The sequence below is a fragment of the Eptatretus burgeri genome, chromosome 4 (assembly GCF_056783735.1).
Source record: "Eptatretus burgeri isolate ZD-2024b chromosome 4, Ebu_testis_v1, whole genome shotgun sequence".
In the NCBI taxonomy this organism is placed as follows: domain Eukaryota; kingdom Metazoa; phylum Chordata; class Myxini; order Myxiniformes; family Myxinidae; genus Eptatretus; species Eptatretus burgeri.
The window spans coordinates 44,206,762-44,278,850 of NC_140964.1; the positions used below are offsets into that span (position 1 = coordinate 44,206,762).

General features: G+C 45.9%; 2 pseudogenes across 1 annotated transcript; one reads left to right on the top strand and one right to left on the bottom strand.

Annotated features, from left to right (window-relative positions):
- Nucleotides 1-6,532: 6,532 nt before the first annotated feature.
- Nucleotides 6,533-7,138, bottom strand: LOC147027932 (ribonuclease P protein subunit p38-like; annotated as a pseudogene).
- Nucleotides 7,139-24,017: 16,879 nt separating this feature from the next.
- On the top strand, nt 24,018-31,558 carry LOC147027933 (uncharacterized; annotated as a pseudogene). Its single transcript, XR_015057333.1, has 5 exons — nt 24,018-26,897; nt 27,041-27,213; nt 27,370-27,829; nt 27,979-28,593; nt 30,258-31,558. The product of XR_015057333.1 is annotated as an uncharacterized LOC147027933 (transcript).
- The last annotated feature ends 40,531 nt before the right edge of the window (nt 31,559-72,089 follow it).

The following is a 72,089-nucleotide window of genomic DNA, read 5'->3' on the forward strand; positions in this document are numbered from 1 at the left end:
AAATTTTATGCGCTGAAAGGGACCTCTATAGGCCTCTGAAATGCGAAGTTACAAAAATTTCCAATGATAACTGTGCTCTGCAGAGTGATTTATACGTGATTACAGACCAAAAAATTTAAAAAAAATTAAAAAAAACATATGAAGGTTAAGGACAATCGCCACCAAAAATTAATCAGCTGAGGGCCAGACCATGAACTATATTCCCATGAAGTTTGAAGACGATCCGATCAAAATTACTCAAAAAATAAGGGTTTCGTCGACTCCCCTGATTTGCGACAAAGTGACCTTGACCTTTGACCTTCAAAATTTTATGCACTGAAAGGGACCTCTATAGGCCTCTGATATGCGAAGTTACAAAAATTCCCAATGATAACTGTGCTCTGCAGAATTTTTTATACATGATTACAGACAAACAAGAAAAATAAAAATAAAATTAAAAAAACATCCAAGCTGACTAACATATCTTGCAAAAACTTCATTTTGGCAAGATAACAAGCAGTCATGGACTGGTACTTACGAAATCGTCAACTTGACCTCTGACCTTGTCTAATAAAAGCTGTCTCTTGAGAAGGTAGCGACGCAAACCAGAAGTTTCTACGATGATTCTGTTCCAAACCATCAAAAATCGAATGTTTTGGATGTTTGACCTCACTGTGACCTTGACCTTTGACTGATTTTGACCAAAATCTAATCAGCATGAGCCATCACCCTCCTCAATCACGTGGTGTAATTTGACATTGGTAGCTTCTTCCATTCTCGAGTTATCATTTTTTGGACGTTTGACCTCATTGTGACCTTGACCCTGGACCGATTTTGACCAAAATCTAATCAGCACGAGCCATCGCCCTCCTCAATCACGTGGTGTAATTTGACATTGGTAGCTTCTTCCGTTCTCGAGTTATCTGTACCAAACCATCAAAAATCGAATATTTGACCTCACTGTGACCTTGACCTTTGACCGATTTTGACCAAAATCTAATCAGCACTAGCCATCACCCTCCTGAATCACGTGGTGTAATTTGACATTGGTAGCTTCTTCCGTTCTCGAGTTATCGTGCCAACAAACAAACAAACAAACAGAAACAAAAGTCATCAATATACTTACGAAATCTTTAGATTTACGTATAAACCTAGAAATCTTTAGATTTACGTATAAACCTAGAAATTTTTAGATTTCGTAAGTAACAAACAAACATACAGGGGTGAAAACAGTAACCTCCGTCCATCTTTGATGGCGGAGGTTAACAAGAAAAAGAGCAATCAGAGATTGCAGACCCTCGTCAGGACTTGTTTTGAGTGGTGTAATTTTTATAGGTTTGAGGGTAAATCCAATATGGCTGCCAAACCATGTGATATACGATATCATACGTGTGAAACTTTTGTTCCTCATGGACAGGCGGTTAGACGTGTAAATTTTCGCCTCGACTTGTTCAGCCATTACAGAAAAGAAGGTTTGTGAAGGTTGTTTTTTAACAATATGGCTGCCAAATCATGTGACCAAAGACATCATTAAGTTTTTTTTTCTGTGGACCATTTTATCCCCAGATGATCCTCAAAATTTTTCATAATGATTAGATGTAGCATTCTACATATGCAATTATGACATCATAATGAAGGCACCTATGACGTCATAAAAAATTCACGCATTCCCCATGAGGACTACTCACCATGTGCCAAGTTTCAATTTTTTCCTTGGTGCGGTTTCAGAGGTACAGAGGTCCAAAGTTTTTCCGTTTTTCCAATATGGCTGCCACACCACTTGACCTATGATGTCATAATTATCATTAAACAAGGACAAATGTGTCCAAGAACCGCGTCATAAAGGTTTTGTCTTCACCAGAAGAAGAATAAGAAGAAGAACAAGAAGAAGAAGAACAACGTGGAGCTCTCTTAGAGCCAGCGTTCGCAACGCGACATGGCTAAAAATTGTGCACGAGTAGTCGCACCAATGGTGAAAATTTTGTCTCAATCCGACAAGCGGTTGCAGAGAAAAACACAAAAGATCTTTGTGGATAAACAGACAGACAAACACACAGATAAACAAGCCAGTAGGTGACATGGGTGGTCGCTATATAATTGCAGGGGTTTCCTTAGAAGCCGGTTACCGGCGACCCGCAGCCGTCTACTCAGAGAAAAAATGTCAAAGGTCGCCGCCTACTTCAGCGCCGATTTTTGGATTTTTTTATTTTTCTTTTGTCACCACGAAATCTCTACACCCCGTTTTGAAATCCGAGACGAAAACGCATTAGTATTCCGATAAAAGCGGGCTTACTTTTACTGTTAGTACTCTCGCCAGGTCTGGCATAACACTGACCTAAAAATAACACAAACAGCTAAAACACGCCTCCTGCAATAGAGAGTTCTCCGCTTTAGCCTCGTTATGGACTGTTGGCCTGATACCCTGGTACCATACAGCAATGACCTCAAGAAAATAAACTTTGTAGGCCTCGCAGTTTCGGTGCTGAAACGATGACATCGAAACGAAAATCCCTGTTTGACTTTGAATTTTCGAAGAAGTCCAAAGACATGGGAGGTAAAGGCCCGGTCACACCTTGACGTTTTAGCCAACGTATGCCGATTTTTGAATTTTTTTTCTAAAACGCTGGTACACGTTGAATACTGTGACGTCCACGGGACTTGAACAGTCCCGCCAACGTAGAATGAGCCGAAACGATGGAGGCAATTTATTTTTATATAATCCAAAGACGGCGGTTCTAATCGCCCTACCGCAAACGGGACGAGGAAGGTGGCACGAGTCACTTTTCACTGAGTTGATGATGTTTATTCTTTTTACTATTGACCAGAAATAACAAGACTCGGCAAGAAGAGGGATCCGGGGCGATTCGACGGGATGGTGTGGGATCGGGCGTGGGGAAAAATACAGACAATTCCAATGAATAAAGAGATCTCAAACCTTCTAAGGCGCCAAGCAGACACACACACACACACACACACACACACACACACACACACACACACACACACACACACACACACACACACACACACACACACACACACACAAAACGTAGCTATCTCTGGTGGTCAGGCTGGACCGTGGTGTGGACGCAACTGTCCCTGGATCGGCGCCGGACGAGCCGGCCTTGCTCTCCTCAGGGGGGGGGGGGGGGCAGGAGAAACCGCGGTACTGTCGACCTCCTGGTCCTGGCCCAAGTCCGCCCACAGCCACCAGGGAACCAGCTCCCGCACCAAGCCGCGAGCAGGAGAGGGAGGCAGGTCCAACCGCCGCCCGACCCCGCACTCCGAGTCAGCAGAACCCCAGAGCCAACCGAGGTGAGGCACGAGGCTCGGCAAGGCTCCCAGGCACGATCAAGAGCACGATGAACTCAGCACAGCAACCAGGACGCTCTCTGCCAGCACAGGTTCCACACCAAAAAAACACGAGTGTTCTGGTTGTAATCTTCTTCTTCTTCCTTTTCGACCCCGAACAGAACCTTTTTATCCTTCTGCCCTCGTCACCTCCAATCGAGCCGTTTATTGACCCACTGCCGTCGTCTTCTGCCAATCGTGATCACGGGGCGGAGCCATCCGCTGTACTGTCCTGTGACATCACGGCCTGTCTCCAGAGAATACCAAAAAGGGGTTTACGCAGACACACTTACCCTATCCCGTGTCCCTATCTAATTACGTGACATTTATCATTTCCCCCTTGAAGAAATGAACATTTACTAGACAACTTATCACCACTGAATTACTACTTATTACATCGAGATCCTGGTAAACTCGAACAGCATGGCATACCTAATTAAACATCCTAATTACCCTTTGAATGCATATCCCCCCCCCCCCCTCAAACATAACAATACGTTATGGGTAAGTTTTGATAACATTGAGAGCACGCTGAAAAACACTGCCATACATTGTTGTATGCTGGCTTTAAACGTGTACTTTTTGGTTGTTCTCAAATTTTTTCATGCTTGAAATTTCACGACGTATGCCGGCGTATGACTCACACGTTCCGCTACACTGGCCACAAGTTGTATGCACGGTCTGCGATCGTTGACAGACGTCAACACATGCTACTTGTAAGTTAATCATAAGTTGAGACACGCCGAGGTAATGTTTAGCGTACCCGAAACTTATTTCTAACCTATGATTAACGTGTTGTTGGCACGTTACGCGATCGTTGCCACACATCAACAGACGTTACTTTTAAGTTACTCATAAGTCGAAACACACAAAGTAGCCTTTGTGGGCGTGTGTAAGCGTCCACATATCGTGTGTAAAACTTATCCCCATCGCATGCGGAACGTGTGTCATACGCCGAGTACGTCCAAAAATTTTGAACATGTTTAAAATTTCTTGACCTATTCTACTTACTACGACGTATGATAGCGTACTTCCGCTACACTGGCCACAAGTTGTATGCACGGTCTGCGATCGTTGACAGACGTCAACACATGCTACTTGTAAGTTAATCATAAGTTGAGACACGCCGAGGTAATGTTTAGCGTACCCGAAACTTATTTCTAACCTATGATTAACGTGTTGTTGGCACGTTACGCGATCGTTGCCACACATCAACAGACGTTACTTTTAAGTTACTCATAAGTCGAAACACACAAAGTAGCCTTTGTGGGCGTGTGTAAGCGTCCACATATCGTGTGTAAAACTTATCCCCATCGCATGCGGAACGTGTGTCATACGCCGAGTACGTCCAAAAATTTTGAACATGTTTAAAATTTCTTGACCTATTCTACTTACTACGACGTATGATAGCGTACTTTAGCGTTCTACTCGCGTATACCAAACTTACTCATACCGTATTTGACGTGCCCCAACGTTTTAGACACATTTTTCTTCGGTCGGCATACGCTGGCAAGATCGCCAAGGTGTGACCGCGATGTTGTCACTTCCATTTCTACGGCAGTTATGATTCGAATCGTTGTGTGTCAGCCTTTTAATAGGCTACGTCACGACATCGTCGGCGATGCGTGCAACGCGCTATGCCTAAGTTAGACTATCGTTGGGCATCGGTTGTGTAGGCCGACAACAGGTTCAGCATTCATTGGTATAAGTTATCTATAACACAACGAAACGTTCTGTGTCCGTTACCAATGCGTTATACATAAGACCAAGTCGCTATGAATACGTCCGAATCTTTAAAAAAAAACATCAAAAGTTCAACGTAAGCCAGCGTTTTACATACATTTTAATACGTTGCCATCGCTGGCTAAAACGTCAAGGTGTGACCGGGCCTTAAGCTTCTGGCCATCAGTAATTGGTCAAAACTTGCACTCTCGCGAGTGCGACGTTGTTGATGTTTCACGAAACACGTGTTTCACCTCGTCCATTTTTAGCTTTTGTCAAGTGATGCGGCTCCAAAATACACGGTCACCCGTTGTGCCTTTTTAATTTATAAAGTAATTAGCCTATAAGCTTTAAACAGCTTTTGTACATGTTATTATTCGTACTTATTTGCACTGAAAATCGCCGTTTATTCACTGAAGTGAAGGCCAAGTATGAGCAGCTGTGAACTGGCCAACTGAATACTGGTACCGCAGGTACATGCATGTACCATAGACTTGAACTAACTATACAGTATAGCTGAATTTCAGTCAACCATTCAGTCAGTCAGTATGTTTATGCAACTACATCCAGTATAGGCCTAACCACCTGTTTTTGTGGAGTTTTCCACCCCAACAGCATGATAATATGAGAACTATTTCATGTCAGAAATCATGCTAGAATGTATCTCCAGCCATCTAGGATCCTCCTCCGGCTTCCAGAGCCCTGGACCCCGGCCATACAGCTGCGCTCGCTTCTCTCGCAGTGATGGTAACCTGCTGCTTTTTAATGGTAGCCTCCTACTCCAAAAAATAAGGAAACCCCTGTACTCGTCATACAGTTTTTAACGGATCGGGCTGAAAATTTTTGACAAAGAGGTTGATGAAAGTGCTCATAAAAGCGCGGAAGCCGATTTTTGATTTTCGAAAAAAATATATATAAAATTATTTTCTGATTTTCTCAAAAATGTCAAAGTCCCGTTGCTCGGCAACGGTGGCGTCCATAGCAACGGTGCTCAAAAGCATACAACTAGATCCTGGTATGAACCTCCCAGTCAAGTTTCATCAAAATCGGTTGACTCCTCTGGCCTCCAGAGCTGTCCATTACATACATACAGACAGATGGAAAACCTGAGAATAACGGTATTCTCGCGACCACCCAACAAACGGACCCAAATGCAATACCCTCTCCTTTGGCGAGGGTAATGAGAGAGTTCATAGAACACGGTACCCCGTGCCATGTTTAAGTATATACAGTACTTGAATAAAGAAATAATAGTTATGATTTTAATGATCGTTTTTTAAAAATCCAGAATTTAGCACTATGAAGCAGTCTTACACAGCACCCTAATACAACACATTATAGATCATCATCATCAACAATATTGTTCTTTCTATGGCCATTAGCCTCATGATGATAATTTTCATGGACAAGTTTCATAATGTATATTTATACAGTATTTCTCCTATTAAAAAAACTAAAATCTACTTTACAAATGTACTTGTTAGATGCATCCAAATAAAAAAAAAATCGGAGTCCCCAGGGCTCTCGGCTCTCTCAGCCAGGGCACACAGAGGGCCAGCATTAGTGACAAGATCACCTGCACCATGTCTGCAAACGTTGAGCAGTCCCTTTTAAAGCCTAAGTCAAGTAGGAAGTGCAGAGCATGCACTGCTGCAGTTCCTGCACCCATGCCTTGCAAGCAGTCCACGAGAGTGGACCTGGAAAAGCGGAGCAGCAGTAGCTGCCGGCTCAGAACCAAGGACCCTGCTCTCCCACACAAGACCGAGCACGTCCCACTTCATTTGTTTCAACAGCGAGCTCACTCTGAGCATTGCGTGAGCTCCATCCACTCGGCGACTCTTCATCTTGGGCCTCGGTCATTGACGTGGCATCCCCCTTCCACGACCACACTCCATTCCACCACTCTCACAGGTTGGCCCGGTTCCAACGCAGCGACCTCCTGGTCAAGGCCACGTTCAACAGATCAGTCACATCCTTGGCAATGGACTTGGAGTGATTCGGGCCACATAGCTTGGAATGGCTCGTCAAGCAAGATGCGTGCTCGGGCATGGCCGCCCTGAATGCTACAACCTCAAGAGGAGGCCATGGCAAAGCGTCTCCAATGCAGTAATGATGGAACAAACCCAGAAGTGATGGAACAAACCAACATGTCCAAGGTTGTGGAGGTTGTTGGAAGTATTAAGAAGATGATTTGTGTTCTACAGTGTTCAAGTATACAATTCAATTTAGATAGAGGTTTAAAGGTGTGTAAATAAATACATTCCGGGTTTACTGCTGTTTTACGCAGTGTCTATTACATTACCATATCGTGCCTGTTTTACGTGTCCTTTATGACATCCTAATAAATGGTAAGTTTCCTGTTTGGAATAATTTTCAATTTGTTTGACTGACAAGCAGGCAGACAGAGTAAAAATATAATCTCACTCCTCTCTGTGCACGTGCGATCGGGACCAATTCAGAGACAAAGTACTGCTGCAACGGCAAACTTGTCTTCCGATTCAAGTTCCGATTCATGTTAAAATACAGTAGAATCTGGATAAGTGCATGCGTGAATACAAGCGCAGATGAAAAATAAGCGCACACGGGCCTCCCGATTTTATTTATCCACTAGCAGATACAACCCGTCGCATCGCTGACGGGGATATTAAGGGGCTGGGGAGTAAGAGGCAGAGGAGGGAGAAAGGAGGAGGGAGGGGAGCAAAGATGGAGGAGAAGCGAGGAGGGAGGGAGACCGAGGAAGGAGAGGGGAGCAAGGAGGGGTGGGGTAGTGAGGAAGGAGGGGGGAGCGAGGAGGAATTGGATAGCGAGAAGGGCAGCGAGGAGAGGTCGGGAATGGAAAGCAGCATGAGGGGAAGGCAAGGGAAGGCAGCCCGAGACGAGGGCAAGGTAAGGCAGTGTGAGGAGAGGGTCCGTCCAGACAAATCCAGAGATAACCACCGGCCAGACACATGTGGAGATAAACACTAGCCAGACAAGTATGGAGATAACCACCGGCCAGACACGTGTGGAGATAACCACCGGCCAGACACGTGTGGAGATAACCACCGGCCAGACACGTGTGGAGATAACCACCGGCCAGACACGTGTGGAGATAACCACCGGCCAGACACGTGTGGAGATAACCACCGGCCAGACACGTGTGGAGATAACCACCGGCCAGACACGTGTGGAGATAACCACCGGCCAGACATGTGCGGAGATAACCACCATCTAGATACGTGCAGAGATAACCACCGTCTGGATACGTGCAGAGATAACCACTGTCCGGATACGTGTGGAGATAACCACCATCCGGATACGTCCAGAGACTGGAACAAAGAGAGAAAGAAAGAGGAGGTGAGAGAGAGGTGTGGGAGGATGAGGCTGCATTGTATTAGGAGGGGGTACAGTGAGGATGGGACAGAGAGAGAGAGAGAGAGAGAGAGAGAGAGAGAGAGAGAGAGAGAGAGAGAGAGAGAGAGAGAGAGAGAGAGAGAGAGAGAGAGAGAGAGAGAGAGAGAGAGAGAAAGAAAGAGAGGGGTGGGGGTAGGGGAGTTAGCAGAGAGAATATATTATGCTTCATGAACAACACACACACACGCACGATATATATATATATATATATATATATATGGTAATCGGCTGATTGGAGTCAGTGTGATTACTGACTACAGTACTTGCTGTATAAAATCCAAAAACCTCTCGTTCTGGGGTCAAAAAACAAACAAAAAAAAAACAAAAAGTCACTTTCACCCTTGTTTTGGGGGAATTTCAATAAACAAATTAAAAAAAAAACAACGTTGCAGTATAGACGTTTCAAAGAGATGTGTTACCAAACGTCGTGTGAGGGGTGGAATAAAAATTTGGCTTTGCAATTTAGAAAACACATTAATATGGCAAACAGCTCAAAAATCGGGTGTTTCCAAATGTATTTTGCTTTGAAACACACAAAGAGAAACAATACAACCTTTGTAAAGCACACCAGGTCATAAAATAACCAATTTCTTTAGAAACAGTCATGAGGACATTGGAAAACTTGATCGCTTGTACGCTGCTTAAGATAAAAGTTAAAATCTCAACAACTCATCATTATCATGAGATACGTGATGAAACTTTGCCACGACTTTATGGATGGATGGATGGATGGATGGAGTAATAACTCAGCATGCAGGCATGCACACACACCTGCGGAGAGTCCCTTTACAAATCCAAATTCACAGCAACTGCCGACTCCATCCCGATTGGGACACGAACCGCCCCGCTATCAACTGCGGAGCGCTAGGAAAGTGGCTTAAGCTCTCAAGCAAGCACTCCTATTAAATGGTTGATAAGGAGCAGCTCGCTGGCTTGGAAAAAAAAAAATAACCATCGCCAATTTCTTCACATTTTTAGATTTCACTAGATATTTTGATTTATTTAATCCATATGATCCGATCCTTCAAAAAGCATTATATTTTGATAATATAATTTCATTAGTCTGTGAGAGTCGATCATGGAAAATCGCATCATACAATGCATGACATTGCTCCAAGCTCCTAGTTTGAAAACTGTAGCACTTACAAAAGTAATGTATGCAGTGATTGAGATCCAGATCAGGCGTTCAATGATATCGGTGAGGAAAGTGGAAAAAAAAAAATTTTGAGCACTTTATCGTTAATAAACCATTGCGGCCTATTTCAACTCAAGGCATTGTTGAGCAGGTCAAACAAAATTGCGAATGAATTCCCCAGCAAGGTAACTGAGGACGCCTTAAGACCCCATTGAGAGCAAGGTGTCCGAGGATGTGCCTAATATATGATATAATTAAATAAGGACCTTAATTATCTTTAAAAGTGACATTTTAATTAACCCAAACACCAAATTTTCATTCATGCACTTCCTTGGAGTTTTCTTCGTGTGCATGCAAAATTGAAGGCTGCTTGGTTTCATGGTTTTGGTGTTATGTTGGCCGAAACGATGAAGGCGGTTTATCCTCTACAACCCAAAGATGGCGGTTCTAATCGCTCCACCGCAAACGGGACGAGGAAGGTGGCACAAGTCGCTTTTCACTGAGTTGATAACGTTTATCTCTGTGACCAGAAATAACAAGACTCGGCAAGAAGAGGGATCCGGGGCGATTCGACGGGATGGTGGTGTGGGTTCGGGCGTGGGGAAAACACAGACAATTCCAATGAATATACAAATCTCAAACCCTCTAAGGCGCCAGGTACACACACACACACACACACACACACACACACACACACACACACACACACACACACACACACACACACACACACACACACACACACACACACAGTTATTATTATAGACTAGTGCATGCCCGTAGGTGTGTGCCCGTAGGTGCAAACAAAACAAAACAAAAAACTTTCAAATCGCATGCCAGAAACAACTACACAGGCCGTTCCTTCGCTCTCACGTGCCCGTACGTGCGTGGCCGTACATGCAAAAAAAAAACAACTTTCAAACCGCGTGCCAGAAACAACAACCAGACAGGCCGTTCCTTCGCTCTCGTAAACGACGATTGGATTGGGGCATTGTGTTTAATAAAATCGAGAAAGTACAGAAATCGAGAAACAAAGAATACAGTAAGTCGATAAATCAAGAAAAAAATCGAGAAATAATACAGTAATCGTCACTGACTGGATTGGGGTATTGGGTTTAAGAAAATCGAGAAAGAAATCGAGAAAGAAATAACAGTAAGTCGATAAATCAAGAAAAAAAATCGAGAATGAATACAGTAATCGTCAATGACTGGATTGGGGTATTGGGTTTAAGAAAATCGAGAAAGAAATCGAGAAAGTACAGAAATCGAGAAAGAAAGAATCGAGAAAGAATACAGTAATCGTCACTCTCCGGAAGTGAAGTCCTCACTGTCCGGAAGTTCGCATATGGCAGTTACGATTATTCGCAATTTATTCTTAATGGCCAATTATTCAATTAGCGCCAACGTATTTTGCCTTTTCCCAATGTCATCGCAAGGAAAAACACAAAGAGAAGAGGAAAGAGGAGAAAAAAAACGTGCAAAAAATAATTTACTTCCTGCTTCGGAGCATACCAGCTAACTCTGATGTTCCCCAAATTTATGCACCGTCTAATATGAAAACGATCATAACTTGGGGCATTGTGTTTATCTATAAACGCACATAAGAAATCGAGAAATTATTAGTATACACGAAAAAAAAACGTGCAAAAAAAAAATTTACTTCCTGGTTCGGAGCATACCAGCACTCTGATCTTACCGAAATTTATACACCGTCTAATAGGAAAACGATCATAACTTGGGCCATTGTGTTTATCTATAAATGCGCATAAGAAATCGAGAAATTATTAGAATAAACGAAGTCATCACTCTCCGGAAGCCTGTACGTTGTAACCCGTAATGGGGAACGTGGCTGAGCTTCCCTTCACCATCAGCCATGCCCACGCAACAACGTGTCTTGCCATTGGTTTGGTAAATAAATGGCCATAACTTGCGAAGCACTTGTCCGATTAATATCAAACCTTGAAAAGGCAAATCCTCAGGTCCCAGCAATATACCTGGCAAGTTTCAATTAGATCGGATAAGTGGTTGTCGAGAAACAGCGGTCACACACATACACACACACACACACACACACACACACACACACACACACACACACACACACACACACACACACACACACACACACACACACACACACACACACACACACACACACACACACACACACACACACACACACACACAACTGGAATTATAGATAGATGACAGCAGGATCCCCCTTCGGACACAGAAGGGGCAAATAAAATTATATTTAGCAATACGTTTCGAAGCATTACAAAATTATATATATATATATATATATATATATATATATATATATATATATATATATATGTACATGGAAGGATCGCACAAGCATCAACAACCACTATGTGTTATAAGTGATCCTTTTTCGGGTGTTTTACTTCATTCTTTTCCTCATTGACCTCAGATAGACATGCAATATGTTTGTGAAGTACAACATAATGCTGTCTTTTGATTAATCCCGTCATGGAAGCGACTTGAGGCACAACTAATATCATACTGAAATATGCAATTTGGTGTCCGTCTGTCTGTCTGTCTTGTATGCACTCCAAAACCGCCAGACAGAATGAGTTGAAACTTGGTGGTTGCATTCGGAGTGTACCCCGGAAGATTTTACATGGTTAAAAAACATTCCTAGCCCTGTTTCTTTCCACTTAAGTGACAACACAAAATCTCTGTAAATGTGTATCAGATAGCACCATCGCTGGTGGGAGTGGGTATGACAAGTCATCATGTAATAAAATGTCTATATAAAATGCAATTCTTTGCATGAAAACCTTAGACATTGGAAATTATCATATCATGATTATTTGAGGTGTTTGTTTGTTTGACTTGGACGTACTGCTGCAGCAGCTGAGTGAACCAAATCAGCTTAAAACTGCAGCTTGTGCTCAGCCGTGAATTGGTAGAAAGGGTATTGAGAGTAGGAATACAAGTGGGGGTGGGTGATTGGATTGAGTGGAGGTTTGTGAAGGTGGAAAGAAGGCAATGGGATAAGCAGAATCATGAGAGTGTAGGCTTTGAGGGAAATGGCTTTGAGGGAAATGTGTAGGAGATGAGAGAATTGTTTCTGAGTGAATAGATAAAAGGGAGTAGGTTTGCAGGTCAAGTAAAATACATGCTTTGGTGGCACTGATGCTCTGTACAGAGTATGGTTGCAATGGATGGATGGATGGAGTAATGTACTGTGGAAGAAAAAAAAAATTATATTCATGTACTCTCAATTATAATTGTTGCTGGTGCTTTATAAATTTAATTTTTATGTTAGAGTCGAATTGGCTGTCAATTGTTTCCCTTTTGTCTGGGTGTTGATGGGGGAGGGATGTCTTGCTGTGTGTACTACAGGGTGGCCTGGTTGATGGCACTGAAACTTTTGCCATGATTATGTCATTCGCTTTCACCATGATTATATCATTCGCTTTCACCCAGTGGACACGTATTTCTGTTTGAGTTATTTTGCCCAATGCTCATCAGACCCATGTACTCACTGCCTTTTATATACACAATTCCTTATATTCATTTAATTGTAAGACCTATAACCTAATGTTTTATCCTCTCTCACCAAGGCCAGCTGAAGGTCATCATGCTCTCTCTTTGTTCCCCCACTTATCTCCACTCCTCCACAGTATTATATATATATATATATATATATATATATATATATATATATATATATATATATATATATATATATATATATATATATATATATATATATATATATATATATGGGCTGTTTCACAAAGAGGGTACCAAGTTTGTCTCACAACCACTAAAAATTCAAACTCAATATTTTTATATTTTTATTTCTCCAAATCCAACATTGTTAATTACAATACTTAAATCCAAATTTTTGGAGCATCTGAATGAATATTTCTTATTAAAAATAATACCCCAAGGATGTTAGGAGAGTATTTTTTTAACTACAACAGTCATAATACAATTCAACTATAACCACAAAATAACAACACTATCAAACTTCAGTGGTTTCCATATGTTCCACAAGTATTATTCCATTACTGGAATTATGATTCAGTATACAAATGAAGTATATTTGTTGAAATATCAATAAAAGACTGAACTAAGTTTCAAATATCCAGAAAAAAAGTTATGTTACTAATATATGTTATGTTACTAAGATGTTACTCAAATCATGTTACTAAAAGATATGTCACCAACAGCACTGCATATGATGGAATTTAGCACAAAATTTTAAAAGTACATGTACTTTTCTACATATTCTGAAAAAATTACTAATTTATCTCTGAAAATAAAAGTTTACCACCACAATGAAAAATATGAAGAAAATCACATTTCTTCCAGAGAGGACATAATTTTTTGACATGAAGCAATACATTCTGTACAAGATATAACTGCAAAGTAATACATTTATCTTATAATGCCAATACAAAATACACCGAGTAAGTGAATCTCGACAGGATTTTGACACAGTGGGAATTATGTCATATTTCTTTCTCAGACAACTAAGCATGTTCCAGGAAGCCCAGGTTTAGCCTTCAAAAACTAGAGTAAATGTGTTAAAAGTAATCAAATTCAGCATACTTTAAAAGCAATAGTCAATATTGTGCTGGATGAAGCAATAATTGTACAAAATTCAATGTCATTTCATGTGATTAATCTCCTGTTGAATGCCATTGAATAACTTTCCGGAGAGGACATTTTTGACATGGACATTCAATCAGTGTTGTTACAAGATAAATTACATAAATGTAAATACCTTTTACTGATAATGGTTATTCATGACCATGTCAACCTTACAAAACATCAAAATTTATAGCCAGCAAGTAGTTTCCTTATAACTCGTGGCAGTTTCGGTGTTTCTGGAGAGGACACATTTTTGACGGACACATGTAAGGCAATCAATGCAGGCCATGCAAATAGAAGGTTATTGGTTACACTCAAACTTTGTAGCATAATATCAGTGCAGGTATATACACACTTGGTAAAACACACAATAAACTTTTAAAAAGACCCTTTATTTATATTAAAAAAATTCTTCTACAATATGCATTTCCGGAGAGCACATTTTTTGACGGACGAACGGTGGGACATATTTATTGAGGGTAAAATAAATATTCATAGTCTGAAATGAATAATATGTTGTGGACAAAGTACAGAAGAGGTATTAAATTGATGCAACAACAAATAAAAGTCCCAATTTCTGCTTGTATTTGTTGAAACACTGTGAATGCAGTGTACCTGGAGAAAATCAGACAGCTATTTGTCAAAAAAATGGCAATTTTTATGCCATTCTGCCAAAAAATTGACATTTTTTGTCAAATCAAATAAAAAGTGGTCCAAGTTGTGCCATCACCAGTACCAACTACTGGCCCTAATGACAGAGATACTACAGCCTCTCATTTAGCTATTTAGCATGCAAGGTTACAAAATACCAGAAATGACCATGACTGTGAAACAGCCCATATATAAGGAAATGTAAGCTTAGTTTAGTGCAAATCATTGTGGCTGTTTACCATCTCAGTGTTTTGGACTCCATGGTACCATGAAATAAATGTTCTCTGATCCAATGTACTTTTCGTTGTGAACAGTGAATTAAAATTTTCTTACAAATTGAGTTACAGGATTTACACCAGGTCGGTTAAGAGAACAAATCAGAAAATTCCACAACAGTACAAAAATGAAAAATTACATCTTGTGAGGCACTTTGTGGACAGGAATCACAATGAAGTAATTGTGATACAGTTGTCAATTTATTATTGATGCAATAGTTTAAAAAATATATCAAGGCTAATATATTTTACCTTAACACTTATAAGCATAACACCTCACTTTTATGCTGCCCTAGAGTTTATCAAATATGTTATTGCAGAATATTGTTCCATATATCCAGTATTAATCCTCACAATTTGGCCAAGTATTTTGGCTGAAATGTGAGCTTCTCAGCTTCCATGTTCAGAAGGCAGTTCAGCTGCATTAATAGTATGAAATGCTGGCCACCCTACATGCTGGTCTTCCCACGTCATCTGTTGATTTACACCCTTATGGGTCATTGCTGATGGACCCCGTAGAGTTTCTCGTCATTTGAGCATGCTCTTGTCTTGATGCTTTAACTTGCAGGTCTTCATTGGCTCTTTTTCTCATGCACTTTTCTCCTTCTTAATCTTCCTGCTTCTCTGCTTTTTACCTCTTTCTTTTTGTGTCATTATTATTCCACTTATAATTCTGTGTCATCAGTAATACGGTGAGTCGGATGTGCAAGCCACTCACCATTGTTGCCATATTTGTTCTGCATTTGCTTGTTTGTCTATTTTACTGAAACAACACTCCTTCATGAACCTTGTTTTGTGTAAAAAAAAAATGAATCAATCAATCAAAATGACATTGTGCCTGACTGATAATGTTCCCTTGACTTCTTTACTCTCAACGTATTGTGAGACCACATTTGCAATTGTATCAATTCTTGTGAACTCCAACTTGATGCGAGACCAAGCCCAAACCAATATGCTGCATTTTTTGAAAGGAAGAGCATGTTTGATCAGAATTTCACTGAGCCTGTCAGCAGCCAAAGTGCTAACGAACATTGGCACAATTCCACATTCCTTCGATACTTCACTGCTGATGTTACACTTTCCCTATGATCTATGCCGGGTGTTGGCTTAATGGTTAGGGTGGTGGGCTTTGGATCCTAGGGTCCTGAGTTCAAATCCTGCTCAGCTGTTGAATTAATACCAAGTGGGGTTAACTCGGCCTGTCATCCTTCTGAGGTCGGCAAAATGAGTGCCAGCATGCTGGTATACTGTGTCCGAGTGACGACCCATCCAGGATTGTGTCCAATAGCCAAGGATACTGCTTAAGCAGCACCAACGCTCTGTAAAGAGTATGGTCCCAATCTCCTCTCCTCTTATGATGTCATCCCGCTACTGTTTTGTCAAGCAAAATACAATTAATTTTTCACAAACGATCTGAATTTCATCAAATTTTGTAAAAGAGTCTTGCAAAAGAGTACCCTCCTCTGGCTTGACTCGTCTCATTGTTTGACGCGTAATGCTCATTTAAACTTTCAGAGCTGATACTCATATACAGTGTATACACTCGGTGAACAAAACACGAGGAACACCTGCTCTTTCCATGAAACAGACTGATCAGGTGAAAGCTATGATCACTAAATAGTTATTAATTCGGGTCAGGTCAGAATAGATCTGTGACTTGCTACAGGTACCATGTAAACCTGCACTAACCTGTTCCATGGTCAGGTTGTCAGCGACTAAACCGTCTCCCCCACAAAGTTTTTAGTGAGGAGGGTGTATGATATAGACACCCAGCAGGATGAAGAAAAGAAACTGTCAAAGGTGGAGGAGCTCCTTGTGAGCCAACAGCCATCCATATCTAGTGCCAAACTGTGTCTGCGGACGTCCTCCTGCAGTTCGGTTACTTTTTATAAGGAGGTTGATGGCCAGATTTGCACTCCGGCCACCGTAAAACCCTTCATTCCACAAAACATTCCATAAGCATTAAAAAAATCTGAAAACCCACTCCATGGGAGTAGGTCCTGTGCATCTGCCCTTCACAAGGCAGCTCACCAGAAGAGGGGATTAGGGCAAAGCCTTCTGGACCCCCAATCTTTGATGATAGGAGGGAAACCACGGGGTAACATTCCCGGGTCAGATTGCGGGAGAGTGTGTCGGGGTGGTGCTGAGGTGTTGTCCACCAGAAAGCGGTCTCCTTGGGTTAACCTGAGGCAGTCCCTTCGGGTGGGTGCCTGGAATGTCCTATCCCAAAGAGAGGATGATAACCTGTCTCTGTTATCATCTGAGCTCAAGCATTTGCACTTCAGTATTGCAGCACTCTCTGAGGTTCGGAGACAGGATTGCGGCAAGATCATGGCGGTGGTTACACCGACTATTGGGCTGGTCGCTCTGATGATCACCATGCCCAATGAGTTGCTGTGGCTGCGACCAATAAGCTGACTCCAATGTTAATTGAGGTAACACTGGTCAACAAGCGTATTATGAGCATAGGATTCGTCACTCCTTGGGTGTCGTTTCCCTGGTCTTTGTATATACTCTGACTGAGGTGAGTGATCTCACCGTGAAGGATGCATTCTATGCCACACTCAAGTCTGTGGTTGATCAGTGCCCCAGGCGAGATACACTTCTAGTCTTGGGGGATTTCAATGCATTGACCGGAACTGATTGTGATGGTTATGATATATGTGTTGGTCTACATGGGTCAGGAACTGTGAACCTAAATAGCACCAAATTCCTTGACTTAGCAAGAAGTCATGGACTTAGAGTGACTGGTTCATGATTTCAGCACCCTTGGGGTGACTCAGGGTGACTGGTTCATGGTTCAGGCTCATCGCTGGACTTGGTATTCCAACACTGGCGGTGTGGCAAAGGATATCGACTATGTGCTCATTAATGGTCACTGGATAATGATCCAGAACTGCAGGGACTACCAGAGTGCTCAATTCCTCAATACTGACCACCAGCTTGTTATAGAAACTCTTAAGTTGCACCTTAAATCCAGGAGAACGGTACCATTCCAGCCTAGGCAGGATGTTGGCAAGCTCAAGGATGAGAGGGCAGTTGAGGAGTTTGTGAACATGCTGAGTGGAAATTTGGTGGGTCTGGGTGCTTTGGAGGATCCTGAAGAGTTGTGGAGTGTCTTCAAGACTACCGTCCTTGATTAGATGTCTTGGAACTCACTCTCGGGTGAAGAAGAATTTTGTCCCTCAAGGGACACTGGATACCATTGCCTGGTGTCGCAGGGCCAGGCTGAATGGCAGAGCTGAGCTGTTCAGAGAGCTGAGGAATAAAACTGTACGTGCGCTGAGGGTGGACAACGAGGCCTATGTGCGAGGAATCTGTGAGGGGGTAGAGCATCACCTGTGGTCAAGTGATTCTTGCCCTGTTTACAGGGGAATTCGCATGTTACGTTTCTCCAAGCCCGTCCCTCGGTGTAATGCAGTTAGAGCAGAGGGTGGTGGCTCTTGACAGAGGAGTCCAAAATGAAGCCCGCTGGACTGGTGACTTTGAGCAGCTGTACCAGGCTGATCCACCAGCTGTCGAGTTGGATGTCAGGGGTGTTACAATCCCTTTTGCTGACCCTCCAATCAACTGTGGTCCACCTTCATTTGTGGAAACAGGCTGTGGAGAACTGGTTGAGATGGGGTAAAACTCCAGGGATCTGCGGCATCCATGCTGAAGGAAATGCTGCACTCATGTCGTTGTATGCAGTTCTATGCTCTGCCTGGAACACAGGCATCATCCCAACTTACTGGAAGAGGGGCCTTCTTGTCAGTCTCTATAAAGGGAAGGGTGATCGCCAAGACTGCAACAACTACCGAGGGGTGATGCTGCTCTCAGTGCCAGGCAAGGTCTTTGCTCGGATAATTCTTGATAGGGTTTGTCACCATCTTCTTGAGCACCAGCTTCCAGAGCAGTCAGGCTTTACACCAAAGAGGTCAACGATTGACCAGAACCTTGCTCTTCGGGTGCTCACCGAACGCAGACAAGTTTCGGCAGGGGCTGCTTGCAGCCTATGTTGATATCTGTAAAGCGTTTGATTCAGTGAATCAGGATGCCCTCTGGAGGATTCTTGGTCTTCGTGGAGTGCCACCAAAACTGATCGATCTGATGTCTGAACTCTACTCTGGTACTGAGAGTTCTGCGAGATGTGGTGATACCATCTCCGACTTATTTCCAGTTATTACTGGAGTTTGTCAGGGGTGTATACTGGCCCCACACTTTTCAGCACTTGTATGGACTGGATTCTGGGAAGGATGTTGGAGAGATCAAGCTGTGGTGCATCGTTTGGGAATGTCAAGATCTCTGACCTTGATGTCGCAGATGATGCAGTCATCTTTGCTGAGACTAGCTATCCTTTTGGGGGCCCTTGAGGTACTGAATGAGGAGTTGGGGCCACTGGGATTTGGGGTTTTCTGGGTCGAAACTAAGATCCAGGCTTTCAATGACATCTTAGATGCTGCTATCCTGTCTGTGCCTGTTTGTGGTGAGGATGCTATGGTCGTGGAGAGATTCACTTACCTTGGCAGTGATATTCACGTCTCTGATGGCTGTGAGTCAGAGTTCAACAGATGTCTGGGTTGGGCCTGAGGAATCATGGATACACTGGAGCATGGGGTGTGGCACTGCCGGTACCTATGCAGGAGGACGAAAGTCCAAGTCTTCAGGTCCTTGGTGCTTCCAGTCTTGCTCTATGGATGTGAGACAGACTATGACCCATGATCTGAGATGCAGACTTATTTCCTTTGGTACCAGGTCTCTTTGGAGAATCCTTGGCTATTGCTGGTCAGACTGTGTCCAATGAGCGGTTGCTGAGAAAGACTCAAATGAGATTTGTTACCTGCATTGTCCGTGAGCATCAGCTGTGGCTGTATGGACATGTGGCTCGTTTTACTGACGCTGATCCTGCTCACCAGATTCTCTCAGCGAGGGAGCCTTGTGCGTGGAGGAGGCCAATGGGCTGACCACATGCCTCGTGGTTGCAGCAATTTGATCAGCATCTCAAGGAGATGGGGATGAGCCAGGCATCTGCCTGTGGGATGGCCAGAAGGAGGCCCCTGGAGTACCGGCGGAAAGTGGACGTAGCGACGCGCTGCTCTGGCGCATGCTCCCATACCTGACCCTGACTTATTAATTGCACCTGTTAAATCCACTTCAATCAGTGTCGATGAAGAGAAGTAGCCAGGGTAAAGAAGGATTTTAAAGCCTTGATACGATTGAGACATGGATTGTGTATGTGTGCCATTCAAAGGGAATGGGCAAGACAAAATATTTAAGTGACATTGAATGAGGTATGGTAGGAAGTGCCAGGTGCACCAGTTTGGGTGTGTTCAGAACTGCAATGCTGCTGGGTTTTCACACTTAACAGTTTCCCATGTGTATCAAGAATGGTTCCCCACCCAAAGGACATCCGGCCAACAGCAGGCCAGTGGTCGAAATTGGCTCATTGCTGAAAGAGGCCAAAGGAGGCTGCCACAAAGTTAGTCAACTGACAGTCCAGTACAACATTGGTGCCAAAAGACCCATAAAACAAAGCACAACTCGTCGGACCTTGACAAAAATGGGATGTGGCAGCCGACGACAGTACAGAATTCCACTTCCTTCAGCAAAAAAAGAAGAAAACAAGAACCTGCGGTTGCAGTGGGCTAAGGAATGAAAACACTGACACTGGAGGATTGGAAAAAACACTGCCTGGTCTGATGAATCCCGGTTCCTGCCGTTTCACACTGATGGGAGGACTAGGGTATGGAGAAAACCACATGAGTACACGCGTCCATCATGCCGTGTGTCAACATTGCAAACTGGTGGTGGTGGTGTGATGGTGTGGAGTGCATTTCCATGGCACACATTGGACCCTTGATAAAAGTGGAGCACCACATTTGAATGCCACAGGATGTTTGAACATCATTGCCAATCAGGTGCATCCATTCATGGCAGCAGTGTATCCATCTGCAAATGGATTTCTTCAGCAGGATAATGCCCCATGCCACAAGGCTAGGATTGTCCAGGAATGGTTCCACGAACATGACAGTAAATTCAGCTCACTGTGGTGGCCTTCCCAGTCACCAGATCTCAATCTAATTGAACATTTGTGGGATGAGATGGCATGAGCTATTCAGAGCAGAGATCCACTACCAGCCAACTCGACACAACTGTGGGAAGCACTGGAATCAACATGGGCCAACATCCCTGTGGAACGCTTTTGACACCTTGTAGAGTCCATGCCCTAACAAAATGAGGCTATTCTGAGGGCAACTCATTATTAGGAAGGTGTTCCTCATGTTTTGTACACTGAGTATATCTGTCTATTGAAACCACATCATAATAATGTTTATCTATATTTCGGTTCTAGATACGACAGGCACACCTGTTTATTAACCCATCCACCACACAGCAGAAGACGGTGTTTTGCAATCAATCTGTGTGTATGTCTGTCTGTGTGATTGCATGTTTGTCTGGGCCGTAACTTTTTCTTTTCACCAATTTAGCTTTCGTCATCAAATTTTCAACGAGAAGGGCACTCAGGAGAGCACATACCTCTTCCAGGCTGATTAGTTTATGTTTTGTATCCCACTGACAAGCCGGATCTGGATTCGAACCTGAACTAAAATTTAATGAGCTTGTTCTTGTCACCTAACCAACTCATCCACTAAGTTTCATCTGAATCCGTCAACAACTTTTTGAGATATCCTGCTATATGTCGTTTCAGCCCAATCACTCAATGGTAAAGAATCACTGAAAAAAAATTCTCAGATTCCGATCTTCACCAAAATCAAATCAATTTAGGCATGGTGTTGGCTTAGCGGTTTGGGTGGCTGGCTTGGGATCTTAGGGTCCTGAGTTAGAGCCCCGTTGGCCACTGAATTAACACCAGGTGGGGTTGACTCAGCCTGTCATCCTTCTGAGGTCGGTGAAATGAGTACCTGTGTTCTGGTATAAGGGCACAGCATCAGCGGCACAGTTGTGCCCCAACAAAATGATAGCGACCCGACAGCCAAGCTGCCATATACAAGAAGAAGAAGAAATCAATTTGTTCTTATCACACTCCAAACCTGTCCACCAAGTTTCTTCCAAATCCATCCATAAATTTTTGAGATATCATGGTATAGTCAACCCCCGCTTCATCGCGGTTCACCTATCGCGCCCCCGGTTCATCGCGGGTTTTCCCTTGGAACTTAACTATTTTTTTCTGCGGATTCCCCCGGTACATCGCGGTAATAATATATAAAATATAAATTATTTAAGCAATAAATTATAACGCGTGGTGCTCGACCAGTCACACAACGCATGAGACAAAGTTTCGCTTGTGAACTACGAATATTTTCTACGTTTTTTCTCCAAGCCCGACGATGCCCCCTAAACGCCCTGCACCTTCTAAGGCTTCTGGCAAGGAACTGAAGCGCCAGAGGAAGGTCCTGGGACGCTCCAGGAGAAGGTTAAGGTAAAGGTGCTCGATATATGCTTCAGGAAGGAAAAAGGTTTGCCGCTGTTGGACGAGCACTGCTCATACCCAGCACCTCAAAAGCGACCAGATCAGACTCGTCGATCTCCGGCACCTCAAACCCAATCACTGCCAAACCGACCAGTCCAGACTCGTCGATCTCCGGCACCTCAAACCCAATCACTGCCAAACCGACCAGACCAGACTAGTCGATCTCCGGCACCTCAAACCCAATCACTGCCAAACCGACCAGACCAGACTAGTCGATCTCAGGCACCTCAAACCAAAACCGACCAGACCAGACGAATCGATTTTTTGGGGAGGCATCCATTCATCGCGGATTTTCACTTAGCGCGGGGAGGTTTGGAACGTAACCCCCGCGAGAAACGGGGGATTACTGTATATTGTATTTAGCACTATCACTCATCTCATCTATCCTCTTCTGGCCAAGTGGCCCACAAGAATGCAGTACCTTCTCTCCAGTCTACTCCCTTTCTCGCTATCGGCCTGGTTTCATTCCATGATCTTCATTATATCTCTTTTATTTTCTTTCTTTTTTTTCCCCACTGTTCTCCTCCAGGTTGGTCTGGGACATCCCACTTTCCTTCTTCCTTCAGGCTTCCATGAAAATGCTGTCATACAGTTGTTATCATCTTTCATTCCTTGCACACGTCCAATCCATTTCCATCTTCTGGTCTTCATTACTTTGGTTCTTTTGAATATTTCTTCATTTGATACGATATATGGCCATCTGATTTTCAATATCCTCTGCAGATATTTGAACATAAATACGTGGTTTCCGATTGTCCCCTTCGTTTATCTTCCAAGCCTCACATCCATAGAATACTTTAGTTCTGATTTGACAAGTGAGTTAAATAGTCTTAATTTAGTTTTCAATGTATAAATGCTTGAGCTCCATATTTGCTTGATTTTCATGAAGGATACCACACCTTTACAAATTCTGTTCCTAATATCTTCTCCCCCTCCTTCTTGTTTGTTGAGGATGGACCCTTGGTAGGTGTAGTCTCGTAGGAAGAGGGGGGTATCATGCACCCCCCAGAAATATACTTCTAATCAGTATTTCTAGATTGGATAAAGTGTGTTGAAAATGATGAGCTATGTTAAAAAGTTGTCAAAATGTCCCACGTATCATTTTTATGCAAATTAGTGCCCCCATTATCGAAAAATCTAGTTTCACTATATCTCAGCCAATATTGCAGATAACTGAACAAATAAGGTGTCTAGACCCATGTTTTGAGTGTCAAAGATCATAATAAAACTATTCCTGAAGTGGCCACATGTATCTCTGGCATGCTATTATGCAAATTAGTCCTGCCATTGCTGCCATTTCCTATTTTCTAAATGTATTCAATACCTCCATTAAGAGTTCTGCATATTCGTCGATGCAACTGATTTTGCTGGGTATTCAACCTCCAAAACAACAAGATAAGAAGTCAACTCAGCTACACACACATGTGGATGTCAGTTTCTGCATGGAACCAGAAACAGGCAGCATCACAGCTGAGCACCATGTTAGCTATAGCTAGCCTCTTAAAATCTACGTAGGGTTCTAGCTTAATTGTTGTTATCACTGCTTGTATCCCAAAAACATTTGTTAGCATCAAACATTAGGCCACTGTAGAACATGATGGTTGCACTCAGAACATCTGTTATCAGATTGAGAAGTCCAGATTTCATAACAGGGCACCTTTAACATTAATGGTGATTTCTCATTCATTTCTCTAACAGTGGTGGTCGAAGTAGACATTAAGCCGGCATGCCCAAAATAAAACGGAGCGTAGATCCTGCAGCCCACAAATGCTCTCCACCTGCATGCATCCTTCAGGTGCCAGCCATGTCTGATCATGGTCATTTTACACCCCTCACTAAAATCAAAGGAACCGTTACAGAAAAACTACAACAGCTTCAGAAGATCCGGGATTGACGTCTCCACCAATCACATGAGTCCCCATACCGTATGCAATCAGTGTGTGACCAGATCCCTACAACTCTCCCCGATGACCTGGAAAGTGTCGGGTATCACCGCAACTGTTATCAGCACTTTACTGGCAACCTTCAGCTTCTGGGAGATGATACAGAACCAGAACCATAAACCTCACAGCGGCATCACTCCCCTCGTAAATCAGGGGGTTCTGCTGGACCCATCTTCCCACCAGAGTGCATTTTCTGTGACAAAGTTGAGATCAAAGATGGTCATCGCAAAACTGAGAGACCTGTATACTTCACATCTTATAAGAACCAAGAAAATGCATGGGAGCAAATTGAATCAGGGGCTGAGAAAATGGGTCTAGTTCGACTTCATAGACAGGTGAAAAGCAAAGACCTCTTTGCTTGTGAGGCCAAATACCATCAGTCATGCTTTAAATCTTTCCGCACAGCATTCGCTAACTACGAGCGCGGGACTTGCAGAGCCGAAGGAGCAAAAGAGACCGAACAGGCTTGCATGTCAGCCACCCATGAAAAGGCATTCGTCTTGGTACGGAAACACATTGAAACTCAGGTCGTCCAACAAAATGAGGTCCTTCAGCTATCTTCCTTGCACTATATCGAAGAACTGAAATTGAATGGGTACAAGAACTCAAATTATCGCTCCGAGAAACTACTGAAACGCCGACAGAATGACCCAATCGAGGAGCATATTCACTTCACGAAGGTCGATCATGACAAAGCCGATACCATTTCTTTCTGGCTTGTGTACAGCTCGAATATATATCACCGTTTCCAATGCTCTTGCAAGAGCTTACACTCTCGGAAGCACAGATAGTACCAAAACGTTGCTCTCCTACTTTGTCAGAATATTCTACAGGCTTTCAGAGTCCAACGACCAACCCTGGCCGCCAACAGCTGATGACATGGAGCTCACTCCTGAAAATATCCTACCCCCAGACCTTGTCCGGTTCCTCAGCATAGTTATGGCTGGCAAGGAAGACATGGAGACTGAAAAGATGAAGCGTCTGGTATTCTCCATTGGGCAAGACCTGTGTCGTGCAGTGTCAGAGGGAAAATGGAAGTTACCAAAACACATTTTACTGTGTGACTGTCAGGCACTTGTTCCGAAGCAGGAGGCTCACCATGATATTACACAGGCTTGGACACTCTGAGAGCTACGATTTCGGCTTTGAGTTGGAAAATGCCCTGGCCCAGGTCCTGGATGAAGTCTCAACCTATCAGACACCCCAAATTGTGACAGGAGAGGGCAACCTCGTATTCCACTGTGAGTGCAATAACTTGAACAAAACCACTACCAATGTGCACGGCAGCAACATTATCAACAGTGCTGGGGGAATCATGGTGCAGGAAGTCAAGCCTGGGTTCGAGAGCAACAAGGTCCGAATGCTGCCTATCATCGACAAGTCGCAACAGCATAGCCTGAAAGTCGACACACCAAAAACTCTCCCACCCTTGCACTTCACTCACGTTGGCCCAAAGTTTCCTGATGGCTCAACATTCACACTGCCTGCAGAGAATGACGTAGTCTATGCTACTAAGATGCAAGAGTACTACATCTGGCTCTTCAGCAGGTATATTGGAAGCAGCGGCATGCAGCCCATGCCTGGACGAGGGGACTTCACCTCTGCAACTGGTACTCCCCTACCCAGAAAATCAACAGTGGACTACTTCACGCCAATCAATCAACAGATCACTGACAACACAGTTGTTCGTGAGCTACTGAAGCGTTCTGAGATAGCCACCGCTGAGGTGGGTCAGAGGTGGGTCCTGAATACATTTGATCTCGGTGTCTGTTTGAAAGCTCTACCCATCATCTGGCGTTGGCCAGATTAATTTTCCAGTCATGTGGTCATGATTGGGCCCTTTCACACATCCATGAACTACATTGGGATTCTCACAGGCCACAAAATGCAGGGTTCTGGATATGCAGAGATTCTATTTGAGGCACCAGTGACAACTGGATCAATCAAAGGTGTTCTCAGTGGAAAGGCCTACGCAAAGTCCCTCTTTTGCCTCAAAACTGTGTGTGAGGCAATGGAGAGGCTGTTGATGGAGATATTCACTGAGGAGGAGAACATCCTTATCACTAACCCTGCTGAGCTTCTCAACATGACGTAGTCTTGCAATCGAGAGCACCTCGATGAAGCCCTCAAAGACCCCTCATCGAGAAGTATCACGCCTATGAGGAGAAGGTGCGCAATGGCCAACTGTGGAAGACGGCTGCCTTCTGGATGTCCTTTATTACCCACTGTCATCTTGTCTTCATGCTCCTCCACTTCGTTAAGACCAACAACATCCAGCTGTTTCACAAATGTAATGGAGAGATGGCGAATATCTTCTTTGCATTCGATGGACACAACTACTCCAGGTTTGTGCAATTTACATGCCCAAATTGATAACTTTAACTGAGTACATTTGAATAGATATATACTGGTAAAAGCTCATGCATTATCAGACGAGCTCATCCAATAAATGTTTCTATGTGTAATCAGTGCCTCTCCTTATCCGCAAATATCTGACCTGGCTGGAGGTCCACCTGACAAATCTGGAGAACACACACCCAGGAACCAAGGACCTGCTCACCAAGGGTACCATTGCAGTGGCCCGCTCAATGATACCCGGGGCACTCAGTGCAGTCGATAAGACAATGGAAGAAACGTTTATGCACTTTGCCAAATCATCAGGTAAATCATTAATTTCATCCAGTAACATTGTATGCATCTGAAAAGGTAGAAGGAAGCTGTATAATGCAAAGTGTAAACTGCATTATACCTTTTTATGATTGGGGTATGTAACTGATTATGTGGGAGCAGGTCACATATTCGTTTCATACTTTTCAGGTGGCTTTGCTGGACTGTACAGCCAGTTTGGGGCATACCAGAGATGTGTCGTACAACCTCCGCAAGAGCACAGTTTTCTGAAAAGACCCTTGAAATGGTCGACCTCATCGATGATCCAGACTGCCCAAGGGCAGGGAGACATCGCGAGCTGGAGAAGGCAGAGGTCCAAAAGGGTGAGGAGGCCGTTCAGCGAACCCTCACTACTATCAGGAACTTCACAAATCCATTCACCATCGCAGATAAGGACAGGCTCTACTCCCTGGCTTCTAGTGCTCCTGTCCCCATGGATGTCGAGATGGACGTGTTAGGAGCAGAAGCTGTGGGCAAGGCCGCTAAAGCTGACTTCATCAGACGCATACAAAGTGGAGAGCCAGGAAGCTTCTTCGACCCAATCAAGAAGAAACTCAAGACCATGGAGACTTGCAACAAGAAGGTCACCCTCACATCCTCACAGGGAAAGGTAATGAGGTGTTCCAATACCCGAGGGCTATTGCATTTTTTAAATGTTGTATTTCTAAATGGTAATCTATATTTTTACATTTTTAAGTGTGAACCCGTATTTTTTTATGTTACACGCCATATCAACATGTTAACCATTTATCATTCCAGGTCATACAGTTTCAAGAGCAAAGCAACCTTGCATTCATGCTCCTTGTCAAGTCTCAGAGTCAAGATGAGCCATTGGACTTGGAAAAACTCATGAAGTACTGCCTGATGCCTCTGCCTCCCAGCCTTGAAACACTGGATGAATTTTTCTCCAAGGCCAACAAAGCCTCTATTCTGCACTACCTTCTAGAGGACACCACCCCAGAAGATCTGCCATACCCCAAGGATGCCCTGTTCATCCAGGATGGCATGGCGCTGCTACATACCCTTGCCAACCTTCCCCCAACCTGTGGTGAGATATGTCTACAAGTGCTCGATCAAATGGTGACCAAGAAGCACTTCTTGTTCTCGACTGACAGTTACCGCCCGGAATCTGTCAAAGCGCAGGAGAGGTTGAGGCATGGCAGCTCAGAGAAGATCATTTTGGCTGGACCAGTGACCAGGAAGCCATATGATTTGAAGATGTTCCTTGCAAATGACGACAACAAAAAGCAGATCTGCCAGCTCCTGCTGCGAGTATGGAGTGACCAACAGGCAGCTTCAAAGCTGGAGATAACAGAGATGGCAATGCTGATCGTGGAGGGGAGAGCCCACCATCTTGTCTCATCGAATGGCAAGGTAAATTGAAAACCCAAATTAATATTAATTATTATTACCAGGATTAACTTTAATAATATTGCCAACGTGCTTCTTGGCGATTGGTGAATAATCGTATAAAATTTTGGTGATTGGTGATGCGATTTTTTCTTTCAGTCTTATATTTAAATATTGGTAAAATTGGTAAATTATAACTGACTAGTGCGGGCCCGTAGGTGCGTAAACGACGACTGGATTGGGGCATTATTTCAATTAGATTGGACCAACCGTGTCATAAATGGACATAACTTGGGAAACATACTGAGGTCCCCAGCGTCAATTGTGACGTCATATCAAACGAAGAAGAATTGTGACGCCCCCTCTCTCTCGCCCCCCCTCGCTCCCCCCTAGTCTCACCCCTCCTCTCTCGCCCCTCTCTCTCTCTCTCGCCCCCACTCACCCCCTCTCTCACCCCCCTCTCACCCCTCCTCTCTTGAATTGTGACGCCCCTCTCCCTCTCACCTCTCTCACCCCCTCTCTTGCCCCCTTCTCTCTCCCCTCTCTTGCCCCCCTCAGTCTCACCCCTCTCTCTCTCGCCCCCACTCTCCCCCTCTCTTGAATTGTGACGCCCCTCTCTCACCTCTCTTGCCCCCTTCTCTCTCCCCTCTCTTGCCCCCTTCTCTCTCCCCCTCTCTTGCCCCCCTCAGTCTCACCCCCTCTTTCTCCCCCTCTCTCGCCCTTCCTCTCTCCCCCCTCCTCTCTCGCCCCTCTCTCTCGCCCCCACTCTCATCCTCCCCTCTCCCGTCCCCCTCTCTTGCAGATATTGGTCAACAGATAAATGGCCGTAACTTGGGAACCGCTCGTCCGATTAATATCAAACCTCGAAAAGGCACATCCGCGGGTCCCCAGCAATATTCGTGGCAAGTTTCAATCATATCGAACTGTCAATCGTGCAAAAAATAATAATAATAATAATAATAAATAAATAAATAAGCATTAATTGTGACGTCACTCGTGACGTCATAGCACCGTCTTGTCATTGGTCGACAGAAAATGGCCGTAACTTGGGAACTGCTTATGCGATTAATATCAAACCTTGAAAAGGCACATCCACGGGTCCCCAGCAATATTCCTGGCAAGTTTCAATCAGATCGGACCGTCAATCGTGCAAAAAAACATAATAATAATTTAAAAAACATTAAATTGTGACGTCATTCGTGGTGTCATAGCACTGTGTCCTGTCTTGTTGACAGACAAAATATCGGTCGTTATTGGTTGACAGACATTGGTCATTGTATCATGTTATTATTTTTATTCAATTATTGTGCGATTATTATGATTAATATGCTGTTATCATTATTCTGAGAAAAAATTGGCATGATAAGGTGAGAAGGTGGAACGACACCTTCCGCTGCCATATATACACCTTTTCAACACTGAAAAAGCAGTAAAATGGCCGTAACTTGGGAACCGCTCGTCCGATCGATATCAAACCTCGAAAAGGCACATCCGCGAGTCCCCGGCAATATTCCTGGAAAGTTTCAATGAGATCGGACCGGCGGTCATAGAGAAACGGTGGTCACAGACAGACCGACAGACAGACAGACACACACAGAGATTGCTGGAATTATAGATAGAATATCTGTGATTTTTGTCTTGATCTACAATTGGTGGTGACTGAAGTGCAATGCCCCTTTGTGTTTCAGGTTGAGGTGCGTGAGCTCCTCACAAATCTACAGCAACCAGGAAGAGACTGATACAAGGGTGGTACTGTACCTCCATCATGCTGTTGCCATCGGAAACAAGAATGCTGTGTTCAGAACACCTGACACATATCTTTATGATTCTTCTCTCCCATGCTCATGCCATCAAGCTGACTGTATACCTGGATACAGGGTCAGGGAAACATCGACAACTTCTCAACCTCTCTGAGCTTGCAGAATCCCTGGGAGAAGACTACTGCGCCACTCTTCTTGGGTTCTGTGTGTTCAGCGGAGAGACTGTACCAGTGCCTTCAAAGGGAAGGGGGAGGTGGGGCCCTTGAAAAAGCTGGAGAAGAACCCCAGGTTTCACACGGCGTTCAGTCAACTCGGTGACTACTGGAATGTCAAGCCTGAGGTGCTGAGGCAGTTGGAGCAATTCACCTGTCTGATGTATGGACAGAGTCGTGAGTCTTCAGTGGACGTCGTCCGTGCCAAGTTGCTACGCAAAATGGTTGGGGAGGACAAGAAACTCACTTCCAAGTCGAAGGTCGACCTGGCTCGCCTTCCTCCATGCCACTCTGCTCTGAAGCCGCACGTCCAACGTGTGAACCACCGTGTCGCCTTGTACAAGCGAGCTGATGAAGCTATTCTGGAAAAGCCAAAACCCTATGATGAGGGGCAAGGATGGATGAGGACTGATGAATGAATGTTGAAACAAGTATGGTCCTGCGGTCCTGTCCTACCAACCTCGCTGGTTGATCTCCTGGACACTGGAGAGCGTGAATAGGAAGAAGAGGAGGAAGAGGAAGGAGAGGACGAGTTGGACTCTGATGATTTCATTGAAAACAATGAGTGATTCATAGTGGAGAAGCATTTACCTGACTGTTTGTCTGGAATGGGAAAGAGAAGAAGAGTTCTATTATGATGTTTGACCCTTGTACTACAAAATAAATAAACATTGGTTCAAAACACAACAACATCTGTCTAGACACCTTATTTGTTCAGTTTTCTGCAATATGGAGTCTCTTAATTGGTAAAATATGATTATTTTGTAATGGCGGCACTAATTTGCATACCAGCATAACACAGACACATGTGATCACTTTAATAAGAGTTTTATTATGATCTTTGACCCTCAAAACATGGGTCGAGACACCTTATTTGTTTAGTTATCTGCAATATTGGCTGAGATATAGTGAAACTAGATTTTTCGATAATGGGGGCACTAATTTGAATAAAAATTATACATGGGACATTTTAACAACTTTTTCACATAGCTCATCATTTTCTACACACTTTTTCCAATCTAGAAACACTGATTAGAAGTATATTTCCAGGGGGTGCATGATACCCCCCTCTTCCTACTAGACGAGTGTACTTATCGACTTAATTAAGATGCTGGTCTCCAATTGGAATTCTGTTGTTGCTTTTACTATAAATCATCAAAACCTCTGTTTTCTTCTTCTTTACTTTGAGTCCAGTTTTTGATGCAAATTAATTCATTTTTAGCTCGCCTGTTAGAAGAACAGAGAGCAATAGCGATACCCCCGGCGTGAGCGTCAGCGTGAAAATGTTAAATTTTTTGTATTACGGAAAAACTCCTCGACGGATTTCGACGAAACCTGGTGGGGGAGTTAGGTATGGTCCAAGGATCATGCCATTAGATTTTGGACCTGGTGCCCCCACACCCCCCCCCCAAAAAAAGTGAGAAAACGTTTTTGTTTTTTTTTGCATTTCTACATGTTTTCAGTGATTTCCAACCCCCCCCCCCACCCCCAAAAAAAAAAATTTTTGGAAAAAAGAACTATCACTCTGTCAGCACTGTTGACATCATATTTAATGAATAAGATATAAGGTTCACTTGAGTGACCCAGCAGTATTGGCGGCGGAGGTCTTGCACTCTCCCGAGTGCTCCCCCTCCAGTTTCCTTTCTAATGTTTATATCTACCACTATTTTTATTCGCCCGATGTATATATATATATATATATATATATATATATATATATATATATATATATATATATATATATATATATATATATATATATTGTTGTGGTCACCAAATTCGCAAACCACCATTCAGGTCCCTTAGGTGAGATATCTCGGTAAGTATATGTGTAGTTAGGCCCAAACCCGTTGTCTAGTGGGAATACATGTCATTTATGCGTGCTGCGACTCTTCAGGATAGCCGTTTTTCTTTTACTATCTTTATTTTGGACCAACCGCCATTGTTACCACCACCAACCACAACATCAACCACCCACCGCGGCGCCGCTTCACGTCACACCTCGCAACCGTCGCATCGCCACCGTTCTTGCGCCGCTTGTGGGTACCGGTGTTGGACTCGTGCAGGGCGCGCGCCGAACAGCGTGTACAAAACCACGGATTTTCAGCTCCAAAAACGGATCAAAAACGACACACGCCCACTTTTGTTCCGTCCAATCGGTGAGCGAGGGGCGATTTGGCCCCGCCTCCAAGGCGTTGGAGGGCGGTCGCTATCTGCAAATTTATGGATCAAAAAGCATTCACGCCCACTTTTTCTCGGGCCAATGGGGAGCGAGGTGAAAGGTCGAAGGGAGGGGGTCAAAGGCGAAGCCACGGGGCTTATATAAGCGACCGCGTTCGTCAAGTCAAAGGAGTTAAGACTTCGCAGTCGGTGGAGTTGGGAAGAAGAAGCAAGAAGGAGTTGGTCGTCGTCATGTGCGTTGGAGTCGGAGCGAAGGGGACGGAGCTGTGGAGAGGCGGCGAGGGCAGACGAGGGGGTGCTCGCGTCGTGCCGCGAGCTGCACACCAGGGAGGCCGACGGCGCGACCTGGTCGAGGTGGAGACGCTCGTCGTGGGACTCGAGGCAGAGTAGAAATCCTCTATACCCCGAGCATCAGCAACCCCCTCCTGTTTCCCCCCGCGCTGAGATAGTGCGACCAAGGGGGCCCCTTTCCCACCCCCTACCAGACACTGTCCGCGAGGCCCGCGGAGTTGAGGCACCATCGCCGCTCCGCGTCTCATCACCAGACGGGTAGGCCCGACCCGGTCTCGGCCTCAGGCCCACCTCATCTTTGAGGGTTCTCTTTTCTTTTTCTTGGTTTTGGATATGTGTTGTCGGCGCCGTCTGTGAAGTAAAATTGTATAAGTGTTGCCATGTGCTCGCGTAATCGGTATTAGATCTGCATTGTCGCATTTGCTTTTTGTGTAAAATTGCATTGTGTTTCTTTTCCTTTTCTATGTGCTTTTGGTGGAATTGAATATGTGTGCTTTCCGTTCATCGCGAATAAATGTGCTTTGTGTTGAACTGTTTCCCGCTTCGCTTCGTCATTTCTTTAATTGAATCCTCATCTTGCTTCACTAAAGGGTTGGTAGTGGGCTGAATACGCCCGATAATTAATCGAACCGTCGAGGCCGACGATAACACCGCTCGGTTATCCCGATAGTACGGAACGGGTCGCTTAAGTGGCCCGTGTCCGAAGTCGACCTGCGGCGAGGTGCGATCGCCCGGTCTACCCTCCGTGTGGGTACTTAGGTAGGTCGAATTTGGCGAGCAACCCAATCCCACGCGGGGGCTGATTGGCTCGATCGCGGTGAGACCGAAAGGTCCACCCGTGACTGGTTCCCGGCGTTAGTCCGAGAGGGTCACGACTGGATTGTCCGTCCGGTGGGCGACGTGCCGCGATTCGAGTTACGTGGCCGTCAGCACGCCGGCGGGCGCGAATCCATAACACTGGTGTCAGGTCGTGCGATACAAATCCATCGCCCTCCTCGCGGCACTGGTATCGGAGAACAGGAAAACGGGCTCTCCTGTCTCCAGCTAAATTCACGGGAATCGGTCCAGGGGTGAGAGGAGCGACCCCCGATTCCCTCCAAATTACGAGTGAGCTAAATTAACCCTTTGAGAGAAGCAAGATGGCGTCTCAAGGCGAGCGGGAGCCGGGGGTATTAGAAATGTATATGTGTAGTAATGTAGAATCCATGGCCCAGGATGGAATCCCCGAGCAGGAAATGTTGATTGTGCAGGAACACGGACTCGCCCAACTGAACCCAGAGCCCGAAATGGGTGCGGCAGCGGCCGCGGTGTATGACATCTCCCCCCCCCCCTTCTCCACCAAAACCCTTCCCCAACCCTTGCCGAAACGGCTCAGCTGAGTGCATCCGACATAGCCCAGCTATGCACCATGCTGGCGAACATGAACGAAAAGATGGATGCGAATACACAAAAATTGGATGCAAATACACAAAAATTGGATGCGAATACACAACAAATGAACGGAATGGAAGCAAACATGAAGGAAGAAATGAAAAAGCTGCGGGGTGAGACGCAGAACATGGGCCGATGCCTGCAGGCGGGCATGAAGGCCGTGACCAGGGAGCTGGGAATGGCGACTCCACGTGTGGGAGCAAACGAGCTGGAAGGGGGTGCAACGGCTGACAGGCCCGCGGTGGAGGCGGGTAAGGAAAAAGTAATTCGGGAGACAAGAGACGAGGTGAAAGTAATTGCGAGGGAGAGAAAAGAACAATTAATACGGAGAGCAAGGATGAGGTACGCGGAGATCGTGAAAGAGCAAGGAGTGAAAAACAGGGAAGGACGGGAGCGACTTAAAGAGAAAGCAAGGTTGACCTACATAAAGATAAGGGAAAGACGCCAGAAAGAAGCGGAGACGAAGAGACAGGAGGGGACAACAGAAACTTATAAATGTATAGACACGGGAGACAAAAAAAATAGAGAGACTGCATGATAATGACAAGGTAAGTGACGCACACACACACACACGGAGGTAGTGGTGGATAGTGAGGTTGAGCTCGCGGAGCGTGTTGGGACCCAGTGCGAGCACCTGGGTGGCCTCCTCCAGGAACGAGGGGAGGGAGTATGCCCCCTTGAGGCGAGTCACGACCAGGTGAGTTCGGTCGTGCTTTGCGAGGTTGAGGGGCGAGTGCTGTGGACGGGTGCACGGAGAGCTTGGGGGGTATAGAGGCCCCGGAGACCCTTGTGGGGACACGAATCCCCAGTGTGGTTGTCCCTGTGTGTGTGGTACAAGGTGTGAGTGCGGCACCGTGTGTGGAAGCGACCCCGTGTGTGAGTGGTGTGGTGGCGATGGTGCCAGAGTACGTCCTTCCCAGCACGCCGAGTGTGAGTGAGGCACCGCGGGTGAGTGCCCTCGCGTGTGTGGATGAGGCACCGCGGTTGAGTTCCCCCGCGTGTGTGAGTGAGGCACCGCGGGTGAGTGCCCCTGCGCGAGTGAATGGAGCACCACGTGTGAGTGGTATGGTTTGTGCAAGGGAGACCGTGTGTGTGAGAGAGCGGTATGTAAGGGAGATGTCGGTCGGCATGCGGGAGCACGCAGCCGCGTCTCCCGGTGTGAATATAATGGAGTGGAGTGTGTGCGTCGTAACACGCAGGTGTGCGTGGGTCGAATGGCGACGACGGCGACATGGGAGAAACGAAAGCCGAGTAGCGGCTATAGCTGTTTCGGGGACCGTGCCGGGTTCACCCAGCAGTGAGCACGCGGTCCGTGCTGTGCAACGCACGAGACCGCCACGTGCTCGCTTGCGAGAGTGAAGTCCCGGTCCGGAAACGCACGCGGTGGATTTGCCGATCCCGCGGACGGACAAAGTTTAGGCAGGACTACGGATTTGGACCGGACGGGTTCTCCACGCGATCGTGTGTGTTAAGCTCCAACGGGCAAAGCACATGTGTTCGCGTGGGGAACCCCTCGAGACGTGGGGCTTGTGTTTTTTTTTTATGCGCACGGTGACGTCATGGCTGCACGTGTGGTTGGAATCCGGCAGGAGGGGTATCTCTGCCGGATGGTACCGTCCAAGGAGGGACGAGGAACACGTGCAGCTGCATGACGTCACGGGCAGGTGCAAAGTGCGCGAGTTGCCGCGCTGGTGATGCGCATGAAAAAAAAAAAAATAATAAAAAGCAAGCCTCACTTTCGGGTGCACAGGATTCCTGGGCAAGGGGTGGAAGACCCCCTTTCCCCCGGGGCACAGGATGGAAACTAGTTAGGGGGAAGGGTTAGCTTAGCTAGACCGACTTCATGGGGCAGGGGTAAGTCCTCATGGAGTCCGTGGAATGGATTAGTTAGAGGGATTGTAGCCAGATTTAGGTTGGGAAATAAAATGATTTATTTGGAGACAGTGACAGACTTGTGAATGTGTAGCGGGGACATAGCTTAGCTACGTAGTGTTAAAAGGAATGTGCTATAGTTTAAGGGACGACGTGGGAGCACGAGTTAGTTAGGGGAGGTAGTTAGGAGGATGGCAGAGTTCAGTGGTGTGTGTGTTGAAGAGTAGTTGGTGAGTTGTGAGGTGAGTACTTGGTGAGTGAGTGAGGCCAGCGGGTCTGTGTGTATGGAGCGAATGGGGAATGCATGGTGCGATGAGTGATTGGGGGGAGGAGTGACTCCCGCCCAAGGGACCCCGGGGTCAGTGTAGAGTGAGTTAGCTGGGTTAGTCAAATTGAAAAATGGAGGTCGTTTTGCTGTTGGTGGGAATGTAGGCTCGAAACCCATTTGGAGGGGTGCAGGAGCCCTGTTGACGGGCTTGGGAGCGTGGCTGCGAAAGGTGAGTATCGCTGAGTGGGTACCCCGGGCACCAGGCTAGTCGGCCGTGGTAGGCCAAGGGCCCATGGGGGGCCGGGATAGCGTAGTGGGCACGGGTGCGCCTGCTTGGTGCGGGGGCCCGGGGCGCCATTAGCCGCATGGGCAGTGTTGTGGGCACGGGTGACCCTCGGAAAGGCGCCCGGGAGGCCGGCCTGCCACGTGTGCGTTTCAGGGGAGGTGCCATGGGGGGCACTCCCCGGTGTTAGGGAGCTGGTAGGCTCGGAGGCAGTGTAGTGCCCGGGGGTGCCATAGCGGGAGATTCGGCAGAGGGACGGGCCTGCCAAAGGGGGCCACGTGTCCCAGCCAGGAGACCGTGTGAGGGCACGGAGAGAAAATTGGGGGGCGAGGCCCGAAATTATGAGGACACCAACACAGGCGACGGGAATCTGGGTTGTTAGAACCAATAGTTTAAGCGAGAGGCGCTTGTTGAAAGCCCCGGGGTAGTTTAACGGTTAAATGGTTAGGGTAGATTAGGAGATGTACCCCTCCGCACCATCCATCCCCTCGCTGTCGTTGTGGGCCGCTGGACCCACTTGGTGTTAAGATCGCTGAACTCTGGGGAGGCCATTCTGAGGCTTCGTTGGGCCTCGACACAGGACGCTAGCTCTCCCTTGTTCCCCTCCGGGAAGGGAACGTAGGGGTTGGGAGTAGGCTAGGTGACAGAATAGGTTAGCCGAACAAAGACGATAAAGGGGGTTAGGGGACGATTTATAGTGGGGAAGTAAAAATAAAAACAAAAAAAATAAGTTGGGGCTAAATTGGGGTTTGACAAATTAAGGGAGTGGGTATGTACAGTGACAGGCAAAGGCGATAGGTTGGGAGGGAGACAGGTAGGTAGGTCCGAGCCCGCCCTCCAAGTGGCCAGCACCACCGCACTCCCTCCACCAACCTCCACTGAACGGCAAGAGCTGGCCAACTTCATCGGCTGGCCGTGTTTTGCTTCAAGGCGGAGGCCGGCCAACTTCGTCTGCAGCTGCTGTGCTGCAAGGCCTGTGCCGGCCAGTTCATCTGCTGGCTGTTTTTCTTCAAGGCCTGTGCCGGCCAGTTCATCTGCCGGCTGTGTTTGCCTGCAGCGGCCTTCTTCTGCGGGCTGTGTTTGCCTGCTACCTTTGACATGCCATGCCCACTGCCCACGTTCACCAGCCCCATTCAATTTTTGCTTTGCCCCCCCTGTTCAATTCCATGTGCGCCAGGATCCGCAAGGCAACAGTTTGCAAGCTGCAAGAACTGCCCTGTTGGCAGCTACAACACGGGCCTGCAGTGGCGGCACGTGCACCGTGTTTGTGTTCACCCATCCATTCGTTGTGTTCATTGCGTGTGCCACTTGAGCTGGCACGGAGACTGCGTTTGTGCAGCCCATGCACCGTTGTGGTTCACTGCGTTCAGTTCAAAAAGGAAGGCCTTGGACTGCGTTTGAGCAGCCAGCCACGTTCCCTGTCACCTGCATTGTTTTGAGCCAGAAACTGCATGCGAGCAGCCTGGCTCCCTGCTAACTGTTTTCTTTTGCAGAGTTCAATGATCCTGGGCCATGGTTTAGTGTAAAATTTGTAAGTTAAGGTTAAGATGTACTGTAAATATGAGTGCGCCCCCGGCATGTCTGTCCTAGCGCCGGCAATTTTATTTAAGTCGTCCGTGTGAGTGAGTTTGTTTAGGTAGTTACGCAGCCCTCAGGTTATTTATTTTGGGGACACGAATACCATGAATGTCGCACTCAGGGATCCGTAGGTAAAATGTACTAGGGGAAAACTACACATGATGGCACACGAAAATTTGACGACTCGGGACGAGTCTGTAAAAAGGGGAGGGGGTAGTGTTGTGGTTACCAAATTCGCAAACCACCATTCAGGTCCCTTCGGTGAGATATCTCGGTAAGTATATGTGTAGTTAGGCCCAAACCCGTTGTCTAGTGGGAATACATGTCATTTATGCGTGCTGCGACTCTTCAGGATAGCCGTTTTTCTTTTACTATCTTTATTTTGGACCAACCGCCATTGTTACCACCACCAACCACAACATCAACCACCCACCGCGGCGCCGCTTCACGTCACACCTCGCAACCGTCGCATCGCCACCGTTCTTGCGCCGCTTGTGGGTACCGGTGTTGGACTCGTGCAGGGCGCGCGCCGAACAGCGTGTACAAAACCACGGATTTTCAGCTCCAAAAACGGATCAAAAACGACACACGCCCACTTTTGTTCCGTCCAATCGGTGAGCGAGGGGCGATTTGGCCCCGCCTCCAAGGCGTTGGAGGGCGGTCGCTATATGCAAATTTATGGATCAAAAAGCATTCACGCCCACTTTTTCTCGGGCCAATGGGGAGCGATGTGAAAGGTCGAAGGGAGGGGGTCAAAGGCGAAGCCACGGGGCTTATATAAGCGACCGCGTTCGTCAAGTCAAAGGAGTTAAGACTTCGCAGTCGGTGGAGTTGGAAAGAAGAAGCAAGAAGGAGTTGGTCGTCGTCGTGTGCGTTGGAGTCGGAGCGAAGGGGACGGAGCTGTGGAGAGGCGGCGAGGGCAGACGAGGGGGTGCTCGCGTCGTGCCGCGAGCTGCACACCAGGGAGGCCGACGGCGCGACCTGGTCGAGGTGGAGACGCTCGTCGCGGGACTCGAGGCAGAGTAGAAATCCTCTATACCCCGAGCATCAGCAACCCCCTCCTGTTTCCCCCCCGCGCTGAGATAGTGCGACCAAGGGGGCCCCTTTCCCACCCCCTACCAGACACTGTCCGCGAGGCCCGCGGAGTTGAGGCACCATCGCCGCTCCGCGTCTCATCACCAGACAGGTAGGCCCGACCCGGTCTCGGCCTCAGGCCCACCTCATCTTTGAGGGTTCTCTTTTCTTTTTCTTGGTTTTGGATATGTGTTGTCGGCACCGTCTGTGAAGTAAAATTGTATAAGTGTTGCCGTGTGCTCGCGTAATCGGTATTAGATCTGCATTGTCGCATTTGCTTTTTGTGTAAAATTGCATTGTGTTTCTTTTCCTTTTCTATGTGCTTTTGGTGGAATTGAATATGTGTGCTTTCCGTTCATCGCGAATAAATGTGCTTTGTGTTGAACTGTTTCCCGCTTCGCTTCGTCATTTCTTTCATTGAATCCTCATCTTGCTTCACGTAAAGGGTTGGTAGTGGGCTGAATACGCCCGATAATTAATCGAACCGTCGAGGCCGACGATAACACCGCTCGGTTATCCCGATAGTACGGAACGGGTCGCTTAAGTGGCCCGTGTCCGAAGTCGACCTGCGGCGAGGTGCGATCGCCCGGTCTACCCTCCGTGTGGGTACTTAGGTAGGTCGAATTTGGCGAGCAACCCTATCCCACGCGGGGGCTGATTGGCTCGATCGCGGTGAGACCGAAAGGTCCAACCGTGACTGGTTCCCGGCGTTAGTCCGAGAGGGTCACGACTGGATTGTCCGTCCGGTGGGCGACGTGCCGCGATTCGAGTTACGTGGCCGTCAGCACGCCGGCGGGCGCGAATCCGTAACAATATATATATATATATATATATATATATATATATATATATATATATATATATATATATATATATATATATATATATATATATATATATATATATATATCTCTATCGTGGCGTATTATGTGATTCCGGTCGTCCGTCCGTCTGTCTGTCTGTCCGTCCGTTTCTGTCCGCACTCGAACTCCCAAAGTTTTCAACTTTCACGTTTCATATTTGGTACATAGGTACAGACTGTGGAGACTGTGTGTAGCGACATACGTTCGTCATCTAAAGTGGTTGCCATGGCAACCAGGATGCTGTTTTCCATGTTGTTGCACAATTCTGTATATACCTTCTTGTTAGGGCGTATATTGTGCTCACTTGCGCTCTTATTACTGATTACAATATACAAATACATATATTGCTTTATAATTACACTTCACTGCAATGCTTTATAAAAAAATATTAATTATTCGACTCGTCTTTTAAAAACGATAAATGTATAAACAGGTGAGCATTGGGTGGCTTTGACACCAACTCTGGTTGTTACTTTCGTTTGCATACGTTGGTCGGTCGATGACAAAAGGGCAATGTCAACAGCAAAGTCCAAGTCCTCCAGTTTGGTTGTAAACTTCCATCTAATCCCTGTGTTGTTTCCATCTGTTGTTTTCCTCATTATTCAGTCGACTGCAAGCAAGAATATAAAACTGGGCATCACATCTCCTTGCTTCCTTCTTGTCTTTTTTCCATGAACCACTCTGATTCTTCTCCCCGTAACATTGCACATTCACCATCCTCATTAAAGATCTGTTCCATTATGATAACTTTGTGATGGATTCTAAAACTCGCTATGATCTTCCAAGGAAATGAGTACGAGTTTACTTTGAAAAAGGCGGTTTACTTTGAAAAAAGCGGTTTTTCAAAGTCCACAAAAGTATTGTATAGAGTTGCTTTCCACTCTGCGACCTGCTCAATTATGGTGCACAAAATAAAGATTTGCTCAACTGTGCCTCTACCTCTTCTAAAGCCTGCTTGCTCATCCCTCAACTTGTTGTCAACTCCATCTCTATTTCTGTCTTTCAACACTTCCAAACGCTTTACTTGGAATGGATGTTAAAACTTAAAATAATTCCTCTCTAATTTCCACATTCTGTAAGATCGCCTTTCTTTGGTATTTTGACAATTAGCCCCTGCTTCCATGCTTTAGGTACTTCCTCTTTGTCCCAAATTGATCTGACCAAGTTGTCAAGCCATTCCACTGTTCTGGATATGTCCGCTTTCAATAATGCATCTGTAATTCCATCCTTGCCACCACATTTACCATTCTTCATCTTTATTGCTGTTCTAATTTCTGTTTTTGAAATACGATTTATGCTGGTTTCTTCTACAACAGGATCACACTCCTCTTCTGTTATAGGATCATCAGGTGTTGGCCCATTTTAGATTTCTTCAAAATGTTCTCTCCACATCCCCTTCCTGGCTGTTTCTTCTATTAGCAGATTTCTGGTATTGTCTTTAACTGCATTCACATTTCATTACTGAGAGTCTTTGTTAAAATGTATTGCTCTTTTAAACTCCCATGACCCACTGCTTTTTCAGCTGTCGTAGCAAGGTCATCTTCCCATTTTCTATCGCGTCTTCTCATGCCCTTCAATCGTCTTATCTCCTCAACTAGCTCCCAAGACTCCTTCTTGATCCAAGGTTTTTGACCCCTCTTTTTGTAACCCAGCCCTTCTCTTGCCATTTCAATGTACATGCTCTCTCAAAATTCTGCCACTTTTTCTCCACTTTGTCCTCCAATTCCTCATAATCATGGAACACATCATACTTGTTTCTTATATCTTTAATGAGAACTTTGTTTTGATGGCTTGTTGTTGCACTTTGATTGTATCAAATATCTTTCTTCGACATGGCCTTTTGCTTTCTCTTTAATTTCAGTTTGATTTTAGTTTGCACTAATTGATGGTCACCTGCAATATCTGCAACCCTCATGACTCAAGTGTCCATTATCGATGTCCTATGTTGTTTGCTTACCACCACTTGGTCCATCTGGTTCTTTGCCTTTCCTCCTGGGGAGGTCCATGTTTGCTTATGTGTCATCTTCTGTGGGAAAATGGTGCCAGTTATCACAAGATTATTGAGTACACAAAATTAAATAAGTTTTTATTACCCAGTCCATGTTTTTTTCAAGATTCGATCCAAGATGGCCAACTGGTGGCCATTTTTGAAAAAAAAAAAACCCCCCGATGTGGAACACTTCCTCAACCATTTCTCGGACATGCATTTACTAATGTTGTTCAATCTTGAAGCACAGATAATGAATGATGGCTGACGTATGCAAATCATGTTTTTTTTTTGAGATCAGATCCAAGATGGCCGACTGGTGGCGATTTTCGTTGCAAAACCCGTGTTAAACAAATCCTCAACCATTTCTCAGACATACATTTACAGATGTTGTTCAAACTTGGCACACATACAATGAACTAGACGACCAGTGAACCCGTTGGGTTCCCGTTGTGAAAGCGGTTGATAAAAAATATCATTTAAGAAAAAAAAAAAAAGATAGCTCCAGCGAACTATACCACTGAGGTTCTTTGCATTGATCAAATTCTCCTGAAGAGTACTTGACTGAATCGGGAATTGATTTTTAAATAATTTTTTCATTGCCCGATTTGAACGAAACTTGATACTGCACACTGCAGGAGAATGGTGAGTAAGGTGGCCCTAAAATTTTTTGCGCTATCGTGTACCGTTTTGGCTGTATTTCGGGAACATACATACATACATACAAGATGAGAGTTTTAGTTATATATATATGTATATATATATATATATATTTATATATAGATGGTGGCTTACATATGTGTCATTTTTTTTTTTCGAGATCAGATCCAAGATGGCCGACTGGTAGCCATTTTCTTACTTAAACATTTCCCTAACCATTTCTCTGACATACATGGTCCAATTTTGTTCAAGCTTGGCACAAGCACAGTGCATGATGGCATACATGTGCAGTGCACCTCACTTTATATTGCAATCTGATCAAAGATTGCCAACTGGTAAACCGGTGGCCATTTTAGTTGAACATCAATATGGGCTAGCCCTTTCACTCCATACAGCTAAGTTACTAAAATAATGGGGGCTGACATTTGATGTGTTTTTTACTTATCAGTAAGTCGTGTTTGTGCACCCCATCGGCTACTGATTGTAGTTGCTCATACAATCTATCTTTGTCTTCCCACTTGCATCATTGGTAGGTGCATAAACTTGAATCACAGAAAGCTTCACATATTGAGAAAAATCTGGCATATAATATCCTTTCATTGATCGGTTTCCATTCAAGTAGTGATTGCTCAGCCTTCTTGGACATCCTAATTGCAGCTTCAGGATGGTGCAAACTATCTTCTCTCCCTGAAAATATGACATTCTCTCCAGAATTCAACATGACTTTTCCATACCCTGTGCACCTGTGTTCACTAATCCCCAAGATATTAATATCATATCCAACCATCTAATAAAGCAAGTTTAGCAGATTTACCAATTGTTTTGCGTTCTTAGATTCCAGCATCCTATATTTAATTAGTTATTTCTTTTGGCCTGGTTATTAACATTGTCGGCCGCTGAACGTCCTTTCGGCTTCAGTCCAGATGCTCCATACTGTCGACAAACCTGATGTCATCATCCTCTGAGATTTGGACCATTGCCTCACCATAACCATAACCAGCATCTGCTAATATTTGAGATGTTATCTTTATTTTAAAGTGATTCTTCACCATTAAATCCCATCACTCAATGGTGAAGAATCACTTTTAAAATTCTAGCATCTGGATCTTCAACAATATCGAATCAATTCGTCCTTGTCATGCATCCAACCTGTCCACCAAGTTTTGTTTTAATCCGTCCATACCTTTTTGAGATATCCTGCTCACAGACAAATAGGGGTGAAAAAATAACTACCATCCACCTTTGGTGGTAGAGGTAATAAACTTCTTGTGTTTTATAAAATTTGCACACACTTCCTATAGTCTTCTTTAAATTTTTTTTTTTTTGTATACCATGTCGAGGCTCGTGTAAGAGCTAACATGCAGAACATATAACAAGGCAAGAGAAAAGAGGGGCAGGAGAGTGAAGCACAAAATAGTGGGGAACAGAGACAATAGGAGATCTGTGAAAGGGAGAGGGATGTGGCAGGGTACACAGGCTAAACAAGATGGTACTATCGGGACTTTCAGGAAGGAAAACAGAGAATTTGAAGGAGGTGCATTTGGGGTGGATTAATAGTGGTCGAAAAGAAAAAGATTAAGATTTTGGATGGGAGAAGATATGAGATGGTGGTGAACAGCTGTTTTGAAGACCTGGAGGGAGGAGTGGGAGTTTGTTCCAGAGGCAGGAAAAAAAGAGGAATGAAAGAGTGAAGGTGAGCAGTGATTCTTGATTTTGGTAGTTTTACCAGAAGGGGGTTGTTGGCGGACCTTGAGCACCATGCTGAAATATGGTGTTGACAAATCGCAGACAGAGCAGGGAGGGAAAGACCGGAGAGGAGACGGTAGAAGACAGAAAGACCACCGACCTGCCTCTGGTGAGAGAGTGAGAGACCCAAAGAATCAGCCTCATCACGGGAGATACCAATGATCCTCAAATTATTGGTTTCCACAGCGTGAAGTCGAGCTCGGTGTGAGGCAGGAGCACCACCCCAGAGGGGAGAGCAGTACTCCCATCAGTCTGTGGATGAAAGCTTTGTAAGTGGTTTGAAGCTCAGGCGTGCAAAGGAAGGACTTTGCACGATGTATGATGCCATCGGCGACTGACCTTGGAGGCCAGCTTCGAGGTGTGGCTTTCCCAGGAAAGATCATGGAAGATACTGGGGCTCAAAAGCTTGAATGAAAGGACTTCTTCAAGGGGATTGTTGAGAAAATACATGGGGGGGAGGGGGGTTGGAGTTCCAGATGGTTCTTTCTGAGAGACAAAGTGAGGGTGTGAGAAAGACATGTTCAAAGTGTTTGACAAGCTTGTGATTTTATCCAGGTCTGCAGAGAGTGAAGAGGCTGCTGCTTGCAAATGAGAGGGATGAGGGATGATACGACAGAGGGCGGAATCATCAACAAAGAGATAAAGAGGATTTTCCAGAGAGTCTGAGAGATCATTGATGAAAACTAGAAAAAGCACATGGCCATGAACACTGCCTTGAGGAACTCCAGCCTGGACAGGAAGAGCAGATGAGAGAATTTGATTCAGAGCCATGCGTTGACTGCGACAGGAGAGGAAGTACACGAGCCATGAGTGGGCCATAAGAAGAGTGTTTGAATAGCAGTATGGGATGCCAGACCATGTCAAAAGCTCACAATATGTCAAGGGAGATGGCTCTGAACTCATGATTGGCATTGAAGACCTCCATCATTGCTGAGAAAGCAGAAGCAGCATGTCCAGGGTCGGGTGGCCTGGTCTAAATCCAAATTGATGATCGGAAATCAAGCCATTTTGGAAGAGGAAAGATTTGATGTCGGAAGCGATGATGGATTCCATGACCGTGCTGATGATTGGGAGCAGGCTGATTGGTCTGTAGTTGCAGGGATCAGGTTTTGCACTTTTTTATGCAAAGATGAATTTTATTTCCAAGTAGATGGCAGATGACCTTGAGTAAATGAGAAGGTGAATAGAACAGAGGAGGTTTTTGGAGCACAAGGGCTGATGCCATCTGGACCAGTTGCAAAATCTGAGTTGAGGTTTGACAGCAAGCTCTCCATCTTGTCAGAAGAAAAGGACACAGAGTCCAGGAACAGCTGGGTGTGACTGGGTAAGGTGGGTACAGAAAGCGATGGGTTTTGGGCCACAAGATTTAGAAGCAAACACAGAGTCGAGGCATTCAGCTTTTTCGCATGCAGTGTCAGCTGTGCAGCCATTTGAGGTAAGAGAGGGGATGGAGAGGGAACATACCCCAGAAACAGACTCAACCAGAAGGGCACTCGATGGAGCGCATACCCCCGCCACGCAATGCCTGATCCACGAGAATGCATCAGGCCCAATACATTTTTGAAATATCATGCGAAAAATCGTTTTTTCTCCCGATCTCTCAAAGGTGAAGAATCACTTTTAAAATTAAATAAATCTCGAATCCAGATTTCGATCTTCACCAAAATTGAATTGATTCATCCATGTCACAAACCCAACCTGACCAGCAAGTTTCATCTGAATCCATCCATAACCTTTTATTTTGAGATTTTGTGCTGTATATCGTTTTTGGCCCAATCACTCAATGGTCTCTCCATCGAGTGCAGCCTGTGGCTGCTGGTTGCATCATTGGTTGGGACGTGGCTATGCCGCTGATGCAGTGTCCCCCTTACCAGTTCACTGGTACTCATTTTGCCAACCTCGGAAGGATGACAGGCTGAGTCAACCTCCTGGTGTATTTTAATTCAGCGGCCAACGGGGCTTGAACTCAGGACCCTAGGATCCCAAGCCGCCGCCCTAACCACTAATCCAACACCAGGTTTTGAGGTATCCTGCACACAAACAAACAGACAGACAGACAAACAGACAGAAAGGGGTGAAAACATAACCTCCTTCACCTTCGGTGGCAGAGGTAACCAGATGCCACCAGGATTTGGAGGAAGGAGACATGTTTGAGAGTTCAGACTTGAGATGAGAAAGATGCTGTTTCCTGATTCTCCTCAGGGTAGACACACTTGTTCCGAGCTTTGTGGAAGGAAGTGAGATTGTCATTATCAGGATTTGCTTTCCATGAGGTGAAGGCAAGTTGTTTCAGGACAACAGTCTCGCCACAAGCTTCAGCGTACCTTGGGCGGGAGAGGAAGGGTATGACAACTGAAGACCAGATGGAATAAATCTGTGCATGAGAGAGAACAAGTTTCTTTGAAAAAAATCCCCAGGATAAGTTGATGTCGTTGAGAGTAGAAATGGGAGACCAGTCGAGAAGTTCGATAGCTGCTTTGAGACCCAGCCAGTCAGCCTGAGTGAAATGCCAGACTCGCCGGTGCTGAGGTGGTTCGCGAACAGCCAGAGAGATGTCCGCTTTAACAAGCATATGGTCAGATCCAGTTTGGAATACCAGAGGGGGAACTGTTAGTCAGGCAGAGGACGGTGGAGAGATGCCAATGGAGGAGGGAGGATGGGGGGGCAAGATGGGAGGAGTAAGGAGGGGGTAAAACAGGGAAGGTGGTAGGAGGAGGTAGATTTAAGGAGGTAGGATAAATTTGCACTGAAGTTGGAAAAAAAAAAGGATTAATAATGAAAGATGCAAAATGGGTTGTTTTTTTGTTTGTTTGTCAGAGATTTGTTTAAATACATTGGAAGATGGATGGAGTACAGAAGAATTGAGAGAATGGAGGAAGGAAGATTTGTAACAGGTGGACCTTTTCGAAATGGGATGAAAGAAAGTTTGAATTTAAATCAAGTTTTTCAAGAAGAAGAGCACAGCAAAGAGAGGAAGTGGAAACATTTTAAGAGACCTATTTTTTTTTTTTTTTCTTTCTTTAAGATCAGGGAAGAGGGAGGCATAGTAAAGGAAGATTTTCAAGAAAATGTCATGAAGGCAAGTGGTGAATACCTTCATGATCAAAGTGGGATTGGAAATGTGGAAAGGGAAGAAGAGAAAGGAAGAGGAAGAGTCCGTAGAGGAAGTTTTGTGGTTATGGGAGGGAAAGTTGAGAAAGCTTCTTATTTATTTATTCTTATCAATCTATAATTCCAGCAGTGTGTGTGTGTGTGTGTGTGTGTGTGTGTGTGTGTGTGTGTGTGTGTGTGTGTGTGTGTGTGTGTGTGTGTGTGTGTGTGTGTGTGTGTGTGTGTGTGTGTGTGTGTGTGTGTGTGTGTGTGTGTGTGTGTGTGTGTGGTCCGATCCGACACCCAATGGTCCGATCTAATTGAAACTTGCCAGGTATATTGCTGGGGACCTGAGGATGTGCCTTTTAAAGGTTTGATATTAATCGGACAAGTGCTTCCCAAGTTATGGCCATTTATTTACCAAACCAATGACAAGACACGTTATTGCGTGGGCGTGGCCGATGGGGAAGGGAAGCTCAGCCGCGTTCCCCATTACAGGTTACAACGTACGAGCTTCCAGAGAGTGATGACTTCGTGTATTCTAATAATTTCTCGATTTCTTATGCGCATTTATAGATAAACACAATGACCCAAGTTATGATCGTTTTCATATTAGACGGTGTATAAATTTCGGGAACATCAGAGTGCTGGTATGCTCCGAACCAGGAAGTAATTTTTTTTCTCTCTCTTCTCTTCTCTTTTTGTTTTTCCTTGCCACGACATTGTGAAAAGGTAAAATACGTTGGCGCTAATTGAATAATTGGGTATTAAAACTAAATTGCGAATAATTGTAACTGCGAATAATATGCGAACTTCCGGGCCACGCACGCCCGGGCACGCGAGAGCGAAGAAACGGCCTGTGTGGTTGTTGTTTGTTGCTCGCGGTTTGAATATTTTTTTTTTAATGGGCACGTACTAGTTTATTTCATTGTTTATTTATTTTTTAATAATTGAAAACATGAAACAGAGGGTATCGTTGGGAGGAAATTGAAGGAGCAGTAGAGGTATTGTGGAGAAAAATAAAAACTGAGGTGAGGAGAAAATACAACAAGATCGTGAACACAGACGGGAAGAAGTGTAGGCCTCAAGGAAACCCGAAATGAAAAGATTGACGAATACTCACCAATTAGTACAAGTTTTAACACAAAACCGAACTAGAAGCACACAGTAAACACGGAGATAACAGTAGAACCACGACAACAAAGACCGGAAAACTTATCTTTGAGAAAGTCGGCACAGACCCTGATGAGAATCAGCCACCATAGCTCAAGAACCCAAACCGGAAGGATTCTCATTTCATATGCAACACAATTCTGTGGGATAATATAATTGGCTGAGGGTGTGACTGTGCTGCTGATGCAATGCCCCCTCTAGCTTTGGGCAGGAAGTGGGAATTTGTTCAGGGTGCCGGCGAAAGCTCTCCTGCTCTTCGCGAAGGACACAGTGAAATTTTTTATGTCCACCAACTGATGTTGGCAGACAGGATGCCCAGTTTAACATCCATCTGAGGGATAGCACACGTATTGATGACTCACCCTGCCTGTGATACACTGGTATGGCAGTTTTTAGCTGGGCTGAGATTCAAGAGGCAAGTATGTGTACATCTCAGAGTCGAGGACATCCTGCCCTCCAACACAAAATTTTGCCACAATGTTTTACATGGAGTAAGCAAACCTTTATTTCTGACACAAGGTTATGCACTTTAGTCATATTTCTGTCATAGGAGCTGTCGCTGTAATTACGACACTAACTGGACATGTTGGGATTTCTTTCGGTATTACGCTTGTGTGGCATCGTTCTATTGGTGTGACAACCAATCGGAGTGAAAGATATCACCAATCTTGGTTCTGAAATATAAAGTCCGATTTAGGAGATGAACAAAACTTTGCATTTCCTGCATATTTATTGCATGAAAATTACTTCTGCCATCAAAGGTGGGCGGAGGTTATATTTTCACGTCTGTCTGTCTGTCTGTGTCCAGGATATCTCAAAACCTTGTGGATGTATCTGGATGAAATTTGGTGATCAGGTTGGGTGTGTGAATAGGATGAAATTATTAGATTTTGGTGAAGATCCAGATTCGGATATAGATACTGGAATTTTTAAAGTGATTATTCACCACTGAGAGATAGGGCCAAAAGCGATATACTGTACATCATGATATCTCAAAAGACTGTGGACAGATTCAGATGAAAATTGGTGGACAGGTTGGGTGTATGACAAGAATGAATTGATTCGATTTTAGTAAAGATCCAAATCCAGATCCAGATACTTTAATTTTTTTCATTTTTTTGTGATTCTTCATCAATGAGAGATGAGGAGTGGAGGAGATTGGGACCATACTCTGTGCAGAGCGTTGGTGCTGCTTGAGCAGTCCCCTTGGCTATTGGGCACAATCCTGGACGGGTCGCCACTCCAACACAGTATACCAGCACGCTGGCACTCATTTTGCCGACCTCAGAAGGATGACAGGCCGAGTTAACCCCACCTGGTATTAATTCAACAACTGAGCGGGATTTGAACTCAGGACCCTAGGATCCAAAGCCCACCACCCTAACCATTAAGCCAACATCAATGAGAGATAAGGCCAAAAACAATACACAGGTATCGCATATTTTAAAAAGATTCGGACGAAATTTGGTCGATGAGTTGGGCAGGTGATGAGAACAAGCCGACTAGATTTTGGTTCAGGTCTGGATGCAGATCCGGCCTATAGGTGGGATACAAAACGTAAACTGTTCACCCTGGTGGAGGTATGCGCTCTACCAAGTGCTGTTCTAGTTTTAACTGTTATCTTTATACAAGTTTTTTTTATTGTCATTTCACCTTGAAAAGGAACTATAACAATTATTTTCTTTATTTTTTGGTTTTTACATCATTGCAGGATATTTCATGCAACTCTCATACAATAGATGTATGCGCAATAAACAAGAAAAAAGAAGAAAAAAATTGAAGAAAAGTTTACACCTTCGAAAAAGAATGAGTCAATATAAATCCAAACCTCATGCACAAAAAATACGACGTTTATAACGATGTGCCTGTGGTTCATCTGAATCGCTGCAAAACTCTTCGGACAACCGGCCACCTGTTTATAATGGCCACTATTTAATGCAGCGACACTCTTCTAAGTCGGAAATATTGCATGAAACCTTCAATAATGTAGCAAAGGGATAAAACGTGAATATGGAAGCGAAATGTGCAGGCGTTTTTGCACGTTGAATCGTCGAGCCAAGGTTAGAAAAATGCCCTGCAGAGGCATTTTTAAAAAGTGCCTGCGCTTTGCAACTCAACTCTCGGGGCATATGCCAAGGCACGCTTTGCTGAACCCATGTGGAAACGATTACGCATGCTCCCTATGGGTTGCGCAATGCCCCGCGGATACTGTCCTCCGTAAACTCTTGATTGCGAACAAGCAGTCACAGTGTATGCTGTTAAGTGGATAAATGACAAAACGACCATTACGCTCTTATCTCCAGCCTTCTTGGCTCCTCACAGTTTTTGGACCCGAGAATGAGAGACCTCCACTGGGCATTACCATGGACCACCACTCAAAAGGGAGCAGTGTGCAATGGTCATACAGATTTTGACATGATCACATGAACACTAGTCCTGTCCCTACTTTTAGAAATAACTTTTCTTAATATGAAAAGGTCACAGACAAAGCTGAGCTAGTGGACTTCAGTCCTGAAAGCCAAAGGATATGGTCAGGAACAGCCACAATGATGATGATTGTCAAAGTGATAGGCATGCACCCTGGTGTGAAGGCCAAGATACATAATCATTCAAGGATCTAAAAAAAATTGAGAAAATCATTTCTATATACAGTAAATGCTTTTTTTTAATCATTGTGCAAAAGCTCAACACATGCACATTAGCTGAAGATCAAAATGCAGGTCATGTAAAGCCATGCAAAACCTTGTCAACACAACACACATGCACCTTGACATCAAAGCCATACATAATACGTGGTTATAGAAGAAACACATCGTCGCTCAAGAACACATCCTGGTTGTAAAGCCAAAGCGTATGCTGCACTTGCTATTTATATTGACAAATGCCTTTGTTATAAAAAGAAAATCTGAACATTCTGAGAAAGCTGAAGCACATTACTTCAGCTCAAAGACCAAAGCATGCAGATGGTCATGCGAAGCTCGTCAAACTCAAATAGACATGGACCTTGGCCTGAAAACCAAAATGTATTGTTATACAAGAAACGCTTGCTATTTCTGCCCTAATGACTTTACAAATCAAAATAGTGATTATGGAGACTGTAAGGGGGGAATACCGTTAACTCCAAGCCAAAGGACGTCGTGAATGCAAGGGTACAGAAAACAAACATGGGGCAGTACCTCTGGCCGCTCACCTGGTAGCGGCTGGATAAGATAACCACTGGTAGGCATGGATGACCAACAAAATAAGTGGACCCAGATTTTTTTTAATGCCATGAACAATCTTTGGTACATCACAGGTGATAAAGGTTGTGGTCAAGTTTCATCAGAATTGTGCGTGTCGTGTCTGAGAATAAAGCAAATATCTATCTGGGGAGCCAACCCCACCTGTAAACTCCCTCCGTAGACCCCCCCTCCATCCCCCCCTCAGACCATGATTGTTTTTAATCCCGTGAACAAACTTCGGTACATACACGGTGATGAATGGTGTTGTAAATTTTCATCAAAAGAGTATGTGTAGTCTCAGAGAAGAAGTTGAAAGTATTTGTGGACGGATGGACTGACTGCTGGATGACACGCCATCCCATAAGCTCCCTGGAACTACGTTCCAGATGAGATAAAAAATCTTCACTGACAAAGATTTATCATTCGCATCAAGTGTGGGCTAACCACTAACCATTTTTAAAGAGATGAAAAGCTCAACCAAAACAAACGATCCATCATTGCCATGGAGCAAATGATCCAAGGGCATTACCATGGACCAACATTATCCTAGATCACTACCATGGACCAAAATGATACCAGAGCATTATCATGGACCAAAATGATCTCAGTGCATTACCATGGACCAAAATGATCCCAGAGTATTATCATGGACCGAAATGATCTCAGTGCATTTCCATGGACCAAAATTATCCCAGAGTATTATCATGGACCAAAATGGTCTCAGTGCATTTCCATGGACCAAAATGATCTCAGTGCATTTCCATGGACCAAAATTATCCCAGAGTATTATCATGGACCAAAATGGTCTCAGTGCATTTCCATGGACCAACATGATCCCAGAGCATTCCCACGGACCAAAATGATCCCAGAGCATTAACATGGACCAAAATGGTCTCAGTGCATTTCCATGGACCAACATGATCCCAGAGCATTCCCACGGACCAAAATGATCCCAGAGCATTAACATGGACAAAATGATCTCAGTGCATTTCTACGGACAAAAATGATCCCAGAGCATGACCATGGACCAAAATGATCCCAGAGTATAATCATGGACCAAAATGGTCTCAGTGCATTTCCATGGACCAAAATGATCCGAGAGCATTATCATGGACCAAAATGATCTCAGTGCATTTCCATGGACCAAAATTATTCCAGAGCATCATCATGGACCAAAATGATCTCAGTGTATTTCCACGGACCAAAATGATCCCGGAGCATTACCACGGACCAACATGATCTCAGTGCATTTCCATGGACCAAAATGATCCCAGAGTATTATCATGGACGAAAATGATCTCAGAGCATTCCCACGGACCAAAATGATCCCAGAGCATTCCCACGGACCAAAATGATCCCAGAGCATTATCATGGACCAAAATGACCCCAGAGCATTACCATGGACCAAAATGATCCCAGAGCATTATCATGGACCAAAATGATCCCAGAGCATTATCATGGACCAAAATGATCCCAGAGCATTATCATGGACCAAAATGATCCCAGAGCATTATCATGGACCAAAATGATCCCAGGGCATTATAGTGGACCAAAATGACCCCAGAGCATTATCATGGACCAAAATGATCCCAGAGCATTATCATGGACCAAAATGATCCCAGGGCATTATAGTGGACCAAAATGACCCCAGAGCATTACCATGGACCAAAATGATCCCAGAGCATTATCATGGACCAAAATGATCCCAGAGTATTTATTACCATGGACCAAAATGATCCAAAGCATTACCACAGATCAAAAATGACTCCAGAGCATTACCGTGGACCAAAATGATTCCAAAGCAATACCATTGATCAAAATGTACCCAGACGAATCCCTAGTCTAAAATCTATGCCGAGTAATATCATGAATTAAAATGATCCCAGAGCAATCCATAGACCAAAATGTACCCAGAATAATCCCTGGACCAAAACGATTCCGCAGCATTACTGGGGATCAAAGTGATCCCAGATTAGTAGTGCTGGTGTCTTTTTTTAACGACTCCAATTAGTTATTATTCCAACACTCGAATGGGTCGGCCAAGGAAGGTTTTTGGCTCAGGTCTTTCACAAACTGGCTGGCTGGTCTGGCATTCGACCGAAGGTGATTCGGGCAGAAATTTGTAATTTGTTCAGCATTTGTACAATAATTTGTGTACTCTTTGTGAAAGACAATGTTGGAGCTTTATAGCTCAGCACCAAGCTGTGCTGTCAGATAGGTGCCCTGGTTTAACGTCCTTCCAAGGGACTGCACACCCTGCATGCTAAACACCATTACGGCAGTTTATAGCAAGGTCGAGCTGTAAACAACAGCTACACAGCTCAGAGACGAGTACGCAAACGTCAAGGTTACCCTGCCAGCCCTGATCCCACAGTGCGATAAAACATCACAATCATCCTAGAGCCTTACCTCGGACCACCACCTAAAAGAGAAAGACATCAAAGTTATTCAAGTTGTGAAGTTTTTCTCAGAAAAATAACGACAGGTTTTATTTTTCATAGACGACCAAACTATATGAATCTACATGTATTTATAGCAAGGTGCATGCGTTGTATGTATTTATGGAGTAATATCAGTTCAGCTGTCGATTCGACGGATCTGTTATCCCATGCCACATCATCACGCTATGTTGTCGTTGTTTGCTGGCATCATTGTCATCGTTGTGTCTCGTCTATCATGCGCCCATTGGTGGGTCAGCAAACCGATGGCTGAGCAGCACACCATTGAGCATCGATCATATGGGTGGCTGCCTGGCACAGCAACTCGTTCTTTTTGCCGACTTCTGCGGTACTTCAATTCTTCCACCCGTGAACGCTCACACCGATTCACACTCTCTTTGCACTTAGCATGCCATTTTGACCTGTCGAGGGTGAGGGCCTCAAACCCGGTGTCTGAGATTTGGCGTCATTTCAAAGTAGCCTTCAATTGATCTTTATACCACTTCTTGGGTGCACCGATGTTCCGCAGGCTATCAGTGAGTTCACTGTAAAGAAGGGCCTTTGGAAGTTACGCATCAACCATTCTAATGATGTGACTGACCCAGCGCAGGTGAGCTTCCATGAAATAGGCTACAATCCCTCGCATGCTGCAGCGCTCCAGCACATCCGTATTTGGCACACAATCCTGCCATTTCACACCTGCAATCCTTCAGAGGCAGCGCATGTGGAAGGCATCTTGCTGCTTGATGTGTCGTCGGTAAAGTGTCCAGGTTTCACGATTGTAAAGCAGCACTGTCAATATGACGGCTTTGTAGACTGACACTTTGGTGGAGAGATGTACATCACGGATATTCCACAATCTGTCCACGGGACGCCCGAAGGCCGGTGACGCTTTTGCTATCCGGGCCATAATGTCAGCGTCGACAGAGCAGTCGTTCGAAACCGTGCCACCTAGGTAGCAGAATTTGAGCACCGACATTAGCTTTTCAGATCCGATAGTGACTGTTGGAACGGTGTACGGCACTCTGGGTTCCGGCTCCAGCATCACTTCGGTTTTCTTCATTGAAACAGAAAGGTCGTAACCCGTTGCTGAACAAGCAAAACAGTCCATCAGAACCTGTGCATCAGCTTTGGTGTGTACTACAAGCGCAGTCATCGACATATAACAACTCCCTGATCAGCACGTGCCGAATCGTTATCTTGGCCAAAAGACGGCATAGGTTGAACATTCTGCCATCATACTGATAGTTAATGCTAATGCCCTTGTCATAGTCATTATAGGCATCCTCCAGTGCATAATTACAGAGATCACAACGCCGAAAAGCAGAGGTGCAAATACACATCCCTGTTTGACACCGTTCCCGACACGGAAGGTGGCTGATTTTTTGTCCGCCATTCACAAAATGGGCACCGACATTAGCTTTTCAACCTCCGTGAAATGATTTCATGATACCAGTTTCTCTGGGCATCCGGCATAGGCCAGCAGTTTCCAGTCCTATTCGACTAACCAAGTCAAAAGCTTTTGTCAGGCCCACAAAGACGAGGTAGAGGTCCTTGTACTACTCCCTACATTTCTCCTAGAGTTGTCGTACAGCGAAGATCATGTCGACTGGGCCCCGGTTCTTTCTAAATCCGCACTGACTTTCAGGGTTCACTTCCTCAGCTCGTGTGTTGATTCTGTTGATCACTCGAGTGAGGATTTTGCCTGCGATGCTCAGTAACGATATACCAATGTGATTGTTGCAGTCAGTTCAGTCACCTTTTCTTTTGTAAAGGTGGATTATGGTTGCATCCTCAAAGTCTTGCGGCATAACTTCTCTCTCCCAGATGGTGCTGAATAAGTGAAGTGTTTGTCAGGTGGCTTCCCCCCGTGTTTGAAGACTTCCGAAGGGAGATCATCAGCTCCAGGTGCTTTTTCATTCTTCATCACTTTTATGGCATTTCCGACTTCCTCCAGCACTTTTATGGCCTTTCCGACTTCCTCCAGCACTCTTATGGCCTTTCCGACTTCCTCCAGCACTCTTATGGCCTTTCCGACTTCCTCCAGCACTTTTATGGCCTTTCCGACTTCCTCCAGCACTTTTATGGCCTTTCCGACTTCCTCCAGCACTTTTATGGCCTTTCCGACTTCCTCCAGCACTTTTATGGCCTTTCCAACTTCCTTCAGCACTTTTATGGCCTTTCCGACTTCCTCCAGTTGAATGGGGAAGATGAGGTTATCCAGTGTCAGCATTTGCAGGAGTTCATCAAAGACAGCATCAGTGATGTCGGACGAGCGGTTGAGGACCAGCTCAAAATGCTCTGCCCATCTCTATAATAACAGTGTTGGCTCCGACACTAAGGAGTTTACATCAGCACTGGGAACGGTGGCTAAACCGGTGAAGCTTGGGCCATGAACCACTTTGAGTTATTGGTAAAAAGCATGAACATCCTCATTGTTTGCTTCCTCCTGCAGACATTTGGCCCAATCAATCCACCACTTGTCCTTCATCTGTCAGATCCTAGGCTGGGCAACTGATCGTACCTGCCAATTGCATTCCTTCTTGGCCTGGCAGTCTTTGTCATTCACCCATTGCAGATGTTTACCATGTAGATCAGAACAGGATAGTATAGATTTCCATGTCATTATCGTCAAACCAATCTTTGTGTTGGCATCTTTTCTGGCCAAGTATAGTCAGAGCAGCTTTCTGTGTTGCTTCCTTCAGCTTCTGCCATTCTATCTTAATGTTGGCAGGTGCATCACGCTCATTGGCGAATGATTCCAGCTCTGCATTGATGTTTTGTTTCAGTAGTGCCTTGTTTCCATCAGTCTTCAGTTTATCCACGTCCAGGCGCGGTGCTCTTAACGACAACTTGGCGCAAACTCTTGGGGGCATGTTGAGTGCAGTAATGACCTTGAACAGCTGATGATCAGACCAGGCTGTTGAGTTATAAACTGTCCGCATGATGTGGACATCTGCTCGATCCCTTTGTCGCACAATAGCATAGTCAAGCAAATGCCAGTGTTTGGATCTGAGGTGCATCCACGATGTTTCGCAGATAGTTTTCTGTTGGAAGATGGTGTTGGTAATAACCAGATAATGCGCAGCACACAGACTCAGGAGAAGCGTTCCGTTGAAATTTTCCTTTCGAACACGGTGATGACCCAAAACACGGTCTCATGCAGCAAGAACATGGCCAACCCTCGCATTGAAGTCACCAAGGAGAAGGAGTTTGTCTCTTGAGGGAACTGCTGCGATTGTTCTCAATAAGCAATCACAGAACTCCTCCTTTGTGTCGTCATCTTTGGGGCATTGGCATTGATGACAGTAGCATGGTGCCCATTCGCTAGCTTAATGCACAGTCAACAGTCTCTTGCTTAGCCCCTTCGGAAGGTACACCAGATGGTGCATACATGATGGACTGCAAAGCCAACTCCGCTGCACTTATGGCTTCCTGATCCAATAGAATGTATAGCCAGTTCCAACCTCCGTAAGCTGTGATTCATCAGCAAGACACGTTTCACTGAGTGCCGCAAAGTCAACATCATGTTGGCTCAAAAAGCAGGTAATGATTGTGGTTTCTCTCTCAATGCAATTGTTACCAGTCAACATGCGAACGTTCCAGGATCCAAATACAAAAGTAATCGTTTTTCTTTGTTTCTTTCTTCGACCACACAGGGCGGCCAGCTGGCCATGGACTGCCAGCAGACACAGGTAGGATGAGCTCTTTTGGGCCACCTTTTCCAGGACTTTCCCCGACTTGGCGGGAGCGGCTCCCTGCATAAAACGACTGCTCCAATACTCCTGCAGGACATGAATGCTGCAGTCGCCCTGATTCCACAATGAATGACCATCACACTGAAGTCACCAATGTGCAGGTACATGACTAAGAGCTTCCAGTGACACCCTTCGCCTGCTCCCAATGCCACTTCCTATCGCTGCAGGACTTGGTGTGATTTTGGCTGCAAGACATCCTGCACTACTATTATAGTAGTGATGGTTCGTGCAAGCCCATCACAACCCTCTCTTTCCTGCAAGATCTGCCACCAGGTCCCAGAAACTGAGCACACAACAACCTCAAGCACAATCGCATCTGTTGACCAGAATCCAAGTATGTCTCGAAATGCACTTTCTGCGACAGAGGCTGCGTGCTATTGAATCTATAACTGGGGGCAAATGGGTTTTTACGGTGACCCGAATCCGCCAGACACATTCCATCATCACTTCATGGAGGCTTTTCGGGGAGGTAGAGCTGCCAGGCACTACCCCACCTCCAGCTAAGACACATGCCGCTCATTGTCCACCCTGGTGAACACAGGTAATCCACATATCTGGGGGCCATCCCATATCTGCAACCTGGGGAGGCACTGTGGTAGCATACAGCTCTGCTTTCTCTTAAAGAACCATGGATGGAGTAATATCAAGGAGTGAAAGGGCATTTATGGAGACATGGGGTAATACCATGGAGTGAAAGAACATTTCTGGAGATATGGAGTGATACCATGGAGTGAACGGACATTTATGGAGCCATGGGGTTAATACCACAGAGTGAAAGGGCATTTGTGGAACGATGGAGTAATATCACGGAGTGAAAGGGCATTTAGGGAGCCATGGAGTAATACCATGGCGTGAAATGGCATTTATGGAGCCATGGAGTATGGGAGTCAAAATTTTATCCATATTTGTGATTGTCGTAAAAAAAAAAAAAAGTGCTTCATTCAAGAGTAGTGTCATTCAATCATTTCCCCGTGAAGTGACCCCACGGAGCGTCTATACTGCTGGACTCACGACGACTAACATGCGGAGACCATTCGCCCTTAATGGACCACTTAACGACAACCAGAGCAGTCAAGAACAAATGATGCGTTGCAACATGAGCATTTTCCCTAAACAAGCTGCTTGTTATATGCATGAGAGTGTGTGTGTGTACAACAAAATGTGCATTTGTAAGCATTCACAGGGTTGTTCTGTGTTTCGTATAATTCAGTCCAAATGCAATTTTTAAATGGTTTCTTCAGCATAAGATTGTATAGTATGATCCAGTGGAATATCCTGATATACTTTGTATGGTATGCAGGCTGCACCTGCAGTTAGAATTGTGTGTTCCAAAATAATCACATGATTGTGGACAGTGCCAGGAGAGTTCAGGATGATGAATGTGCTCGTTCTGAAGAAATCTCACTTTAAAGGAATCTCGCGTTCTGGAGGAAATATTTATCACCAGACTCGGTGGTGTAATTGTCAGAGTGTCTGCTCTGAGTCTGGGAGGTCGGCGGTTCAAATCCTGACCGAGTCAAACCAAAGACTTTATAAATGGTACATGCTGCTTCTTTACTTGATGCTCAGCATTTAAAAGGATTAAGCATGCACAGAGAACCATAGGTTGGCAATGCTTGTGCAGTCTTGTGGGGCCAAATGGCCTCTTCCTGCATTGAAATCCTTTGTAAGGGAACTCTCATGAAGAAATGTGCCAAAGATATTAATTGCAAGGATTCAAAGTACAGAATGAAGCCTGATGTTGGTTTCATGGGAAGGTGCTGTTTTAAGATATTGGGGTACTGAGTTTGAGCCCCTGTTGTTCTGTTGAAATAACACCAGGTGGGTTGACTCAACCTGTCATCCTTTGGAGGTTGGCAAAATGAGTACCATTTAGGGAGCCATGGTGTAATACTGTCCTTCGTAATGTGGAGGCATTACCATGGAAGACCCCAATTAATTATTGAGCCATGGAGTCATACGGAGTTGCAGTTTGATAATATGTAATGGAAAAAAAATACCATGCTTACTGGGGTAATAAGCCATGTGAGTATCCTGTGTTGGTTTGGTGACCTATCCAGGACTGTTGTCCTTAGAATATATTTATGATGTTCTATCTTTTTCATTTTCTAATTATATTACTATTCCCCCTGTGGTGTTTAATAGTGGACATGGATACACGAGCATTCCCCACAGGGGGAAGACCCTCTCGAGAACGGGCACGAGCTGCTCCTGTGGTTCGCAGCAAGTGCCCCGGTAGCAGTGGGGAAAGAGAGTGGCACTTGTATATGTGGAAGAATTGTGTTACTTAGCTGGTGGGTCATCCAGATAGCTCAGATGGCAGAGCACTGGTATGGTTTGCCAGAGGACCTGGGTTTGATTCCTGGTCTGGGCCTGTAATTTTTCCACAAATATATATATACATAAAAAAAATTATTTTGCTCCTTGTATCACCTTGAGTTGACAAAACAATGCCCAAGAGTTTCACGTGTGTTGTTCTTTTTGCAGAATATTGCAGTCACTGCAGGATGTAGGCCTCCCCATCTCTTATTGAGGGATGTTTGTCAAATGCAGGTTGGTGAGAAGGTCAGGGCAGGAATTTGTAATTTTTTTCCAAGGCTTGCAAATACAACCTGTCACTTCGCAAATGGGAATACTGAGGGGGGGAAAAAGAGGGGGAGAGGGGGAAAGAGAGAAGAGAGAAGAGGGAGAGGAGGGAGGGGAGAGAGAGGAGGGAGAGAGGAGATGGGAGGTGGAGAGAGAGGGGAGGATTGAGGTAGGGAGGGGAGGTGGAGAAAGGGAGAGAGAGAGAGGAGGGAGAAGGGAGAGAGAGGAGGGGAGAGAGGAGGGAGAGAAAATGAGGTAGGTGGGGGAAGGGAAGGCAGCGAGAGGTGAGAGGAATGGAGGGCAGACATGCTGTTGGGCATTAATTACAGTTCATACTGTCTCATCAAAATGCTTCTACATGGAGTAACAGGAAAGATGGAAACAAAATAATGTCTGAAACCCATTTTCTGCCAGTCATACTATAAATACCACCCAGAGACAAACACCGCTCATACACGTCCAGAGACAAACTCCCGTCCAGGCATAAATACCGCCCGGACACGTTCGGAGGTAAACTCCCGTCCAGGCATAAACACTGCCTGGACACATCCAGAGACAAACACCGCTCGTACACGTCCAGAGACAAACTCCCGTCTGGGCATAAATACCGCCCGGACACGTTCAGTGGCAAACTCCCGTCCAGACATAAACACTGCCTGAACCCGTCCAAAGCCAAACTGTCCGGAAAAAAATACCACTCAGACACATCTGGAGATAAATACCATCCAGACACTCCTGGAGACAAATCCCACTTGGACATGCACGTCCGGAGTCAAACACCGTCCAGACATCGTAAATAGGTGCGAGTGATGGGTGGAAAAAAATTTGGCTCGCTAATTTAGAAAACATGTTAATACTGCAAACGGCTTGGAAATCTGGCGTTGTCAAATATATTTTGCTTTGAAACTCACAAAGAGAAACATAACCTTTGTAAAGCAAATCCGAGAAACAAATGCTTTCGACACAGGTGTGAGGACAATGGAAAACCTGAAAGAACCATGAGATATGGGATGAAACTTTGCCACCACGGCACTCGTAACAGGGATGGCATGTCCACACACCCGCGGAGAGTCCCTCCAGATCCAAATGTACCAATGGGGACCACATCCGTGTGTGCAGTATACGTACCTCTACCGTGTAGTAACTGTCACCTGCACATCCCAATCAGGACATGAACTGCACTGTACAGCTCGGTAAGTGTCGAAAGCACTCAAGCACTCCAACGGAATGCCTGGCTTGGCAAGCGATTACCAGTTGCCGTCGATACAACTATGCATCCGGAAACACCCGTGCAATGTCCGAATTGGACAAATCAACACTTTTTGGGGAGTCGGAACTGCTGATACTTTCAAATCTCGAGATTACATTTTGTAATAATCCTTAATTTAAGAGATTCTCTCAGTTGTTCATATTTGCAAATGAAATAAAGTCACGAATGCTGGCATCTCCAGGCGTTAAGAAGCATTGCAATATACCCAGCGATTTGTAGCTATGATGAACAGGCATTCGATATTATGAGTGAGGAAAGCGAAGAAAAAAAACTTTATCGTGAAGAAATCGTTGTGGCCTTTTCCAAGTCAAAGCTTGGTTGAGCAGGTCAAAAAACATGGTGGCTTCAGACCCGAGCAAGGACTGAAAATGCCTTAAGACCCCAGTCAGGGAGGCGGCTGAGGATATAAAGCTCACCTGAAGTAGGTTATAATTAAATTAGGCCGTTAATTAATTATCTTCAAAAGGGGTGTTTTAATTAACCCAAATACCCAATTTTCACTCTTGCACTTCCTTGGAGTTTTCGTAGTCTGCAAGCAAAGTTTCAGGCTGCTAGGTTTTATAGTTTTGGAGTTATGGAGGACACACACACACACACACCCTTTTATTAGTGTATATATATATATATATATATATATATATATATATATATATATATATATATATATATATATATATATATATATATATATATATATATATATATATATATATATATATATATGTGTGTGTCGAAAGAGGCGACCAGGGTTGCGTCAGGAAGGGCATCCGGCGTAAAACATGTGTCAAATCACTATGCGGATCATACGGATGATCCGCTGTGGCGACCCCCAACGGGAGCAGCCGAAAGAAGAAGAAGAAGATATATATGTGTGTGTTTAATTGACACATCTCACACTCCTCAAGCCAAAGAAGCTGTATAAAGCAACCCAAGAAGGCTTACACAAGGTAAGTGTTTTGTGGTTTCAAACCCTTCCCAGAGTTCCTCCACAGCTATAAAGATGTTCACACATAGTACACACATGAGAATTCCAATATTACACACCCCCTCAGCTGCCGGACTGGTTTCATCGCTTATTGGCGAATCATCAGCAACAGCGCAGACAGCAATGCATACCAATGAGGCTCCCAAGCATGTACCACATCAAGCATGTATCTTTGTTTATTACAGCGCGTGCACTGTATACAATTGCACCGAGTTTGAAATTTCCCCGGTGTCGACCACGTCTCCGGTGTCCCCTGTCCCCCCCCCCCCCCACGTGCCTCAAGACAGCCAATGACGGCCGTCTGGTAGATGCAGCGCGTAACCTAGACGGAAATAGCGAGAATTAACGGAAATACCCGAGTATTTCAATGGAAATTTGTGAAACTAATGTGTTATATATGTGAAAACCATTTAATTTATTGCTTGACGGGAAAAAACCAAGAAATGCACCCCTCTCATGTACGAACGAACGAGAGACGTCATTTCTGCCCACCATCGCATTTCGCGCCGAAAGACGTCATTTCCGCCCACCATCGCATTTCGCGCCGAAAGACGTCATTTCCGCCCACCATCGCATTTTGCGCCGATCGCCGAATGCTGAAAGCTAAGTTCTTCTTATACTATCATTGTTTTGCGGCCCCCTGCCACGCTGTATCAAACAATTTCATTCCTTCTGTTATATATAAAGGTGCTTATCACAATAATAACAACATTTTTACATTTCAAATATTAAGTACGCTTTTTAATTGTTTTTCAACTGAAAAAGCATAAATTGCATATTTTAACATTAGTGTACTCATTTGCTTCACCACACGTGCTGTATTGAAGGATTTCACTTGTCATTTATATATTGACTGCTCTTGGTGCATCGCAAAGCACCAATTGCTCGCGAAATCTTCCTTTCTTTACCCTCACAAGCTTTTGTTTCTTCCCTCAGGAGCCTTCTCAGTCTGAGTCTTCTGCTCAAGGGAGTTTGTCCCGTTCGCTTCTGCCTTTCTGCTTCTCTCAGCCTTCCTGGTCTATCAGCCGTCTGCTCAGGAGCTCTTTTGGTCCCCGCTCGTGAAAGCTTTCCTCGTTCTCTTCTGCCTTCTATTCTCACGATCATAAACCTCCTTCAAGGTATGAACATTCGCTGACAGGCAAATTGTGTTGCGTTCTATTATCGCCTCTTCTTCTCCTCTCACGAGCGCTTTGCGTCACTGCTCATGTGCGCTTTCCCCATTCGCTGCCGTCTTTCTGCTTCTTCTTCTTCACATCATCCCTCTTCCTTCCTCCCTTAAGTTTTTTCTCTCTCCCATTGCTCCACAGCCGATGGGGGCAAAATGCCCACTCACACTGTTCTGCACTGAACAACATCTGCGATAAGCGCCACGCCGCACCTCGCAGACCACAAAGAGCACCAACCGTCATGAACATGCATGTGAGAGCACCCGATGGGTTAACGACCACAGATGGGTCGAACGTGCCCAATTAAACAACGCACGAATGGAGGGAATACGGAGAGGAACTCCGCCAAACCGAGGGATGACCAAACGGCCGTGGGGCCGAAGGTAAGACTGATGGGGTGAAGGAGGGAATGTTCAAAGTAGCAGAGGGATTGAACAGAATGATGGTGTAAAGGAAGAAAGACTGAAAGTAAGAGATGGATTGAACAGAACAATGGTGTGAGGAAGGTAAGATTGAAAGTAACAGAGTGGGAGGGGGGAGACATTACACAGGAAAAATACAGCCGATCAAATGCATGTCCCCCCTAAACAGCCCTTTGACAAGGGACCAAGGACTATCTATACAAAGACGAATGAAATAACTGATCCACAGGTCACCTACGTGTGCATGTATACTCTCCCCCTCGGGTAAGTTTTCCGAAACCATAACAATATACACTGCATATATCGAGGAGGAGGAGGTGGAGATTGGGACCATACTCTATGCAGAGCATTGGCGCTGGTTAAGCAGTCGCCTTGGCTATTGGGCCCAATCCTGGATGGGTCGCCACTCCGACAGTATACCAGCATGCTGGCACTCATTTTGCCGATCTCGGATGACAGGCCGAGTTAACCCCACGTGGTATTAATTGAACAGCTGAACAGGATTTGAACTCAGGACCCTCGGATCTGAAGTCCACCACCCTAACCATTAAGCCAACACCAGGTATATATATCGAGGATGTGCTGCCATATGAGAAATATGAAGAAATAATGATAATTTTGGAATTTGACATTACTCTATGGTGTACGGTATATATAATAGGTGAATACTGTCTGTCCAGACCTGAAACACAAATGCTCCTCAAAGAAAAGAGAGATTATTCAGCTAAAGTTGCTTCAAATTGATCCAAACTAACAGGAAAATAATAATATAAAAAACAGTTGTACGCAACATCTTCCCGCATATAAAGTGCAGATAGTGCAACCTTTAGAACCGAAAACTTTCCCGGTAGATGGATTGGACGTTGTGGTGCTGTCCCCTGGCCTCCACGGTTTCCCAATGTGGTGCCCTGAGACTTCTTATTGTGGGGGGTGGGGGGGGTGTCAAGGACTGTTTTCTAAACCTCTGTTGCTGACATTAAAACACTTCATGCAAGGATAACAAATTGCATCAGCAGTGTGATGAAGGACATTCCTTATTGAACCTCCCAGTTTTGAGGTCTTTCAACCAGCGCAAGAATTAAAGACTTCTTTTTTTATATATCGTGGTATTTTTACCACGGGCTTCTGCTACTAAGTAATTAATAGACATACTCACAGTCCAACTCACGTTCAAACAGTACGTAATTGATGGACAAACTCACATGGGTCGATCAAGGCTTCACCTCGATGAGAGTTCACAGTCCACCCATGTTTTTCATTTTTATACGTAGATATACAGTGTAGAGATATCAAATCGATGAGATGGAAATTTACGGTTAACGTGACCTTGATGTTTGACATATTGACTTCAAGAACAAAAGGCTTCCAGCTTGTCACTACCTCCACCAGATGGTTAAATATCGTGAAGATCGGAGTAAAAATGTGACCTGTAGATGGTTGACATACAAACAGACAAAATAATAGACCAAACCAACCAATCAATATGCAGTGCCTATAGAAAGTCTCCACCCCCTTTCAAAAATTTCACCTTTTGCTGCCTGCCTTATAGCCTGGAATGAAACTTCATTAAATCAGACTTTTTCCACCTTTATTCACACGTCGTAACCCACAACTTCCAAGTGAAAAACAAATTTCAGAAAATTTCAGAAAATTAATTAAAAATACAAAACTAGAATATCTTGGCTGGATAAGTGTCCACCCCCCCCCCCTTATAATAGCAATTATAAATGAGCTCAGGTGTAACCAATTACCTTCAAAATCACACACCAAGTGACTTGGCCTCCACCTATTTTAAATTGTACATTCTGATGATTTCAGAATAAAACTAGAAGGGCACTCGGTCGAGTGCATACCTCCGCCACACAATGCCTGATCCACGAGAACATATCAGGCCCAATACATTTTTGAAATATCATATATATTGTTGTGGTTGACGAAATTCACAAACCACCATTCAGGTCCCTTAGGTGAGATATCTCGGTAAGTATATGTGCAGTTAGGCCCAAACCCGTTGTCTAGAGGGAATAAATGTCATTCATGTGGGCTGCGACTCTTCAGGATAGCCGTTTTTCTTTTACTATCTTTATTTTGGACCAGCCGCCATTATTACCACCACCAACCACGTCTCAACAGCCATCACAACAACCACCAACCACAACGCCGCTTCACCACAACCGCCACGACCTTTACCGTCACAACTCGCCACCATCGCATCACCGTCATCTCGCGCCACTCGTGGGCACCGATGCTGGACTCGTGCAGGGCGCGCACCGAGCAGCGTGCTCAAAAACATCACGGACTTTCCGCAGAAAACGGATCAAAAACGACTCACGCCCACTTTTGTTCCATCCAATCGGTGAGCGAGGGGCGATTTGGCCCCGCCTCCAGGGCGTTGGAGGGCGGTCGCTATATGCAAATTCATGGATCAAAAAGCATTCACGCCCACTTTTCCTCGGGCCAATGGGGAGCCAGGTGAAGGGTCGGAGGCAAAGGGTCAAGGGTGAAAGAGCGAAGCCACGGGGCTTATAAAAACGACTGCGTTCGTCAGTCAAGTTGAGTTCAGTTGGAAGTTGAGAAAGAGTTCAGTTGGAAGTTGAGTCGAGAGTGTGCGGAGTTCAAAGGAGTCGTCGGTGGAGCTGGAAAGAAGTGGTACTAGTCGGAGTGAAGAGGACGGAGCTGTGGAGAGGTGACGGCGGCAAAGGCGGACGAGGGGGTGCTCGCGTCGGTGCCGGGAGCGGCACAGGGAGAGGCCAGCAACGCGACCGAGGTGGAGGAGGAGACGCTCGCCACGGGACCCGAGACAGGGTTATATCCTCCTTTCCCCGAGCATCAGCAACCCCCTCCTGTTTCCCCCCGCGCTGAGATAGTGCGACAAAGGGGGCCCCCTTCTCACCCCCTACCAGACACTGTCCGCGAGGCCCGCGGAGTTGAGGCACCACCGCCGCTCCGCGTCTCATCATCAGACGGGTAGGCCCGACACGGTCTCGGCCCCAGGCCCGCCTACCCCCTCATCCTGGAGGGTGGTTCTCTTTTCTTTTGCTTTGGGAATATGTGTTGTCGGCGCCGTCTGTGAAGTAAAATTGTATAAGTGTTGCCGTGTGCCCGGTAGTCGGATAGATCTGCATTGTTGCATTTGCTTTTTGTGTAATATTGCATTGTCTTCTTCTTTTACATGTGCTTTTGGTGGAATTGTATATGTGTGCTTTCCGTTCATCGCGAAATAAATGTGCTTATTGTTGAACTGTTTTCCCGCTTCGCTTCGTCATTTCTTTCATTGAATCTCCATCTTGCTTCACGTAAAGGGTTGGTCGTGGGCTAAGACGCCCGATAATTAATCGAACCGTCGAGGCCGACGAATAACACCGCTCGGTTATCCCGATAGTACGGAACGGGTCGCTTAAGTGGCCCGTGTCCGAAGTCGACCTGCGGCGAGGTGCGATCGCCCGGTCTACCCTCCGTGTGGGTACTGAGGTAGGTCGAATTTGGCGAGCAACCCTATCCCACGCGGGGGCCGATTGGCACGATCGCGGTGAGACCGAAAGGTCCACCCGTGACTGGTTCCCGGCGTTAGTCCGAGAGGGTCACGACTGGATTGTCCGGCCGGTGGGCGACGTGCCGCGATTCGAGTTACGTGGCCGTCCGCACGCCGGCGGGTGCGAATCCGCAACACTGGTGTCAGGTCGTGCGATACAAACCCATCGCCCTCCTCACGGCACTGGTAACGGAGAACGGGAAAACGGGCTCTCCTGTCTCCGGCTAAATTCACGGGAATCGGTCCAGGGGTGAGAGAAGCGACCCCCGATTCCCTCCAAATTACAAGCGAGCTAAATTAACCCTTTAAGAGAAGCAAGATGGCGTCTCAAGGCGAGCGGGAGCCGGGGGTATAAGAAATGGATGTAGAATGTGTAGAATCCATGGCTCAGGATGAAATCGCCATGCAGGAAATGTTGATTGTACAGGAAAACGAACTCGCCCAACTGAACCCAGAGCCCGAAATAGGTGCGGCAGCGGCCGCGGGGTATGACACCTCTCCTCCCCCTCTCCACCAAAACCCCCCGACCCTTGCCGAAACGGCTCACCCAAGCGCACCCGACATGGCCCAGCTATGCGCCATGCTGGCGGCAATGACAAATGAAATGAAAAACGAAATAAAAGGAATGAACGAAAAGATGGATGCGAACACAGCAAATGAACAAGCAAATGAAGGAAGAAACGAAAAAGCTCCGGGGTGAGACGCAGAACATGGGCCGATGCCTGCAGGCGGGCATGAAGGCCGTTAGCAGGGAGCTTAAAATGGCGACTCCACGTGTAGGAACGAACGAGCTGGGAGGGGGTGCAACGGCTGACAGGCCCGCGGTGGAGGCGGGTGAAAAAATAATTCGGGGGGCGTGTTGGGCGAGGGTCGTGACTGTGACCGAAAGGGAAAAATTAAATGGGGAGACCAAAACGTGCGAGACGAGACACGAGGTGACGACAACGGAAATAATAGTGGAGACAAGGGAGGTAAAGGGTGAAGAGTTGGCAGAGACACGGGAGATAGGAACGATAGAGGGAAGACTGCACGATGAAGACGGGGTAAGTGACGCACACACACACACGGAGGTAGTGGAGGATAATGAGGGTGAGCTGGTGGACTGGGTGGAGGCCCGGTGTGAGCAGCTGGATGGCCTCCTCCAGGAACGAGGGGAGGGAGTATGCCCCCTTGAGGCAAGTCACGACCAGGTTGGTTCGGTCGTGCTTTGCGAGTTCGAGGGGAGGAGTGCTGTGGACGGGTGCACGGCGAGCTTGGGGGGTATAGAGGCCCCGGAGACCCTTGTGGGGACACGAATCCCCAGTGTGGTTGTCCCTGTGTGTGTGGTCCAAGGTGTGAGTGCGTCCCCGTGTGTGGAAGCGACCCCGTGTGTGAGTGGTGTGGTGGCGATGGTGCCGGAGTACGTGCTTCCCAGCACGCCGTGTGTGGATGAGGCACCGTGTGTGGAAGAGGCCGTGTGGGTGGATGAAACGGCCAGTGTGGATGAGGAACCGCGGGTGAGTGCCCCCGCGTGTGTGGGTGAGGCACCGTGTGTGAGTGAGGCCGTGTGTGTGGATGAAACGGCCAGTGTGGATGAGGCACCGCGAGTGAGGGGAGCCACGTGTGCAAGGGTAATGGCATGCGTGAGTGAACGGCCGAGTGCAAGGGAGACCGTGTGTGTGAGAGAGCGGTATGTGAGGGAGATGTCGGTTGGCATGCGGGAGCACGCAGCCGCGTCTCCCGGTGTGAATGTAATGGAATGGAGTGTGAGCGTCGTAACACGCGGGAGTGCGTGTGTCGAATGGCGACGACGACGACAGAGGAAAGAAAGCCGGGTAGCGGCTGTAGTTGTTTCGGGGACCGTGCCGGGTTCGCCCAGCAGTGAGCACGAGGTCCGTGCTGTGCAACGCACGAGGCCGCCACGTGCTCGCTTGCGAGAGTGAAGTCCCGGTCCGGAAACGCACGCGGTGGATTTGCCGATCCCGCGGACGGACAAAGTTTAGGCAGGATTTCGGATTTGGACCGGACGGGTTCTCCACGCGATCGTGTGTGTTAAGCTCCAACGGGCAAAGCACATGTGTTCGCGTGGGGAACCCCTCGAGACGTGGGGCTTGTGTTTTTTTTTTATGCGCACGGTGACGTCATGGCTGCACGCGGGGTTGGAATCCGGCAGGAGGGGTATCCCTGCCGGATGGTACCATCCAGGGAGGGACGAGGTACACGTGCAGCTGCATGACGTCACGGGCAGGTGCAAAATGCGCGAGTTGCCGCGCTGGTGCTGCGCATGGGAAGAAAAAAAAAAAGAAAAAAAAAAAGAAAACAGTAAGCCTCACTTTCGGGTGCACAGGATTCCTGGGCAAGGGGTGGAAGACCCCCTTGGCCAGGGCACAGGATGGAAACTAGTTAGGGGGAAGGGTTAGCTTAGCTAGACCGACTTCATGGGGCAGGGGTAAGTCCACATGGAGTCCGTGGAATGGATTAGTTTGAGGGATTGTAGCCAGATTTAGGTTGGGAAATAAAATGATTTATTTGGAGACAGTGACAGACTTGTGAATGTGTAGAGGGGACGTAGCTTAGCTACGTAGGTTAAATGGAACGTGCTATAGTTTAAGGGACGACGTGGGAGCACGAGTTAGTTCGGGGATGTAGTTAGGAGGATAGCAGAGTTCAGCAGTGTGTGTGTGTTGAAGAGTTGGTGAGTTGTGAGGTGAGTACTTGTTGAGTGAGTGAGGCCAGCGGGTCTGTGTGAGTGGAGCGAATGGGGAATGCATGGTGCGATGAGTGATTGGGGGGAGGAGTGACTCCCACCCAAGGGACCCCCGGGGTCAGTGTAGAGTGAGTTAGGGGGTTAGTTAAATTGAAAAATGGAGGTCGTTTTGCTGTTGGTGTGAATGGAGGCTCGAAACCCGTTTGGAGGGGTGCAGGAGCCCTGTTGACGGGCTGGGAGCGTGGCTGCGAAAGGTGAGTATCACTGAGTGGGTACCCCGGGCACCAGGCTAGTCGGCCGTAGTAGGCCAAGGGCCCATGGGGGGCCGGGATAGCGTAGTGGGCACGGGTGCACCTGCTTGGTGCGGGGGCCCGGGGCGCCATTAGCCGCGTGGGCAGTGTTGTGGGCACTGGTGACCCTCGGAAAGGGGCCTGGGAAGCCAGCCTGCCACGTGTGCGTTTCAGGGGAGGTGCCATGGGGGGCACTCCCCGGTGTTAGGGAGCTGGTAGGCTCGGAGGCAGTGTAGTGCCCGGGGGTGCCATAGCGGGAGAATCGGCAGAGGGTCGTGCCTGCCAAAGGGAGCCACGTGTCCCAGCCATGAGACCGTGTGAGGGCACGGAGAAAAAATTGGGGGGCGAGGCCCGAAATTGTGAGGACACCAACACAGGCGACGGGAATCTGGGTTGTTAGAACCAATAGTTTAAGCGAGAGGCGCTTGTTGAAAGCCCCGGGGTAGTTTAACGGTTAAATGGATAGGGTAGATTAGGAGATGTACCCCTCCGCACCATCCATCCCCTCGCTCTCGTTGTGGGCCGCTGGACCCACTTTGGTTATAGATCGCTGAACTCTGGGGAGGCCATTCTGAGGCTTGAGTTGGGCCTCGGCACAGGACGTTAGCTCTCCCTTATTCCCCTCCGGGAAGGGAACGTAGGGGTTGGGAGTAGGCTAGGTGACAGGATAGGTTAGCCGAACAAGGAAGATAAAGGA